We start from the raw sequence: 59,799 nt of genomic DNA on the forward strand, positions 1-59,799 counted from the left end.
AATGAAGCATGGTCGGGTCTAGCATTTACCCTGGTACGCTATGATTTGACTAAAATGAAAGTCCAGTACTACCTCAAATGATCAGAAAGAAAATAATTTTGAGACAATAAGAAGTAGTTCAGGCACCACAGTGGACTTGGCAGAGTGATGAAGGTCTATGGCCCTAATGGACTAGCTCTGATCTCAGCTGCAAAATTCAGTAGTAGTCCTGGATTTACATTTTTGTTTTTATGAATAATAAGTAGGTTCATTTATATAAATTACTCAAAGGAGTTTGTGAAGGTCAGTGGAATCTAATCCCAGGTTCTCTTAAATATTTAGTTTATCATCTCTTTGTATTTAAAGTTTCAGAAGCTGAAACTTTAATGATGTTATGCAACTGTAAACAGATGAGCTCACCTGATATTGAGGAAGGGAAGGGTATTAAATAACAAAACTGTTCCCCAGTAAAGGCCAAAAACTTGCTAGCTTCTTTTACAGAGGACATCATTGTCATTTTGGTGAGCATTTATCTACCTTGTTTTATGTTTCAAACAGATTCAGAGAATCAAAGAATAATTTAGGTCAAAAGGATCTCTGGAGGTCGTCAGGTTCCCCAGCTCAGTGCAGGGCCAGTATCAGTGAGATCCTTACGTTGCCCCAGGAGCAGCTGTGAAATACAGCCCACATTAGGAAACGTAGTGCAATCATTTGATATAATTTTCTGGACACCATATGCAAGGGATTCTGACCTAGAGCCTGGAGGGGTTTTTTGTGTGTGTGTGTATTATCTTTGTCAATAATTCATTGTTATGTTGCCAGGTGGCATGGGATTAGATATGTAAAAATATTTTTATACAAATTTCAGATGAGTAGATAGGGCTTCCACAATAATCTCACTGTAGTTCCTATTTCTCAAAGCACATTTTCTGTTTTTGCAGGAATATCGCAGCAGTCCTAATGCACACTATCAGGATCCCTGCTGCCATCTGGTCACAAGTTGTTCCTTGGGTGGAGAAGCAGCCTGTGGAGTTACTTGGTTGTGAAGTTATATCAGAACACGGCTGTGCCAGTCTGCCCCTGCACATGCCTCTTAGTGGTGCATCTTTAGAGACCACAGCACTTCTTGGGCTCTGAAGTATGCCCAAGTTTTCTGAGGGTGAGGGCTGCCTAATGTTGGACGTCTCTCGTCCTGGTGTGGGAGGTAAACCCTGCCAGTCCTGCACTGGCCTGTATGGGTGACACAGGATCTATAATGAATTCTGAAGCTTTACTTCCTAATGGGATTTTCTGTTGTTGTTTGTTCTTGAGAGCTTAATTTGATGAGGCACTGATCAGTGCAAGGACTGAGAAGTAGGTGAAAACATATTTTATGCATATCCTCAAGCTCTTGGGTGATACCCACTAACACCTCATTAAGCAGGATGGTTAATTACACTCTGAGTTCTGCATCTGTAAACAGTTTGCTACTTATCTGCTCAGGCCACGTTTAAATTCAGTATTAAAAAGCAGTGACAAAATACTATCACTAACCTATGCACCACATATCAGCAATATATGGAGTTCAGTTGGAAAAGGCAATGATGATTAGTATAAAACTGGAAAACAAGTAATGCATGATTTGGCTCTTGGCGAGCTGTTAGCAGAATAGGCCAGTATCTTGTCTCAGTCACTCCAGAGGGTCTTCAGTGTAGTGTCTTTAAAGAAAATGGTTTCAAATGAATGAAGTTTGGTTTACAACAGCAAAGAAGACATGAGAGTCAGCTTCCTTCTGCTGCTGAAATGTGCCTGTCCCTCCCTGTCCCTGTTCTCCTTCCTCCCTCACTGCTGCAAAAAAGGGGGAACTATTTTGGACCATGACCAAGAGCATTGCCAGAATATTTCTTGCTAGTTTCAATTAATATCATGCAAAAAGATGTGCAAGCACATAAACAGCCCAACTCAAGTCCATTTCCATATTAGATGTTTATTCCCTTTATTCCATTATACACATTTCTAATTTAAAGGGGAACATGACTGATGCCTAGAGAACAAAGCAACCATTATGTCCTTCAGAGTTTTTGTGTTATAAATTATCTTGGCCATAAAGTACATTAAAAAATGTACCTGGCTATTGAGAATCACCATGCTCTGCACACTGAAATGCCAGTTCTAACCCAGGAATCATTAATTGGGTAATGAAATTGAAAGCATGATAATAGATTTATTACTTAAATTGTTGATTATGCCAATTGACCTTTTAGTTAGATCTTTAAGCCTTCATAAAGTCCTCTTGCTCCTTGACAGGAAAAAATCAACAATCCTGTGCTAGCAATTATATTCATTTGACAACTGTATTTGCGAAGCAGAAAACACAGCAAACGGAGTGAGCTGAGTTCAATGAACTCTTACCTATGAGGTCTCCAGCATAACATCAACTCAGCCAGCGTGAGCTGAATACTCTGCACTGTGCACCTGCGGAAGGAAAAACAGTATAGTTACAGCCTAGCACTTATATGTAAATCATTGCAATTACAGGCTATTTAGTTGATGTTTTGAATTAACTTGGTCAATGACCCAATGAAGGCAGTGCTCCCCTGGAAGATAAACACACAGAAAATGAGAGATGGAGTGCAGTCACTCGCTTGCCTACTGCAAACTTTTATCATTAAGCAGCTACAAAGGGCACAAAGGACATAGGTGTCTGCTAAGCAAATCTTACCCAGCAGCAAAATTAACAAATGCAAGCAAAGGAGTGACTTAAGTAATGCAACATTAGTAACCATAGCTCATGGCTCTTCTTACAGTTTCCATTTCAGAGCACCGTCAATGACTTCATAATCATCTCACATTAATTGTGTCTACCTCTGCCCTATCTAAAGGGATTAGCAGTTGAAATTAAGGAAACTAAGGCTTTGTAATTTACTAACTGTGAAGCTGCTGAGTGTAGCAGTATAGCAAGAGAAGAAAGAAAATCTCCCTGGTTTAGTGGATGATCTTCCCAGTATGCATTAGAAAGTCTTCATTAATTGTTTCTGACTGGGTTCATTGCAATAATTGAATCGCATCTGCAATGCAGGGCAAAATTTGTCAGCAGTCTGGCCACAAGGGTAAAGGGATATAGATTTCCTTCCTTATTATTTCTGCCGTGCCATGTGGCTGCTTGTGGAGCTTCGCAGCCAGCTGAGGAGTCAAGGCACCTGCTCTGAGGCATCTGGGTTCCTGATTAAATAAGTAAAGCTACAAGAGGTGACAACAAACTGAGGGCAGAGGGGGAGAAAAGAAGCATCTGCAAAGAAGGGGAAAAAGAAAACTTTTCTGGAGGGAAATAAAACATTATTTGCAGTAGTGCAATTTAGGTATGCATAGTTCAGACGTGACTTTGTAGCAGCTGCTCAGAAGGGAAGCACTTCCACTGAAAAGGTTTCTGGGCACAGAGCAAATTTTCTTTAGGCATCTGCTTAGGGGCAGTACCACGGTGTGGCAGGAGTGAGTGGCTCTGGCCTTCCTGTACTGACACGCACAGATTAATAAAGACAAATGGCTTGTCTCCCTCTTCCCTGTACGACCACTTGGTAGACTCTTTGTGCTCCCATGTTATGTGACAATGTAAATGGCTGCCCGGTTTCTCCGTTTGGATAAAGGGTGCTCCCACCTGTGTCCTCGGAGTGGTGTAGGGCTGCGGCAGTGCTGCAGTCATTGCAGAAAGAGCCCCTGTGGCAGGACCACCCAAGGGCGATGCTGTGCCTCATTGCCTCGTGGTGGGACTGCGCTTAAATCTGGAAGTAGCTCTGTTCCTAAATGGACGGATGGAGGGTCCTTGTTGTAATGTGCAACCAGTGGGAAACTACAGAAGGCGTCCTAGCCACTTAGTTTGTGGCGTCTGTAAAAACAACTTTTAAATCTGCCCTCAAAGTAATCTTTCTTACAGAAGTGTGATTGACAGTTACACAGCATCACCATATTAGAGCAGACCACAAACACAGGCAGCTAAACCCTTAGATGTGTGGGGTGGAAGAGGCTGCAGATGAGGATTGCAGAGAAAGATGGCTACAGAGCTTGTTGACATACTCAGGGCCACAACAAGCTTCTTATGAATGCTATCAATCAGAAGTGCATATGAAAGCTAAGTTATTTCATTAGATCTCCCAAGACCTCAGCTATTAGGTAACAGCTCAGAGCAGTGGAAATATATATGTGTGCTACCACAGCCTCCTCCTCCTTTACCTTGTACTTTCCAGCCCTTGCACTTTCCAATGTTCCATCGTCTTTAGTACATGCATCTTGTAAACACATTTAATACACACAGCTAATCTTTATACATTGGAAAAAAATTGTAAAATATGGAAGTCTTGGAAGGAGTGTGTTTATTTGTAACTCTGGACAGTCTTACCCAATAAGAAAGGTCTTTTAACTTTAAAATAGTCTTACCCCACTGAAATCAGCAAAGATTTTGCATGAACAAAGGGAACAGAATCTTGACTTGTGACTTAATACAAAGTTATAAAATTTCCTCAAATTTGGTTTCACAATACAATACAGAATGTCACAATTCTTTTCAGGATCTTAAGGTGAAAGCTAATCAATAATTAGGTCGTATATTCATATTGCTGATATTTCAGTAGATTATACTCAGGCGATGTTTCTTCACCAAAACACTATGACACTGTGCCACAGAAGCAGTAAAGTAGTAAAACAGAAGTAGTAAAACCTTGCCTCATGCTTTCAAGCATTGCACAATTCAGCTACAGCCCCAGTATGACAGAATCCATGATGTAACCGTCATATATAATTTTAGGGAAGAAAGGGTTAATTTTATTTTAACCTGTTTTGCAGTTATAGCTATTCTTCAAAGTATATTGCTCGGTTCTACTCGGGGACCGGCACACTGCCCCGCCACTGGGTGTGAGGACTCCTGGTGATCAGCAGTCCCATCCTTCTCACTCCTCTGGGTTTGTCCCCTGCTCTGGCAATGGATAAAAGGAGCAGGGGAAAGTAACTGTGCCTCTGCCAGCTCGGATGCCTCCCCAATGAATTCTGATGGCTCAGCATAGACACTGCATCTCTCTTTGTCCTCACTGAGTTGTTCATTTCGCAAATGGAGACTATGAAGCAGTGATCAATTTTAAAGTCTTTTCTGAGCTCTGGCTGAGGTACCGCCTCCTCACAGGCAGCATCGAAGGGCTTGGCTGATAATGTAGATCTTAATGAGGATGTCTTTAGAGGACCGGGAGCAGCCTTGCAAATTTCCAAGACGCAGATCTCCACAAAAACAGCTGCTAAGTTTGCTTGTACTTTAACAGAACAGTCTCTGTTTTGCACGGTTTGAGTGTGTCCAACTGCTCTATACTGAAAAATAACGCAATCCAGAATACATAAGGCTAATTTTCAAGCAGGAATTGCTGCCCCACCACTCTTTCAGTGTGGACCAGCAATCACCATGAAGATCGCTGGCTTCTGCGTAGGTGCTGCAACATGGAAGAGAAGTGCTGAGACAGACCTAAAGGGCATAGTGGTCATTTTAACAAATTGTATGGCTTTGTAGTAAAACCAAATAAATGTATTGCCTCATCCAGGGGGATTTGTTGCCTGTCCTTTGGAAGGAGAGTAGGGTAACATCTAAATGAAACTCTGTGTCTCTGAAGAGTGGTATGGAACAGTCCCAGCATCTGGCAGCTCATAGCACCTTGTGAATCCTTACTCTGCTGGGAAAGAAAAATGCAGTCTGCCACCATCTCTGAAAGACTATCAATCAATCAGCTGTGGGGCAGGAGGTGTGACCCACAAGTCTCCCTTCGTCCTTTCACAGTAGGTCTAAAATGGGTGATAGCAACACTGGTGTTTGCAGCACAGAGACCCAGGGTGCGTGAACACGTGGGCCAAGTGAGCAGAGCTGAGACCACAGCATCAATATCTGACTGGAAAGTCATTGGGACTAAGGGCATCAATAGCACAGATGAGCCAATCCAAGGTCAGAGCAGACCCTGGGCTTTTTGTGATGAGAAGCTAATGAGTTGGAGGCAGAGCTGAGATGGATCTGGTTGGCTTCTCTAATAAAAAGATCTCAGTATTGTTTTCCTGGATTTTGGCATTCTTTCCCCAAAACAAAAATAAACAGAGTGTTTTGCTGGAACATGATTTCTAAAAAAAAGCACTTAGTGTAAGCCTTATTTGAGGGAGTGATCATACCACAGCAGAAAATAAACAATACAAATAACATCTGTGTGACGTGAGTTCTGCTATGAGAGCTAATGCCAAAAGACACTGGAAGATCCCAGACGTTAATTCTCTGAGCTGAAAAGGAATAGCCTATTGCAATATTCCTCTGAGCCAGCAAATATCCATATTCATTTAAATAACTATCATCTGTGCTAATCTAGCATAAATAATGCATGATTTCTAGGATAATGTAAAGGAGTTGTTACCAACCTGCACCTCCCAAAGAACAGAGAGCAGGGTGACGAATGGGTAAGAGAAAACTGAATTCCCCAGGGCAGAAGGGCAGGACCCTCATTCAGAGCTACAGACAGCAGCAGTGCAGAGCGCTCCTATCAAATCCCACCTCCACAGCAACACAGCTAACTTTTCCACTGGCTGAGGAGGTTTGGTGCAGACATGTTAGTGTGGACCCGACTTGGCTTCTCTTTCTTTCTCCAGTTTTTGCCAACAGCAGTCCAGGAAGTTCAGCTGAGATTTGCACAGTGTCCTCCTGAAGTCCCAGTGGGTGGATGATGGAAATATGCAGCCATTAGTGTGTGTGCATAGCCCAGAAAAAGTTTGCAGGTGGAGGTAGTATGTTTTATTGGATCAGCTGGTATTGCTGGAAATATTAGGCAAACTTTCAGGTATGCAAGCCCTTATACAGGTCTGAAATAGAAGCAGCAATTTTCAGAGCTAAATACAAGCTGAGAACAAATGCTCAGATGTTAATTAGGTATGTATCAATTAGGCCTTTGTTTAAAGAAAAGACATTTGGTAGAAGAAAGGATGGTAAAGAGGGAGGGAAGTGAGAGACAGAGAAAGTTAAAGCTAAATGAAGCTGCTTGTCACCTGGGGGAAGAAGAGGCAGGTAGTTTATAGCCTGGGGAACAAGAGTCGATCATGGTGAGTAGGAGGAGAGTCTAATCATAAGTCACATCTACTGAGAGCGTGCTCCTCCATATCAAGTGGCTTTATGAATTTCAATTCTCAGCCTCATCTTTAGAAGAGGTTTTGGAGGCTGTTCAGAAAAAAAGTACTAACTAAGACGCCAAAGGTGTTTTGGGAGCAGTGTTCTCCTGTTGGCAGCTTTTTTTTTTTTTTTTATTATAGCTTGACCATATGAGACCATTTTGGTCTGTACTGATTGTTTAATTATACTTACACAGTTACCATGAGGCCACTGGATTAATTTTATTGTATTTCTGGGAATGTGGGTGTGAGATTTAGAGAAATTCAGGGAGGGGCAGTTGGGGGTGGGGCCCATTTTAGATGGGTCAGATCTATGTGGGTGGATAGGCAAGGGTAATAAAATGCGTTATCTGCAACACTTCAAAGGACCATCCTCTGGTTTTCCAGGAGCTTCTGCTGGGGAAACTTGTAGGATGCTGCATCCTTCCTGCCCCATGCAGGATCCTTTTGAAGAAAGAGATAGTGTGGCCAGTAACCAAAGAGTTCCCCTCTGTCACTGGGAGATATACTTGAGAATGGTGTATTTTAGGTTTGCAGCACCACATATTATATATTCTACCAAATAAATATTGAAAATAGAAGCTCTGTTCAATCAGATCAGTAAGAAACCAAATGTTTAGTCAATATTGTGAGTACCCTTCAGTAAGAGTTCATCTGTTGATTCCGCTCAGCCCACATGAACCTGAGGTGCTTTTTTATTGTAAAAAGAAACCTCCACATGAAGCCAGTGTTATTTTTAAGTGCCTTTGTATTAAGGGTAGCCTGAATTTTCTGTGAAATATAAAATTGGTGAGACAACTTCAGGAAACCTTACGGTAGAATGAAATACTGTTTATCTCCAATGCGTTTTTTCTCGCATGTACATGTATGGAATTCAAATCGGAACATTTTATAAGGAAATGTAGAAGGGTTTTATATTATCAAACTGTGCACAGTCTGTGAGCAGTAAAAACTAGATACTTCTAGATTACTAAAATGTCCCTCAAGTCATAATTATAAATCAATATGCATGTGTACAAAAGATTGGTGTCTCCATAAAGTGCCTGAAATTCAATATTTTTAGTCTACTGTGTCTTCTGAAAGTGCCTGCATATTTTATATTCCCTGTGTGCTAAAAATTGTCTCTGTATTTTATGTATTGTTGTTTGTGGAGCTCTATTTGCAAACATAAGTAACAGCTAGTACTGGAGATGATGTACAGGTGGTATAACATGCCTGAAGAAAACAAAGCTGGATGCATACAAATGCCCCCAACTATAAATTTCAAGGACACCATAAGAATTTTTAGCCTCATGCTAATGCTCTTAAGAGTATACCATAGCTGTGTGGGATGCATTCTTGTAGCCGGCAGGAAGGAATATAGCACCAGACTCTGGTTAATGTGCACGTTTCCATGGTTGTGGTACCCATTTGTGTGAAAAACCTTCGTTTGTCCAAGTCAGTGGGATGTGCAGTCAGTGGGGTGTAATTCCTATTGCTGCTGTGTGTTGTCCGCTGGCAATCATCTGCTGACAAGTGGTCCCCGAGGTAAGCGTGGCATGCTGGAGCACTTTCCAGCTCCCAGACAAGATGCACAGCTGGAGGGTGACCTGGCTGCATGCCCCTGATGTCTGACCGCTACAGCTTAGAGCTGTCAGCAGGGAAGGGGGCTCCCACACGGTTCCCAAATTAGGGGTCTCACATCAGCTCCTTCATTCAACAGCAGTGTCAGGAGATCCTTTTGCCCAACCACAGCCTGAAAACCCATCTGGGAAGCACTGCTGGTGTCCTCTGAAGAGCCTCAAGCACCAGGTAGCACAGTGTGGAAATCTCAGTGGGGACTCCCCAGCATGGAGGGCACCATAATGCTGACACAGGAGTCCGTCTTTTGGCTCAGAGCATGTGTTCTCTTGCCCGTGGCCTTGACACAACAGTGTTTTTGATTAATGCAGAAGGATACAGATTAATTGGAGAAAAGGTTTTCTTCAGCTCTAGGTTGGCTGCTTTAATGTGATACCAAATAATATCGAAGCTAAGCTTGAAATCAAGGGCTTTGAGATAAACAACATAGTATAGTTTGATTCCTTTTCAAAATACATTCTAATGAATGAACATTTTCTGCTGGGAAACTACTGCCTCCATGCAGTTTTCATTTTTGTACTGCAGGGTTACTTTTCTGACAACCAGAAGGCTTGCTAACCATGCACGTGCACAGAAAGCCAAAGGTCCATGGTTTTTATCCCCAAGTTACAGGCTGGTGTTACCCTGGACCTCTCTCTCTCATGCAATGGACATTCCTCTAATAAAGTGGATTTTTGTTTGTGCTTAGGTTGCATTAAGCTACAGTAGTAACTAGGAGATGTCAGCAATAGCACTACTTGTATCAGAATAAGGTAGACGTTTCTCTCAGTGCATGGTTATTTCAAGGAAAAAACACAGATATTCCACAATGTAAATTGCTTATATTTTTTCTGTATAACACTATAGCTATTTACATACCATGCTGTTGGTACAACTGCATTCGATAGGAATGCATTTCAAAGCTCCTCCTTAACCAATCAAGACAGAAAGAGTGTAGATGGTCAGAATTTAAAACAGCTTTGTATACAACTGCACATGGCAGACCGTGAATTGGTCGCAGCACTTGTTCTGACAGACTGACTGAAAATGCGACTAGCAGTGCAAAATCTGTCACAATTTAATGAGATGCCAAATGCTAAACATGCAAAACAACTTCTTTTTCCTGAGATCAGGTTTCCAATTTCTTATTTTTGTTGTACAGATTATCACTGAAAGTAATTCTATGTAGCGGCTTCTTTCAGCACTCAAAGAGCACCTGCATTTGTTCATACAAAAGATTAACATGCAAAACACTGAATAATTCAGAATTCTTTGAGTGGGTAGAAAGACGAGTACACTGAAAATATCTTGTTTTTCTGAAAGAAGTTTGCTTTTTTGTAGAAAAATAATAAGCTTGAACTTTTTATTATGAAATACAAAATTTCAGACAAAACATTTCAGCTAGAAATCATAATTTTTAGATTGGGAAGGTACATATAGGGTCCATGTGCCAGATCTGCTCTATTGACAAGGTTGCCTAGCTAAAGTGCATTTCCCATGGTCATTATCAATTGTATCCCTGATGAAACAACAGGGTCCAGCATGAATACCAGCAGCCACCATTTGCTGTGACCCAAGTCATTTGGCTGCCAAATTCAGCCCACAAGTAAAACAGAGACATAAAGCATTCAAGCAACAACTCCTAAAAGTCAGGAGTTTCAAATCCACATTTTTCAGCTCAAGATTTTTGCATTTCAATCAAAATAGGATTTTTTTGGCACATGGGTGATGGTTTTTTATTTAAAAGTGGAACACTGGGTTTAAGACAAATAGCTTTAACAAAAGAATGTATTGAAATGAAAAAAATTCATTTCTGATCCAAAGATAGTTTTATTAGAAATTTTGAAACAGCCCACATGAAAACTTCCCTTGATTTTATTACAGAACAGAAATTGGAAAACGTTGTTGATCTATAAGCTCAAGATGATCAGCTTTACATAAAGTACATAAAAAAAAGCAGTAGATATTGTATTAACCAGTATTATTATTAACCAGTTATTTTGAACTAATACATCTCTTGCAGTGCCAGTCCTTGATCATGCTGTGGATAACCTAACATTTCTGTCTGATAGGAGTTTTGCCGATTTCCTTGGGACTCAAAGCATGGATTCTTGTTCTTGCAGAGTCCCATCAAATTCATTGTCTCTGAAGTTAAGGCTGTCATTTATGTCCATTATTTTGCTGAGATATCATATGCTACTTTATAAAGGTTGCAATTTTATTTCATTACATGAGGAAAAAAAGAAAAATAACTTATATCTTAAACTGAGAGAACTGATGTTAACCTTTCTCTGTTGCAGGAAGCCATCCAAACGTGTAAAATGCAACTGACAGAGAAATTTCCTGAAGAAGTACATCCTAAACAAGTGTCACGTTTCTGATTTTCTTTGGGCTGATCAGATAATCAGTACGTCTTTGAGGTCGCACCTATGGGAGAGTAAAAACAGTTATAGAACTAAAAGAAATCCTAGAAAAGCAGTCCCTCAAGGGTCCTCAGGAGGTTACCTGCCAAACCCTCACCCCAGAGCATTATACCAAAATGAATTCTATCATTAGCAACCCACTCAAAATCTAAATACAAAGGAAAGGATGAACAACAGAACAAAACAAAAACTTCACATGCAACACACTGATGGCAGTTCTGGGAATCATTAACTGGTCTTATGCTGTCTGAGAACTTCTTGTGGATTCTGCAGTCTGCATTCTTTTAAGCAAAACATGATATTGGGTGTTTCTTCTCTGGTTCTCTTAAAGAAACTACCCATTAAGCTGTAAGAAAAACTTAACATCTGACATTGCTTTTCAAATACGTTAGAAATTACAACAATAAGCACGTCAGTATTTCATGTATCTGCAAAACTGCTCTCAACATCTCGGTGTTTATTCAAGGCAGGCTTTTTTTAAAGTTCCCACGACTGGCATGATTCCACTTCCATCGACAGCAGCCTGTTTTCAAACTGACCCCAGTGGGATCAGTGCAGGGCAAATGCTCAGCAGTTTTGAAAACCCTATCCTCATTTGAAATCAGTGCAGTGGATTTCCAGTCCTAATTACTTATGCATTTTTACAAAATATCATTGCAGAGGAAAAAACAAAAAAAAATTCATTCTCAAATCCATGCAAGAAACATACCCTTTGGATATTTAAATGTAGTAGTGAGACCTCACATAGATAATTACAAAGTAGCTCTAAGGAATGAAAATTTCTTCCAAAGGTATAAACATTTATCTTTACATAGCTTCCTAAATGAAACACTACAGTTGAATGGTTTGCTGCCGCCAGCCCCAGTGTTGGTTTTATCTGCCTCCAAGTAGATGCGATCTGCTGGCTACTGTTCCTTGCAACTTCCCCACCTGGTCTCAAGCCCTTGGAAATTAATGGAAATTTCACTGTTCTTCCCGGTGGAATTTTTTATCAAGCCCAAGCTGGTTCCTAACTATTGACCAATCTTCTTGTGGTTTGTTTCTGGAGCGTTAATCATATACAGTCTGTATTGCCTTGGTATTCTTCCAGTATTAAGCATCTTAAATAATTCATTTGGTACATATACATTATTGAATAAGCCATAGAGGAAAATGTTAGATAACAAATGTGGACAACATGTCTCTGGTATTTAATGAGTCCCAGCACCTCAAGAAAAACCATGGGATAAATATAACTATCCTAGAAACATTTCATAAGACAGCTGCCTTCTGTTTTAAACACAACTCTTTTTCTTCCCCCTCCTCCCCATCCCTTTTTGTTGCTAGAACATACTGCTGTTTTCTAAATTTACCCTTCTTTACTGTTTATTTTTGCAGAGAGGAGAGGTGCTCTGGGAAGTAACAGGATTGCCTGTCTCTGCTCAAGAGACCTTATCCAAGATCTCTCTGATGCACTTAATTTCTTGCAGTTCAGCCCGAAGACCTTACTGGTGCTAAACGGAGACATCGCTCATTCATTTCCAGAGCACATCAGAAGTTTCCTCTGGCCTGTGTTACCCTGGAGATTAATATATGATGAGATTTGCTCCATTTATGGCAGAACAGTTATTTGGCATTTCCTGATCATTCAATTACAGGTCTGTTATGGCAGGCTTTCTCATTAGAAGAGAGGTTTTGAGAAGCTCTCTACTACTGCTCCCCCCAGAAATAACCAATTTACAAGTAGAATGAAAAAAAAAAAAATCTGAAAAAAGCTGAAGACAAGTGTTATGTTTGTGGAAAGCAAGCATTCCCAGATACTGTGGACTGTCCTTTGAGTATAAAGTATACTGAACTAGTTAGCATACTGAGTTACCAGTAGTAACCACAAAGTTTCAGATGGGGTCCAAGGACACCTCATTGAACACTGTCTCTGAAACTTCCTGAAATAGGTCCTTATTTGAATCCCATGTTAAGCAAAATACCGGGGTGGGAATATTTCCCAGAATTTGTTGCGCAAAAATACTGTATTGCAGCCAGATTTACTAAAGGAAAGAAAACATTAATCAGAAAGTTCATCAAGTAATGTTGTTGAAAGAGGCAGTGTTTATGGCCATTAGTAGGCAATACTACCGAAGATTTTGGGTTGCATGTGATTTTGAATAGGAGGGAGCCAGAGGACTTGCACCAGCTGGATCCAGACTGCCCTATTCTTCCCTTACAGCACTGGGGAAAATGTAACCCAAGCATGCCTCTTTTGCTTTAAAAATCTCATCTTCAGGAATGAGCCATCCAGCCCCTGCCTTGTCGTGCCATTTCTCCTCACCACCAAAGGAGGAACCGAGCAGCAAGTTTGCTCCTGGGGTGGGGACTGTGCCCCCAATGGTTTGCCTCTGCCCTGCTGCATCTTTCATAGTTATTTGCTTTAGAGCAAATGCCCTGGGTTACTTATATTTTATTCTCACTGTGCTCTGATATCAATTAATGTATAATTTCATGAATTTCCATCAACTCATGCTGTGTACTGGCCCATTTTCTGTGGATCTTTCCCTAAGTAGCATAGCCTCATTGAGATTGCAGTTCACTGGATATAACTTCACTGAAATGGAGGCTGCTGGCTGCTGATCAGTGACCTAAAACTCATTTTCTGATGCTATAGAAGATCTCATACAACACACTACAAATACAAAATGCAGAGAAGCAGGACCACAATAACCATTTCATATTTAGACCCTGATATGCTACAGCTGCTAGAGACTCTGCTTGGTTTTGATTTCAAAGTTTCTTTTTCAGATTAATTCAGCACTCTACTAGTCCTGTCAGTCCTAGTCTGAGAAAAAATGGTTTCATTATTCATTACATCCTACACATTGAATGGAAAAAAGACAGCTCTAGTGGTTCGCTGCACAGCCCAACATTACAGGACTGAGTTTCTAAGTGATCCCCTCTACCAGTAAGTGTGGAATATCGTCAGCATTTCTTTTACCTAGTTTTAAATCTCTTTGTACTGTCAGCTTGGCATCTAGTTAACCATGGATATTTGACAGTCACATGTTTCAAAGCCTGCCTGTTGACTTATCATCTGCCCTGGATGCCTTTTAATAGGGATTACTATAGAGGGACTAGTATACTGGGAAAAGCTTTGCATAGTTTGTTGGTTTGGTTGGGGAAACACATGTCCAAATCTTTCCAGCTCTTCCAGCTCTTCAGCCAGACAAAAAGAGAGCTAGCAATACACAGATGAATCAGAAGGTAAAATGAGTGTGTGTATCAGCTGATTTCAGAGTTGAATCCTTCACTGATGTTTTGAATAGTGATCTTCAGTCAATGAAAGAAGGACTTCTGCTATTACAAGCATGTTGTAGTCATTTCTGCAACCCATATGACATCAGTGATATGAATGATGAACACACATCTGGCATTATGAAACAGGGCTCTGATCTTTAAATTGATTTGACAGATGGCAGCTCCTCAGACACTGACGCTGTGGAAATGTATGATAAACTGAAGGCTTTGCCTGCTATTAGCCAGCCAAAAAAAACCCCAAGTCTAACTGCATTAGAACAAATTGCTGAAATTAATGTGGTAGGAGTACTTCCAAATGTGTCTGCATGCATCACACATTTGGCTAACTGTTAGAAGAAAAAATCAGGGAGACACAGCTTCTTGTTTCTGAAGGTTATTTCAGAAAAAACTGCCCTCAGTTTTTAATTCTCATTCCAAATTCACTTCATTTACAGGAAAACACCCACCCAAAAGTTCTGGATACCCTAAAATAATTCAGATACACTGCTGCTTCAAATAGCACACCAGTTCCATCCTGTCAACTTTTCGTACACTCAGCACATTTCCCTGTCCACCAATAGACATACAGTCTGGAAATTCCTTCTCATTTCTTCGTGGGTTAATCCCACCCACATAACTTCACTCTTCCCCTTCTTCCACAGACACTTGGGAAAATTATGCTGTAAACTGCACCTGCCTTTTCTGTATCTGTATCATCAATATTTATTTCTCTCTTAATGAAGATACGCTGACCAATGAATATCATAACATGACATACTCTATAGTACATTTCATCAGTAGGGGTAAAATTATTCGCTGTCATTGGTTTATATTTCTATTTTATTGACCTTTTAATTCGATTTTGATAGCTTAATTTTTCTTTTCAAACAATCCTCAGAGTCGAAGCAGTTATATACAGTGCAATAAATGGAGCTACAATTCATCATTCATTTCCTTCCCAGTATAAAACCACAACCACAACTAAATAATATTTCCAGTTTATAGAGTGTCATTTGGAGTAGTTAAGAAGAAAAATAGATCCTTCCCCATTAATGGAGCCATGACTCACTCTGGATTGGAGAGGAGGAGTGTGGCTGTGGTGGCAAGTGCAAGCCTCCTGTAGCTGTGCTGAAGTCAGCTGAATTACACCAGGGATGAATCTGGCCCCCTATAAATGAGCACTCACTCCCTCTTATGAAATGGTCTTCTGATTTATCATTGAGACATTTATGGCGTATTAAATGGACTAATTATGAAGCTTGTGTAGGAGACTGTCCAGTCCCGCAAAATGCTGAGTCCTTAGAGCTCCTTTTGTAGCAGTTGGACTTGAAAAAATGCAGTTCCTTGGAGGTGGCACTGAGGACCTGGCAGAACTGGCCTTATGGCCCTTGTTCAGGCTAAACTGTCTGTGGGACTGCCCCAAAATCTGCTAGAGCCAAGGTAAGGGATTCTCCTCATTGTACTTGGGTTCTGGAAGGAAGTTTGAGCAATGGGTCAGGGCATGAGATGGGACCTTGGTCCCTAACACCCATGTGGCCTGCAGCTCAGCCTAGGAGCAAGGATCACTCTCCTCCCATCGCTGACAATAACAAAATATGCAATTAAACAGAAGCCTGTAACTGTACTCTCCATTTGACCTTTTCTTGGCTAATGTAATCAGAATGAAGACCTTCCAGCACCCCTGACTGATGCTCCTGGCTTCCTCTTCCACTGGCTGGTAGTTTTTTTCCTTAGCTCAATAATTTAGTTCAATATTCATCATTTTTTAAATGTCTCGCCCACCTTTGTTTCCCCCCTTCTTCTTCGCTGAGGTGTTACTTTTCCCTGAGATGATTTGCCAAATCTTTTGTTCATGTTGTGAATTGATCAGTGCAATTGCTGGGCAACATTTATCTTCTGTGAACGTTTTGCATTAGTTTCTGATTCAAAGAGTTTGAATGGCCAATAGCTGACCTAAGTGATTTTCTGTTGTCACCTTTTGCAATGAGACCCACCAGGTATTTCAGGCTTTGTACCTGGTTGGGTCCATGGGCAAGGACTTCTGAGGAAACAAAACCTGTGATACAAAGTCTCCCTTAATCTCTCAAACATTTAAAATTGTAACTTTTTACATATGGAACAGAAGCAATCAAATTTGAAGCTGATACCTTCAGAGACACGGGGAGATTCCCTAATGCCTCTGACCTGTGCTGAAACTTTCCATCTAGTTTTCTCTTGGGAGTGGGAGTGGGCTGTGCAGTCAAAATGCTAACTTGAAAAATCTTCATTCACTGCAATTGCCCTGCTTTTCATCTCATCCCCACATCCATGAGCTTCTTTTAATTTTAAAACTTTCTGTTCAAACTTTGCCCATATGGACCTATTTTCTGGCCTTGTTGCTGTGGTTAATTCTGATCCCATAAGGTGACAAGGAAGTCAATCACAGAAATCTTAGCTTCTTTCACCTTGCAGTGGTGGAGAGACAAGGCTTTAGTTCTCCAGTCTCTGTGACTCTTCCCATCAGTAGATGGGCTCCTCGTTCCTTCCCCACCCTGCTCCTGAGGGAGGACTTGGGTTCTTCACTCCTTCTTCTTGACCTCCATAAAAGCACTGCAAGGATGTTTGCTTATTTTTCTGGATTATCCAGGGAGAGAGAGGCAATTTGCTGAAGTCCACCACTTTATGACCTCCTTCACTACGGATAACTTCTCTTTCTCCTGTTTTTTTTACCCCCTATTTCTCATTTAAAAGTCCAGAAAAATAAAGATGAAAAACCTTTGGGAATGTTTCAAGTATCCAGGCAGGGAAAGACAACTGAGAAACACAACTTGCTGTGCTTAGAAAATTCAGTGACAGGAAGGCAGGTGTTTTCTGAAGAAAGTGTTTGATTCGGCTCTAATCAGCAAATAGTTAAATGGCTTGCCATCTGTTTTCTTCTACTTGACAAGAAATATAACGAAAGAGCACCACAATGTTTATTATGCAATCTATTGGCAACAGTGGTGATTGAACTTTATTGGAATGCATCCAGTAACACTTTTTGTCAGAAAACCTCTATTACGCAGTTAGCAGGGAAGGTTATGAATGTAAAAGAAAAACGCTTTTTTTTGTCTGGGAAATGTTTTACTACGATTGTAAATAATGCTATAAATTTAAATCACAGACTGCAAAATCCACAATTTAAGGTAAACCTTCATCAACCTCTATCAGCTCCTGCATATACAAGATGGGGCCATCACAATATACTGAAAAGCCCTGTTCAAACTGAGAAATAGTTTGTCTTCACAAGCCATTTTTAGATTGCTAAATATTCCTCCAACATATGGAAAACAGTTATAAATAATTTTCACCTCTAGATTATCTCTTCATATTTTTCAAAAATGTGTGTGCAGTTACTGATGCAGCTAGAAGCCACTGTAACAGACTTGTACCAGATATTGTCCAGGGACAACTGGTTTAACAGAAATGGTTCAACTTTATGCTGTGTGCTTGTGATGGATTTCAATGTTTCCCTAGCCACTGGGCTGCAAGGGACCTCCTAGGCCATCTAATCTAGCATTTGACATGAAGGGCTGCACCTACATTCGTGTTTCAGTTCGAATGAGGAGCATGAACCCAATGCTTGTGAACCCAGTCTCCTGATGGTCCCCACTCACAACACTATCGTTCTCACTGTGGAGCTGTCTGAGAGCACACAAACTGGACACCTTTCAGACGACACCAAATGGCTTAATGCCCCCCCCAGCACACAACCAGTGCACATCAACCATCAATGAGCACCCAGTCACTGGGAAACAGCTACAGCTAACTGAAGTTATTGCCTCCCACTGAAATGTGTGTAGGGTGGATGCGGGGTCCTCAGCACAAGGTCTTTTGCTTCTTAGACCATAATGTGCCACGTGCCTTGTGCATGTGAACATAGACATTGCCTTATAATCCTGTTCATAAGCATATCAAACACTGTCTGAAACTTTTGCTCAGGCTTATAGATCCACACTGAATCCTCAGCTGTTTTGTACATGCTTTTCAGCTTTGCTTTAAGAATATTTTGTTTGACAAGTAATTAATGTCAAACATAATAACTACCAGCCACAAATACATCAGTATCATTGCTATTACTTTTACTGTTATTATTTTGATCATTGTTTTAATCATTGATGGAGTACTTCCTAAATTTCATTGTGTGCCAAAAGAACTAGACACACTCTGCTATGATTTATATGCAATGTCATCCCAAGACAGATTTCTGCATTGTACTTGTTGAAACAGCTCTTCAAAAATGAATGAGTTATCACTGTGTTAAGAAGTGAACTTGGTACCACATCACGGCCACTTTCCCAGGAGAATATTGGCAAAAACCATCATGGAGGTGGTAAATTTATTTTACAAATACATGGCACAAAGATCCACATTGCTGTTGTGCTAGAAGCTAAGAGAGCCCAGCCCCACCCTTCAGAATGGAGGTGACTGAGAATGGAACAAGTAGAGGAATAAACACTGAGCCCTACTTCTTTATTCGTTAGCCACGTGGAAAGGGGACAAAGATCTAGGGTGGACTGGGTGTTGGCTGCATGCTTTCCCTTCCATCATTTACTGCTGAGATACCAAAGGTCTCTAAGATCAGTGTAAAGTTCCTGGCTGAAGCAACTTCTACAATGTGGAAGTGTAATTGGAAAGTACAATCAAGAAATGATACAGAGAAAATGCACATTTATTTACTGTATCTGCACTGGATTTTGTTTGCAAAGGAACCTCAAACCTTACCTTCAACAGTGCCTCCATCTTATATCCACATCTCCACCAGTCTAGCAACTGGGGAGAACAATAAAAACATTGCAGACCTCCACTTTGGCAAAGGCACCTATATAACAGCTGTCCAGAATTATTACATGCCCAGAGCAAAGCAAACCTCCACATTATAATGGTTTAATGCATATTATACACAGAGGTGAATTCTCAAAAGCCAAACCAGAGTTACTCTGGCTGGCAAGGCTGAAAGAATTAATTAATAGTAATAAGTGGGCTTGTGGAGAGAGAGGAGGAGACATTTTAATCCCAGCAACGATGAACAGACAATTGGCTTTACCTATGGGAAGTCTGTCCCAGCCAGGGCTACCCATCCTGCTGGCCAGCAGAAAGGCCTAGCTGACATTTGGAGGAGGAAAGATATGAAAAGCAATGGAGAGGACAGAGTAGACACTGACTGAGCACCTGTCAGAGTTCAAGGAGTGTCTGGATGATGCTCTTAGTCATATGGTTTAGTTTTAGGTAGTCCTGCAAGGAGCAAGGAGTTGGACTTGGTGAGCCTTATGGTTCCCTTCCAACCTGAGATATTCTATGATTCTATGAGGGGAAGTCTGTGACTTTGTAACTTTAGCCTGGGAGGTGGAGGGGAAGATGTAGCAGGGTGCTCAGGGGAACAGATGTGACAGAAGCTTTATTAGACATTTCTTCCAAATATCAGAGGTGGTTGTTTCTCCCTCACCTCCCATCCCCTCCAAAAAATCAATCTAAATCCAAGGCTAACACCCAGGGCACTTATCCTTATAAATCAAATATTCAGGAATGCTGAAGGGACATTCCACTTACCCGAGTACAGCTGTAATTGACATATAAATGTCTACCTCCACCCAAAATCTATGTTTGGATAGAGTACGATACACACTGTGTGAAAAAAAAAAGGTCAAGATATCAGTATTACAATTACCTTTGATACAGAACTGGTATGTAAATCTGCAGCAGGCACAGTGAACTTTGAAGACATTGGGGGAAGAGAGGCAATTCCTGTAACAAGAATATACAAGATTACTGTTATTCGGTGTCCACCATGGCATGAAACACAAGCCATTCAGGAAAACAGCTAAATATGATTTAATGTTGTGAGCCAAACTCTAGCTAACTTGTTGGGCGAACATGGCACAGTTTTTGTAGTGGGGGGGAGCTTGCAGGGGTGACTTCTGTGAGAAGACACCAGGAGCTGTCCCCATGTCGGACACAGCCAGTTCCAGTTGGCTCCAAGATGGTCCTGCTGCTGGCCAAAGCTGAGCCCATCAGCAACACTGGTGGCACCTCTGTGATAATGTGTTTAAGAAAGGGTAAAAAACACTGCACAACAGGAACTGGGAAAGAGGACTGAGAAAATGTGAGAGAAACATCCCCGCAGACACCAAGGCCAGAGAGGAAGGGAGGTAAGGACGTGCTCCAGGTGCCAGAGCAGACATTCCCCCACAGCCTGTGGAGAAGACCATGGTGGTCCAGGTTGTCTCCCTGCAGCCCGTGGAGGACCACTGTGGAGCAGATATCCACCTGCAGCCCGTGGAGGACTCCATGCCACAGCCGATGGATGTGCCTTGAGAGAAGCTAAAGCCTGTGGAGAGCCCACACTGGAGCAGGCTCCTGGCATGAGCTGTGGCCCCATGGAGAGGAGCCCATGCAGGAGCAGGTTTTCTGGCAGGAGCTGTGACCTTGTGGGGGACCCACAGCAGAGCACTCCATTCCTGAAGGACTGTACCATGGAAAGGACCCATGCTGGAGCAGTTCGTGAAGAACTGCAGCCTGTGGGAAGAACCCACATTGGAGCAGGGGAAGAGTGTGAGGAGGAACGAGCGGCAGAGATGATGTGTTATGGACTGACCACAGCCCCCATTCCCCGTCCCCCTCTGTTGGTTGTGGGGAGGAGGTAGATGAGTTAGGAGGGAAGTTGAGTGTTGGAAGAAGTGGGGGTGAGGGAGGTGGTTTTAGTTTTGTTTTTCTTTCTCACTATCCTACTCTGTTATTAACTGGCAACAAATTAATCTTCCCCAAGTAGAGTCTGCTTTGCCCGTGACAGTAATTGATGAGTGATCTCCCCCTCCTTATCTTGACACATGAGCTTTTCCATCTTATTTTCTTCCCCTGTCCTGTTGAGAAGGGGGAGTGATAGAGTGACTTGGTGAGCACTTTGTGGCCGGCCAAGATCAACCCAACACACTAACAAATATTAAAGGACCCCATCTAGGACCCAGTAGAATCAATTTGTCCAGGTTTACTTAGTTTTCCTTATATTTTTTATAACTAACTCCTACATTTTACAACACCACATGCTCTCGAAATCTTTCCACTGCACTTATTTCTTCACAATTTATTCGTTAGAGAGAAAAGGATGTATGCCTGGATTATAGACTCTGCACAATAATTTTATGTCATTAAGTATTTGATTAAACGTTTTGATAATAATGTGGTTATAAATGCAAGTGGTGGGTAACTATTTGGTGGGGATTTACATTTGCTTTTGAAGAGTCTTTGTGCTTAAGGACTAGAATTTATAATGCCTTAGGCATTTATCAGTAAAATAGTAGTTCACTAACTGCCTTTTATTCTTTCCGTCTTTTTTTTTTGTTCTTTTTTCGTGGTGGTGGTGGATTTTTTTGTTTTTACAGAGCAACTGCAAAATATTTCCTAAATTGACTGTCGTATGGGGATCCAGTTTTCCCACCTCTGGCCCCAGAAGATAGTTGGGCATTTAAAAAAACAGCCCAGGACTAAAACTAAGTTCCACCGCAAAGAACTTTGATGTTTTCTCAATACTTTTGAAGGGCCATACTCTAGAAAATCCAAAATGTTCTGAAGAGGTTCAGGCCAAGCACAAGTCCTTCACAAAGTATTGTGAAATCTTGTAATGTAATTGCTTGACATGTTGTCCAAAATGCCAATGCTGAGAAGCAGTTTGACAATATGTGAATCACCAGCATAGACTCACTTGGGATTTTTTCTGTGTTCCACAGTTCCTCTGGAATGTATCCCTGATTTTCACTACCATGCCTTTGCCTGTTTTCCAAATCGCCGTCTTTTTTCTTCTCAGATGAAACTTTTCTAAAAATAAAAAGGCCTGTCATTAGAACTTCATTATGATATGAGAACTCTTAGGTAGTAGGCTACAGAGAAAAAATTATATGTCTTACTTATGAAAAAATAGGTGCAAAACATATCTGGGCCTTCCAAGTAATTAGTTAGTACAAATCATGTCCCATATAAGTATTACCCGTGAAATTATATTTAGGAAGTTTCCATCAGCTGCATAATCAGAAAGCAGGAAAATAAAGTGAGCAATCTTCAAAGAGTGAAGACTCTATTACAGATCATAGGTTTTGTAGGAAATTATTTTTGATCTCTAATTCTGAATTACAGGATATTCAGTGGCCCAATAATGGAACACCAGCTAGGTCACTATGACAGCTCATAATTTTTGTGATTTGAGCACCGCCCCCCCCCCAATTGCAAAAACAAAGCAGGTTATCTCACATCACCACAGTTAGCTCCCAAGTGATTCATCTGTACACTCCAAAGTTAATCTTTCACTTTGAAATGGACTTTACAAGTGAGAGTAGCCACAGTGAAGCTGACAGAACTGTCTTGGTTAAAGTTACACATCTCTGAACTTGCAGAACGGTGACCTGAATAGCTGCACAGTGAGAAAAGAGTGCCTTTTTACTCAAAGTTCTTATGCTAGAAGGGATACTACTATTCATCTCTTCCTACCATGGACTCCCCTCTGGGATGGTCCCAGGTCCATCTTTGCCTAGGTTTCTGGTGAGGCAAGCACAAATTGACAGCAGCGCTATGACAACCCAGGGATTTGTAGGGGAAGGGGGAAATATTCTCGGTTAGCAATATTTGTGGAAACCACTGCATTTACTTTTTTATGTTTAGTAGAAATTACTTTGCAGGCTTCAGATGAGCATTACTCATGCACATGTAAATCTGACAAGCCAGCTATGACTACGTGGCTTTTTTAGGAGGTTAACATGTTAGGTACCACTAAGAAACCTGTCATGGTTGCTAGAAGACAAGAGCAATTGTTTAGGAATACCACCTCCACATGTTACATGATACTGTACTGTCGATTGTATCCGATCCTTAGATCTCAGCAAAGTCAGTGTAGTAGCCAAATTGAAAGCAGCTACAAAAAAGTGTGGGAGGTACAGAAAGATAGCCAGCCAAGTTAAAAATGAATGTGGGAAGCAAAACAATATATCTTTGGTCTCACTACTTCTTTGCTACTACTACAATGCAGCTTCCAAAATCTGGACAACCACTATTCTTTTTACCGCAGGTAGGTTCCATCCAAGAAAAAAAAATACTGAATCTACAAAATCTGTAAGTGATTATAAATAATTCCTGTGATTTCAGTGTCATTTTTACACATGCTAAAACTTTGCAGAACTGTCAACACTGAGTTTCTAAGTCCAAGCTAAGCAGTAGAGCCTGGACTCATCCCAGTGCTTAAGTATTTGCTTAAGTGTTTGCTTAACTTTCAGAGTGTAAGCAATGTTTATGAAGTCAGTACGACAACTCGTGTTTACAGTTAATGGGAAAATAGGAGCTTTACTGTACTGAGATCTAAAAACACACATTCTGTCATGAAGATATAATTGTATTTGCCCAGACCAGATTCAAAGAAATAGGGAGAAAGTAACGTTATGCCCTGTTCAGGACTTGTTCATCTCATCTGAAAGAAAGCACTGTGCAGACCTGCATCAGCAAGGCAGGGTCCTGGGACGGACACGGACCTGGCCGTACCAGTCCCCACTGCTGGGCAGATGCTTCCCTGCATGTTCAATTGATTTTGCCTTAGCAGGGTTGACCCTTGCAGAAGGCTTTTGGCAGAACCAAATCAGAATCCAAGCAAAAAGGCTTTGTAGCACTTTGTTCACAGCAAAACTGATGCACAAGTGGTACCTGCTTTTGGCCTCCCATTCCCTGCTGATTTAGTCCTGCTCTATTTATATAGCTGCACTTGGTAAAATGATCAATTCAACATCGCAAACTAAGAAATCACATGGACGTTTACTGGTATGGCATGGCATGGTACTGGTTTGGCATAATTAGCATCATTTCCTCAGGAGAAAGTAGTGCTTACCTAATTTCCTTATTTTGTTTTGCATCAATAAAATGCTGCATAAATGGAAATCTGTCAACAGGCCTTCACAAAATTTCCCCACAAGAGGCCGTTTATGAAGCTAGGTACTACTGAAGCGCGAGGCAAAGTGATGTAACGTTTTTTAAACTCATTAAGAGATGGGGAGTTAAAAGCCCCGCAAGCCTAGGCAGCGTATGAATTTACAATGCTCCCTAGAAGCTTAGAAAAAATAACTCCAAATAGCACCACTGACGGGTCTGTCACAGCCGCACTGGTGCCGATAAATAGGATCTTAATGCTGATAACCATCAGCTCATGATTTCTAAGGTTTTCCAACTCGATGCAATAATGTACCAACAGCTTTGTATTCAAGTGCGTCTGATAATCACTTGATTAAGTGTTGACACTCATCATCGGGGCAGCCTTATTTATTTAATTAATTTTTTATCAGTCGAACGCTAACGACCCTTAAAAGAGCCGGGGGGACGGGCTAATTTGCCTGCCAATCTATCCCAATTAGCTGGCGGCAAGGCTGCTTCTGGCCGGGAGGTCCGGGTCCCCCCGCCCCGCCGCGGCAGCCCCGGCAGAGCCGCTGGGCTCGCAGTGACCCCCTGTGGCGGCGCGGGCAATCGCCGGCACCCTGCAGGTAGCCAGGGGTATAGGCAGTTCTTAAGTCTTTGCTTTGCCCGTCAGCTTCAGGAGGAGTGTATTTTTCCGTTTGTGATGTCTGTGCTTGCTGAATCGGAGAGGCAGCGTTTGCAGGATTTTGATTCTTTTCACCCAGTTTATCGTGGGAAGAGAGTTCACAGCCTGCTGCCGGCTGTGGCCCTTGCTGCGACAGCCTGAAAGAGTTCAGTTAAAAGGAAAAATTCTCCCACCTCATCAAACTTACCTTATTTCATTTTGATATGTAGATCCTAAGAAAGAAAGAAGGAAAAAAAAAAAAGAAAGGAAAAATTCTCCCACCTCATCAAACTTACCTTATTTCATTTTGATACGTAGATCCTAAGAAAGAAAGAAGGAAAAAAAAAAAAAAAAAAAGGCAATGTGTTTAAAATGCAGGAAACTAAAATGTGACCTACTACAGAGCTCCTCTTAGAGCATGCACTGTGTTCCAGCTACCACAGGGGCATCTCTCCTCCCTATTTACAAAATTGTGCAACGTCCCTGCAGAACAGCTTAGACAGAAATTGGAAATTAGGCACACAGCACTGAAGGTGTGCTTCAACAAAGAACCTCAGCATAGGAACTAAACGTCATTGAAAGGTAACATATTCCTGAAAAACACGACCCCCTTGCAGTTAATGTGAATGGCTGACACTGATTGCTTTGGAACCAATTTATAAGAGAAAGAGCAAGTTGAAAATAAGGAGCATCTTAACTGGGTCATGGTTAAGAGCAGGATCTGTCTGCTCACACTTCTGCTTACAGGTTTTTGCACAGCACCAGAGCTGACACAACTAGGAGATTTATATCTAATTGAAGATATTTTTTAATGTATAGACCAATTATGAACGTCCACTTACGTTTCTTCTTTAGGCAGCAGCAGCGTACAACAACCACAATAATAATGATCAGAAGAATAATACCAACAAATGAAAGCACAACTGCAAGTACAATAACACGCGTGCTTCCGTTGTCTTCACTGTAATCATTTTCTGTTAAATTAAACGGAGAAACATTGTACCATCAGAGCCTCAAAACATCCTTTTCAGAATATTTACCTTTTCTGTGAGAAGATATTAACTGCTTGTTGATTATTTAACAAGGGGTCTATTTTCCAAATGACAGACTCTGTATTTATGGATGGTGCCCAAGAATTTAATGTTTCCAAATGCAAGTTCTTTATTGCAATTGTAACTTTTCCCACAGCTACTTCTCTTCTGAAAAAGACAGGCTTGCAATTTTCCAACCTAATCTTTATTTTGTAGATATGCTGGGCCTCCCAACATCCTTTGGAGGCATTTGGGGTTGGGGAGAGGGGTTAAAATTCAATTTAAGGTGTCTACTGCAGATACTATGCGTCTTGCCTAGCTGCTGTTGTCAGCGGAGAGAAAATAGGTATTTTGGGTTACAATTCATTTGGCCAAATATGTACGTGTCCCTTTGGATAAGATGAACAGCTCTGAAGAAGTGTCCATTTCTCTCCACAGACCACAGCGATAGTCTTAGGTGACTAGTACAGATGGAGATCTCTAGCCTGTAGATATGATTTTCTCATGAATCTCATCTTGGGCTTTCTGTCACTGATTTCAGCAGGTGTTTGATTTTGGGACATGCTTGGTAGGGAATCTGTTATCCACTTAAAGAGCAGCGAAGAGCAAAACCTGTAACGAGTAGCACCATTTGGGAATATGCAGCTACTAATCCATCTTCACTACTGACATTTCTCACAACATTAACTTATTCTTTTGTCTTTGCTGTAATCTACAGAGTTAAATGAGGTAATTTCAAGATAATTCAGTATCTTGCTGAAATCGGTTGTTATGACCAGTTTCCCTACAGAGCCCCCAAGTGCACAGAATTTTAAAAATACCCTGTGTTTCTCACACTGCTGGATACACAAGGAAGATGTCGGTTCTGATTGTCACATCATCCTGCCCTTTCGTTTTGACCATATATTTCAGAAGCATCTCTAATTTGGCTACCCTTTGAAAAGCAGCTCCAAAGTCATTTTGGCAGCTGTTTAGAAACAAACTTCCAATCCAAATTACAGGTGAGAGACACATCCAAACTTGACAAAACCCATTCTGTTGCACTGGGTTTATGATTGTCATTTCCTCATTAGAGGTCCCAGTTAACGACTGCGTGGCTACATTTAGCTGACAGCCTCCGGAAAAGGTACCGCAGCAATGCAGGTGACTGGTAGCTGCACAGTGTCAGGGCTATGCCCCTGATGTGTGAACCAGAGTATCTGCTGGTTTACCTATGGCAGAGAATAAAGAAGTAAATCCTTTCTATCTACAAATTTGCCAGGGCATATGTTTGGGGTTTGGAGATTTCAGACTGCAAAGATACAGGACCAGAGCCTCCTACGAGTCTTGAACCTCTGTTAGGAGTCTGCATTCTCCAAAGGTCAGGTCATTATGCTTAAGCAATTCGTTCCAGCCTTCTCTAATCCTAATGCTCAATCAGCATGTTTTGAATTTCTTCTGATTATTAGAGAAAACAAGCACTCAGTAACCTGCAAACTAGTAGTTATTTCTGTAGGTTGTAATCAATTGTGATTACAATTGATGATAAACATGTTCATAATATTTTTATCTAGAAGTGCTGCAGCAAATATCTATATTTTGTCATATTTTCTTCCATAAAGCATGCCACAGGGATTTCAAGATGCCTAAAATATGAAAGACAGCTATTTAGCTATAGGGGAAAGCTTAACCTTAGTGTGAAGGGAGGAACTAAACACACCTGCACTGGCCCATACCTCCAGGCTGGCTGCCACACCAAGGTATTTTCGCCCCTGTCAGGTTCTGGTTACATGCCAAAAGAGGATCTACAGAGCTGAAGAGAGAAGGACCAGATACAACAGAAACACTCCCGGCTCTTCAGCATTGTAGTTTCTCCCCTGTTTTGGAGGATCCAGAAACAAAATGGAGCTGGGACCAGCAGGTATGAATGCAGGAGCTGCCAGCTTAACACGCAAGTAGGGGTGCAAGAGAGGGGCCCTAAGGCAGGAGGGCATTAAATCCCTTTTAGCCCCATTAGTAAATCCACACCAAGTTCCATGAGGTGCTTAGTGTGGATGAAGCCACTTCCTCATTCTATAGGGCCCATCCTTTGCTGCTATCCCGACCACTGGCTCCTCCCAAAGCTGCCCAAAAATTTACTTGGGCAAAGTATCTGCAGAAAAGGGGATTTTCCCTGGCACATGCTGGTAATCAAGGAGAAATGAGAGACTGGAAAAGCTGTACATCACTTCTTGGACACTTTGGAGCTTTCTGACTAACTTAAAAAGCAAAGGAAGATCAGGCTCAGGGCAGATGCCCTGTCTTCATCTTCTACAGGTCAAAGACCACATGAAGTCAACACTGATGCCAGAGACCTTGGGCCCAGCTAAGGGACTCTGCCATGGACCCCATTTCCCAATAGCAGCTCTGTGAATGCATCTGCCGGGATAACTCCATAGGAGTTCCCAAATCCGGGGCTCAGCCAAACACCACTGTGAGTGAGGTACCTCTGGAGGAGAAGTGACTGACATAAAAATGCATCACCTTGTATGGAAAGATTGGAGATTATGGCTGATCTAGAGATGCAAGAAGGCAGGACATTTGTTGACCAGGAGATGGCTGGCTGAAGAGGGCTCAGATTTTTGGTTGCAGTTCTTGTGAATGGACAGGTATTGCTTGTGAGGAACATGGAGGAATTTAATTCCTCAAGCTTTTAAGTGAAGGCTGAAATTGATATTACAGTAGTTTTGGGAAGGACTCCTTAGGTGTTTGAAGCTAGTCGTAGTCTTTCCTGACAACAGCTAGCTAAGGTTGAGTCTGTATATGAAAAGTCAGACAAGCTCTGAGATTTCAAGTGTGATATACACATTACATATCTTCCTCTGCCCTAAATGCCATGTCTTTATTTCATTCTAATAATTTAAAGACTTCATATTCTCATATTCTGACAAATTTTGAGTGTCTGCTGCTGCACAATGATTCTTCCAAAGAGAAATGAATGATGGTCCTCTACAATCACTAATTATATCCCAATTGTGCTTCATGACATCTGTTTTTCTCCTCTTCTGATTTACAACGAGTAGCTATGGAAACTGAGGGTGGATACCTCAGTACTTCACAAATGAGTAGGCAGGGGAATTTATTAATTTCCTCAGGATAGTTCTGTTTTGCTTAGTCAGTAATTAGAAGCAATCTGACTACAAAAAAGTCACATTAAGAATAGTGAAATGACCTTTTTCAACTGCACTGCAAAGCAAGTACTTCTGAAAAAGGCTTGCTAATAATGACTCATACTTAAAATAAAAGTTACAGTTACTCAACCTCCTCAGTTGTTTATATGTCGAAACTTCTATACCAAACCCCTCATCAATCCACTATAAGCATGTCTTTGTACATGCTGTGTTCAGCCATTACAGAAGAAGAATCAGTTCGCCAAGAGAAGCTGTCAGCATGATTATAAGTTCACAACGCTCACCACATCATGAAAAGGAATGTAGATTCGAGGCCTTACTCTGTACAGAAGACAGCTGGGGATGCACAGACCCACCACAAAAAAATTCTATATAACCTATGTATTTCCTGTACCACAGGATAAGGCTAATAAAAGGGATGTCACTGTAGGGAGGACTATCTCACCGTAGGTGGCAGTGTACCTATATCCAGCATCCTCAGCTCCCTGCCATGCAATTAGTGCTTCAAGTTGAGTTGGTCTTGAGACTCCTCTACCTTACAGTTGAGACACTTGGCTAGTCCCAACAGAGAAATTGTCTTGTATTGTCTCCCTTGTCTGCACTAAACACTGCTAACCCACAGGGAGATACTTCCTCTTACTTGCTCTTATTGTGTTATGGTTTGGAAAAGAAAAACATTTTTCATAGGATTCTCTCAGATTATGAGGCAGATCTGTAGTGATAGTCCCACTTGGTTTGTCCCACACTGGCAGCACAGAGCAGATAAAATCACCCTTTTTCTGATAAACCTCCTAATACTGTGAATGTGTTAAATTATGGAATTTATTTTCATAGGATATCAGTGAGGCCAAAGATTAGCAGCATTACAAAAAATGCTGACAACGTTAGTGAAAATATTTAGGGTCTATCAAAGGTCTAACTGTTCTCGAGAGATTTGCTCAACATCCATGCTTGGATTAAAGTGACCTTGAATTTCCTTAAATAAAAGGCAATAAAAAACAACCAAATGCACTATCTAAAGAATCCCACATATGTTGCTACAGGACAAATTTTACTTTCCTCTAAGACACGAAAGAGACCAGGAAGAGGAAAGCAGGCCCAATGGCTCTTTGATCTAAGTAGACTTTTAGATATGCAGCTTCTCTTGATGATGTGATTCTTGCTCTGTAATGGGTGAATACACCATGTACAAAAGACATTCTTACAGTAGATTGATGATAGGCATACAGTATAGAAATTCCTACATATAAATGCTACCATCTGCAATTAGGTGCCAGCCTCAGTGCAGCTCTGGGGATGTCACCACCTTACTACAACAGCTCCATCACATCTGATCACAGCTCACATGGACAATTTTCTATTTGCATCTGAAGTGCTAGTACAGAATCTATTCTGGGTTGTGTGTGGAAACTGGAAGTAAAATCCAGGGCTTTTTCCCAAGTCAATGGTAAAACTGGTATTGAATACTATGGAGAACAATTTCACCTGAGGGTTTGGCTTTGAGTAAATGAGGTCTAACAAATTATGTTCATATGGCAGGCATGGTCTAATCAAAGATATTTAACATCTAAATTCATTAGAGGTTTACTCGGTCAAGGAGCAAAGGCTGGTTTTCTTAGCAGTGGATCCACAGTAGGAGTGGCAGATCTACTGCTTCGTTTGCCTTACTCAGTCCTAAGCTGGACTTTGTGGTTCATAAGACTTGTACCAGTCCTCTCCCATATGTGAATTTAACCCTGTGTATCAGGTTATGACTATCGGGTCTTAATTCTATCACCGTTGTATATCTATCTCGTAATATTTCATTTGCAAATGAAAAAAAAAGACTTTTCAAAATAAAACAAAGCAAAACAAAACAAAAAGCACAGTTCTGAGAAAACAGTATAGGCAAAGTACAATGAACGTTCACTTACCTGTAGTAGAGTTGACAAAAACAACAGTTACAGTTGCATTCTGAGGGTTAGGGAGTGCTTCTATGTCAGCTAAACAAGCCAAAATCTCAGTGTCCGTCGGAGTCAAAGTTAGGATGCTCAGGGCATTGTGGAGGTCATTAGATCCTTGACTTTGCTGGGTAACATACCTCGACTTATCAATGAAAGAATCATTTGTCATCCAGGTAATATCTGGAGCTGGAGCCCATCCTAAGGCTTCACAAACAATTTCAACTGTTTGGTTCTCTTTTACTGTTAGGGTGCTATTTTTGATGAATAAAGATCCATTAACTGTAGGAGGGAAAAGATGTTTTGTTCCTTCAGAATATTTGGCTGCATTGCTTTCCTGCTGATAGCTTTAAATCTTATCTTGCTACCCAGAATTAGCTATGCCTTGAGACATGAATTTTAAAACAATCATTATTAACACAGATATACCATACGCATGATATAAACATGCAGATATTGCAACTTCCTGGACACATTGTCCAGTATGTCTAAAGCACAAGTCTCCGCTTTCAGTACCCTTCCAATAAAAAGCAGGAAATTATACTTTTTAGCCATCCTGATGTATTTCCAGCTGAAGGACAACATAACGAAATAACAGTGTTTCTCTCTCAATTTTAAGTATGCTTGGGTTTTATCAGGAAAGGTTTAGAGGTAGATGATGAGATGTTCTCATTTCATGAAGCATCTCTGACAAATGCATAGTGTCTGGTGGTTAGATCTTGCTTGAATGGCTGCACTCTGTCACTACCGATGCTTCAGAGAGGATGAAGAGGTCTCATACAGAGGGGCTTGATACACAGGAACTTTTTGTTCCTTGGAAATGGTAGCTTGCAGCAGCAATCATATGAAGAGTATCGCCTTGTGTCAAGGGCTTTACTTCTACATGCCATTAAATAAAACTCAAATAAGCTGGATACAGACTGATTCCTGAGTCAGAAATCAGGAGGGAGATCTGCCCTAAAGACAGCAGAAGGTTCCTATACAAAGATGTGCATATGGGGTAATCCATGCTGTTTATAGCCAAAAGATCATTTTTGACAACTGCTGGTGGGCCTGATATAGCCTTCAGGCACTTTAATGCAATCCAATAAAGAATAAGAGATGTAACAGGAAAAAACAAGGGCAGTTCAAACCTTTGTTAATGGCACTCTGAATGTGACTCTGAAACTTGCTTTGACTGTAAAATTAAGAAAAGGAGGACAGGAGGCAAAGGATGGTAAATGAGAGCATGTACTCCTTCGCAGGAATAATTTGGGCAATCCATCAGAGGATTCCTTTAAGTGCAGTATAATAAAATAGCTTTCTATTGATGGCTACACGCACCTTGAACAGAAAGAAATGCAAAGCTGCTCTGACCAGGTTGCTGGATGCTGCATTCAATTTTTCCAGAGTCACTCAGCTGTGTGTTGTGGATGATGAGCTCCGAGGTAAACCCATCGCTAGTGGTATAATTTTGAGAGGTGTAACGGTCTAATGTTTCAACAGCTCCTTGAGAACTGAGGACAGTGAGGACAGGATTTCCATTGGACAACCACATGAGAATCAGCCATCCTACTGACACAGTGCAATTAAAGCGGGCTTCTGAACCAGCGAGGACTGTTGCATTAGTAGGGCCATTTATAATAGAGTAACAAAAGCCAAGACCTGGAAGCAAGAAAAAAGCACAGTCTGTAAATACATATACAACACCACCACCAAAGGCCTTTGACTTAATTTTTACTGCCAGCAATTTAAGGCTAAAAAGCCAGGTTCCCTGGTTCAAATAGGATTATTCACTAGGAGCACTGGGGTATTAAGCACTTTTAGTCATTTGTCAGGAAAGGCTATTGATTGAGCTGAGCTGGCACTTCACCTCTGACAGTGGTCAGTACCTGATACTTTCAGGAAAAGATTATTGTCTCTTTTTCTATAATGCTTGTCAGTAAGTAGTCAAAAGATACATATGGTGAATTGAAATTGCAACTGAGTAATGTTAATCCCACAGCAGTAAACAGTAGTCAAATGCTACATTGTTATAATGGATCCCCAAGCCAATCATTACAAACCCAAGAAGTACAGGTTTATATAGATTAAAAGATCTTAACCAGTTCAGAGATGGAGATGTATAATCTAATTGCCAGCAGTGTGCCCAGGTGGCCAAGAAGGCTAATAGCTTCCTGGCTTGTATCAGAACTAGTGTGGCCAGCAGGACCAGGGAGGTGATAGTGCCCCTGTACTCGGCACTGGTGAGGCCGCACCTCGAGTACTGTGTTCAGTTTTGGGCCCCTCACTACAAGAAGGACATCGAGGTGCTGGAGCGTGTCCAGAGAAGGGCAACGAAGCTGGTGAAGGGTCTGGAGCACAAGTCGTATGGGGAGCAGCTGAGGGAGCTGGGGTTGTTTAGCCTGGAGAAGAGGAGGCTGAGGGGAGACCTTATTGCTCTCTACAACTACCTGAAAGGAGGTTGTAGCGAGGTGGGGGTCGGTCTCTTCTCTCTAGTAACGAGTGATAGGATGAGAGGAAACGGCCTCAAGCTGCACCAGGGGAAGTTTAGGTTGGATATTAGGAAAAAACTTCTTCACCGAAAGGGCAGTCAGGCACTGGAACAGGCTGCCCAGGGAAGCGGTTGAGTCTCCATCCCTGGAGGTATTTAAAAGACCGGTAGACATGGTGCTTGAGGACATGGTTTAGTGGTGGACTTGGCAGTGCTAGGTTAACGGTTGGACTTGATGATTTTAAGGGTCTTTTCCAACCTTAACAATTCTATGAGTCTATGATAATCTTTCAGGTCCAGTTTAGATTAAATGGTTTTCTTTAAAGATGCGTTTGATTTTTGGTCTCTCCTCCTCCTGCTCCAATTTCACCTAACTTTCTCTTTTCAGTGATTCACTAAAAAGCTGACTTAACATTTTGCTGAATGAAAAAGTTCCACTTTTAAATTGGAGAATACATGAGTTCTCTGGACTTTAAATAAATAAAGGAGTAGGCAACTAGTCCCTTTTCCATGCTTCAGATTGCCACTGATTTTTTTCAGCCCCAGCATATATCCTTCCATGCTCTTTCCCCTATTCATCTGCCTCTTCCCTCATTTCTCATGCATGCATCACATATGTCCTTGCCCACCTTCTCAGGCTTTCTGTTAGCCAGAGCTGCTGTAATTCATGAGTTTTTCTCCTTAAAAGGTAGTATGAATTTTGGCTACTACTTTTCAGAACTGAAACCTCATTTCTAATGAAGGCATTCTGTTTTCCTTTCCTCCTCAACAGACCCAGGGCCTCCTGTTGCCCTCAGAGGAATGAACATGCAGCTGTTGCCCAGGCAGACGGTAGATCCCCTGCACGTGGGAAGGCAGAAGCGCTTGATTCTACCAAGCAGAAAGTGAAGGAAGGATGAAGGCAGAGACGTTTTTTTCAAAGCAGCAGCTGTGACTTCAGTCCCTGAAATAGTGAGGGGAAATAGTTGCTATTTTGAAGGCGTGCAAATCTTAAAGTATTTCTCAGAGACAGAACATCATATACCCTAGTCTTCATGAGGGACAAAACTTCAAACTCTAAGAACAACCCAGCTTATTTAGTTGATGTCTTAGGGAACAGGACCTGAGAGAGCAGTCTTGTGTGAAATTAGGAACCTCCTTGTCTGAGTCTTTGTTCCTTGTGAGTCCCTTTGGATTTTGGCTCAGTTCCCCAAAGCAAGATATCTCCATGTCCAGTAGAGCAAAGGCAGGGGTACTATCGATGCCTTTCAAGGAGGAGTAGCTGACCAAATGGCCATAGAGTAATTCAAGTTGGAAGTGACCTCAGGAGGTCTCCAATCCAGCCCCCCTGATAAAGCAGGATCAGTTCTGAGGTTGGACCTGGTTGCTCACAGCTTTATCCTGTCAGGACTTGAAAACCTCTAAGGATGGAGACAGTACAGCTTCTATGGACAACCTGCTCCACTGCTTGACTGTCCTCATGGGGAAGAAGCTTTTCCTTTTGTCCACTCTGAACCTCTTTTCTTTCAACATATGCCTGTTGTCTCTTGTCCTGGCTCCATTTTCTTGACAACTTCCTTGCAGGTACTGGCAAGCTGCCGTTAGAGACCCCGCCGCCGTCTCTTTTTCAGGCTGAACAAGCTCTGCTCCGTCAGCTGCACCTCACTGTGACAGAGTTGCTCTTTGATGGGGGCATTGAAAGGTTTCAGTGGCAAGGGACCTCAGGAAATCTCTAGTCCAACTCTCTGCTCCAAGCAGAGCTAACTTCACCATTAGGCCATTTGCACAGGGCCTTGTCAAGTCAAATTTTGAATATCTCCAAGGATGGAGATTTCACAAGCTCTCTGCAGACCAAGCAGTCCTGCCAGTAAGATCTACCTCACCAGTGAGTTCCTCATCACTTACTGGGAAACATTCGTGCTAAGCACCAGGACTGCCAGTGCTACCCCTAACGATTCAGGCTGCAGTCTGCATAATTACAGCAATTAGATACTACAGTCCATAGCAGTCTAATTAAAACCCCGTGTCTGCAAATTTGGCCTGAGCATAAGTGTTCAATTATTTTCCAGGAGAAAGAAAGTCTGGAATGGCCATCACTCCCTTGCTAAGAGTATGCAGGGCAATGAAGTGATTTTTAAAGGTTTCATTCAACCCAGGTTTTGTATATTTTAGGTAGCTTATTCATTAATTGATTAATTATAAGTTATTGAAAAATTCATTTTTCAGTCAATAGCTGCCACGAGTAGGGGAGAATATGCTGTATTGTTACACACAAAAGACATGTTTGATAGTTGTACAAATAGAAACAGAGCCCAATCTCTGCTACAGCATTGCAACCAGAGCCTCAGTGAACGCACCCAGGGCATAGGGTCTGTAATCTCATTGCTCCAGTGTCAACATCATTTTCAAATTCTCAGCTCACATTTAATCCTAGCCAGTGTATATCTAACCAGGTTTGTGCCAAGAATTGTTCTTTAATATAAATAGCTCCTCTCTTTCCTCCCACCCGCTGCATGTATTTACAGACAAGAGCCTTTTCATTCTTTGTTTTGCAGGATTATACAAACCTAGCTCTCCCTGGTTCTTTTTATGACTGACTCTGAGTTCTCTCCTGTTTACAAAAACCTTTACAAAAATTTTCCACCTTCCTGGGTTATGTTACCTCTGCCATGCACCTCATTCTCCAAAGTATATCTGTGTGTGAGCAATAAAACATTAAATGAAAAGCAAACTTCGCTTCCACTGATAGTTAATAAAACCAGATAAGATACAGTAAAGCATGTTTCTGTTCAACATAAATGGCTCGTTTTTTCCAGTAGCATTTATTCAAAGCTCTCTTCAGACTTGTGAAGGTGAACTGAAATGCTTTAAAACATGAAACAGCTTGAAGACAAACTCAGCAATCAAATCTATGTGCATACCTTAATACATTGCTTTATAAACAGTTAACCCAACAAAATGTCTAAAAGCCATTTCCTCTCTTTTCTATTTGTCACTTTCTGAATGTTAGGGACATTCATCCAGTTGTCATTATTCCTATTCATAACTTATATTACTAGGGTTGAGACACTGTCCTAAGCTCAAACATGTCTTTGCATTATCTATTTTTTCTTGAGTCCTGTTGTAGCCAGCCTTTACAATACTACTCCCTGTACATCTATGGTGTCTATAACATGTTCATGTGCTGAGTTTTTTGATTTTTACACTTTGTTTTAATTCTTCCTGACTGGCTGAAGTGGACATAAACAGCTACCATGATGATAGACACAGCCATGAACAAACTTCCTTAGAGTTAACACCAAAATGCATTTAGTTGCTCATGAAACAGGAGCTGCAGTACTTATCCACACTGCTCCTCTTAATGCAGACTGATCTCTGTACATTTGTAATTTATTTCCATGCCTGTGCAAACACTTCACTTTCTTAAGGAGCCATGGTTTGCCATGGCTCTGAATAAATGATGTGACTTTCAGTACACTGATAGCTGTTAATTAATCATTTGCTATGAGATCATGTCTGTGAGTTCCATTATAGTCTTGAAATTTATCCTTAAACATGAATAATCAGTGATCATCCGCTCTAAAAATACATGGCTAATATTGCTTTTGTTTTCTTCAGACAATCAGGACGGTATAGGCAGGTAGGGATGAGTTATTCCTTCATTTATGTAATATAATAATTTTTTATCAGTCCATAGGCATGGTAGGATCTATATCTTCTTCCACCAACCGTACCTGCTGGAGCAATAGATGGTCTTTCACTGACTTCTGTGAGCTAGGGAACAGGTCCGTAAGCCTGGTATGGGGATCCTATGGGTGGCAGGAGGACTAAGGAGTGGGGCATAGCTCAACCTTGCCTCCATTTAGATCTCAGTAAAGCCCCAGCACAACCAAAAAAGGAGCTTCATGAGCCTCTCCACCTGCTGCCAAAACATTTTTGGTGGTTTTAACTTTGCCTCTTTATCTTTTTGCTTTTATTTTTTTATTCTGCAACAGCACATGGAGTCCTGAACCAACAGTGCGTTCCATTGTCCAACCCATGTACAAACACTGATAAAGTAACTCATGTAAGGTCAAAGAGGACATTCATGACAGAAATGGGACCTAAAGCCAGTTACCAGTGCTTTAAGCCAGTGCTGTAAGTCCTTTTGCTGGGCCTTGTTTCTTGCACTAAGAAGAAAATTTTAGTGCTAGTTTTATTTACATACTGCTTAAAAAATACCTTGTAGATGGTTGCTTTTAGACAAATTAAGGCCTCAGGCTAGATTGTCATTGCACTTTACAGGAATTACATGTTCAGCTCTTAACAGCTGGTTTAACATCTGCTTCCACACACACAACCAATGAGAAATCCCACTCAGGCAAATATCATCTTTGCAATAGGGAAATGTTAGGCTGTCTTCATAATATTGCGTTACCCCTTGATTTTTGAAGAACAAAGCTGAGTTAGGACACCTTCTTTGAGGCAAGTCATTAAATGTTTATAAAGCAGTCACCAGTGATGAAAGTTTGCTTAAACTGATAAGTATTTATGGTATTTCTGTTGCTCAGTCCTTCCCAACACCATGCAGAGTATATGCCAACTCTGTTACGAGCTGTTTATTCCCTCCTTTGTCACACAAATTTGCTGTCACATCCCTGGGGGTTTTGAAGAAACAAAAGTGCATTTCCTTCCCTGGATGACGCCTGCACTGAGGGAACCTCTTTGGCCAAAGAACTGCCCTTGCCCTTCGTCACCAATGTTTTTTCTTCCCCGCTTGAACTAACTCTAAAGGACCACTTTTTCATGCTGAAGGTTTCAGCAACAAGGGCATCGAGACGTGGCTACCTTCCTTTCCTTCCCTCCTCTCCTCTGCTGACTCTGTCTTTCTTCTTTTATAAGTGACCTATTTGGGTGCAGTGCAGTGAAGGACAATATGGACATTTTTTACATAACGATTCCTTTTTTTTCAGCCTCATTATCATATTTCAGAATAATCTCTCCATCTATACCTGTATTGCTGTTCAATAAACCCTGCCTTTTATCCTTCAGATTTTGTGTCTATTCTCTGTCTTCCTCCCTTCGTTCTCTGCTACTTCTGTTTGGATTTCTACATTTTTTCCTTCCAGTCTGTTTTAAATTCCTTTTTCTTTTCACTCTTTCTTTAGTCTCTTGTTCACCACACCTTGTCTTTCTGCCTTCCCTGCCTCATTGCTGGCCCACTGCTCCAGCAACAGCTCTGCAATAAATTGGTTTGGATTTGGTAAGATTATTCTTCAGCACATCTCAAGTTTATTTCAAAAACCAACAACCCTGAAGCTGAGCTTTTTGAAAACCAGAATTCCCACCCACCTGCATACAAACCTCTCTGCAGCCCCAAGTGTGTCTTCCCATCTCTTCTCTTACTCACTGTGTGACAGCTGTTCCTTGCAGCCTCTCCTGGCTCTGCTGCTGGACTACTCCTCCTCTCCTCCTGCACTGCCTCTTGCCTCTAGTGCTGAGGGTCCCCAGGCTGGGAGCACCGCAGCAGCACCACCACCAACATCCTGGCAGGATGCTGGGACCCTGCACATTCAGCCCTGTGGTCTGCAATGCTGTTGCTGGCAAAAGGCATGCTGTGCCCATCCATGGGGACGCTCAACCTGGCTGTGCCAGGCAGCCATCTCGGCAGCCTAGCCACACCACCCAGCCTTGTGACTCCTGATATCCTGAGAGCAGCGATACTTCTTTCCAGAGCAACACCTGACTCTCCACAATACACTTTTTCTCTCTGCTTTGGGGTGTGCTTCCATGGCTGCCCCGCACAGTGTGGGCAACGCCTGCTACGCCAGTACAGCTTGCGGGTGAGGCAATAAAACACCCATTGCAGGAGTGCTTGACTAAAAGCATTAGTGAAGGGTAATAGAAATCCTCTAAAACATGTAGTACTCTGCTCTGGATGCTTAAGAAGACAGTGCAAGAAACAGAACAAATAAAAATGGAAACTTCCTTCTTATAACTTCTCAGTGTCCAAAAACAAGAGATCTAGGGACTTCTGGAGCCAATGATTGCATCTGCACCAATGGATCTACCCTCCATATATTTGTTTCTAGCTTTTTTTTAATTTGAGATCCCCCATATCCAGTGACCATGAGCTTTACTATTTAATTACATACTGTAAGGAAAAACACATTCTTTGGCTTGTCTTAAACCTTTTTTCTGATAGTTTTACTGGTTGCCACTAGTTCTTTTTGTTATGAGAAGTTATGAATAACCATTTCACCATTCACCTCCATATAATTAATTATTTTAATAAATCTTTACTATTTCTTCTTTTTCACAAGCAGAAAAATATCCCAGTGTAATGAAGGTGTCCTCATACCTTTGATTACCTCTGTCACACTTTATACCTTTCTCAGACTAATACATCCTTTTTTAAATGGAAGGGCTAACAAAACATCCAGTATTCAAGATATAAGTTTTCCGCAGATTTATATAATGCCAGGTTTCATTGTGTTTCCCTTGCTGAAGACACTAAGTGGTGAAATTTTCTCTTTTTCAGCAATTTACTCTCTTTACAAGATATTTATTATTTTTCCCCACTAGACATCTTCAGTTAAGTGATGCTTTGCATTGAATGTTTTCTGCTCCTTTATTGCTTACTCACTTGGCATCATGACATTTTTTGGCAAATCTTCCTAGTCTCTTTTTGGATTTGGCTGCCCTAAGTAATTCTGCACCACCTGCAAAGTCTGCCACCTCACAGTTCACTCCTCTTCACTAGGTTGTTTAAGAGCTTGTTGAATACCACACATCCCTCTGCAGCTCCACTGGGAACAACACTCTGCTCAGAAAACTCAGCATTTATTCCTGCATTGTGTTTCCTTTCACCAATTATTAAGCCATGACAATACCTTCCCTCTCATCCCACTTCAGCTCCCTCCTTTCAGAGCCTGTTAAAACCCCCCAGCTAGACTATAATAAAAAAAAAAAATCATCCTTGTCTCCCTTACCCAACTAGTCACTTTATATTCACATTTTCTTTAAAGCTCTGCCACCAAGATACCTTTTATCTGAATTCACTTCGAAACTCTGGCATGTGAAATGTAAATTGGAGGCAAACTAGAAAAATGATAATTTGCACATATTTCTGGAAGCAAAACCAGCTGCCGATATTGAGTTCTCTACAGATGCCCCCTCAAAAGCAGTCCCAAACAGACAGGAGGAAGATGAATGCAAGGAGAGGGAGAAATAAGTGGGACATCCCTGCTCAGTGGAAGTGAGAGAGGGCAGTCTCCTCATCTCCTCCCCACCCCATCCACGGCTCACTCTTGCATACTGAAGCCCACCTTAAGCCATCAGATCATTCAGGCTTGAAACGCAAACTTAACCATTTCAAACAGTTTAAATAATTCCCCTCTGGGACTGACTGTTCAATCTGATATCGACGGTAACTGCCATTCACAGGGCTTTAAAATTAGTTCACACATTTTGTCCGTTGTGGCTCATTTCACGGGTTATGAATGTGTCCTACCTGGTAGTGAGGCAGTTAAGATGAGAGGAATTAAAATGAGTTTCTGGAACCTCTCCATTGGAGCATTCTCTCCTGGTCCCTAATGCAGAAAGCCACCAGTGGTCACCGCATACTTGAGAAGACGCTGAAGGACAGAACTTATCAAGGAACTCGGTCATGAGCTGCTGCTTTGCGTCTTGTGATAAAATGTGACTTTATGTGACCTGTATTACCAACAAGGGGAGAAGATTAAATGAGGGAGGGTTTGGAAGGAGAGCAGTATCTTTTCTCAAAACAACAGTTTCAAAAGAAGTAGAGGAGCTTTCTTCAGCAGAGAAACCTCCTCCTGTGGTCGTTGCATCTCTCGTGCCCTTAGTCCCTCCTGGCTATTACAACACTACTGCTTCAGGATTGACTGTGTCAGGGGAGCTCCATCTGCATCATTAATCATGAGCAGCTGGGAAAAATAATTCTCTAAGCTGCTCGCAATTGCATGTGCATTGTGGGTGCGCCATCCGTGCCGCCAGCGGCGTCCTGGCAGACTAATGAACCCTGTGCTCCATCACTTACTGTTGTGCAGGGCAACTGCGCAGGGCACCAGCTGCTCCCCTGGGGTCAGAGGGGAGCAGACCTCCGTACAGAGGGGCTGTTACCCCCCCTCCGGAAACTGATGCCTCCTGCGCCAAGTAGCCTTCGGGAGAGGAAGTGGGAATATATCCCAATGCACCGCTACATCCAAAAAGTGTGTTTTGATGTTTTTTCTGTGTGCTTTACTCCAAAACTAGAATTCCTATTCATACATTTCCAGGCAGAGCCTGCCACCATCATTGCTGCTGCAGTCCCGTCAGGTCCTCACCACACACGGGCCACCGTGGCCAGGAGGAACAGCTAATGTCACCTGGCCTCTCTGTCCCACCTGCCTTGGGGCAAGGATGAGAAACGCCAAATCTCCTCCCAGCTCCCCAGACTGAGCACTCAGAAAGGCTGCTAATGCAAAGAGGGTCCCCAGAATTATTTCTCTGAACCAGAGAGTGCCTCTTACACCCCAAAATAAAACACCACCAGCTCTCCACCATGGTCAGATATAAGATACAGAGCTTGGGTGGGAGCCATCACCTTACTTCTGCATTTTCTGCTTTTCCAGCATTTGTGATTCACTCGTGTGATATTATTCTCCTCCCCCTCAAAATATGTGGGAGAGAGTTTGATTGCACTGCTTGGTTTACAAACTTCTCAGTTGGGAAATTGAAGCTTGCCTTCATGAAAGGGACACAGGACAGAGGATATGGTTTTTTGGCCAGTCAAAATTTCTTGTCAGGAAAGTGTTTTTTATTTCAGGGGTGTTCTTTGTGGCAGCTCTGTGCAATGCAGAAATATTAGTATCACCACAGAGACACCCTGAGTTTCCTGTAACAAGCATACTTTTTTAACCGCCTTTTTGCTAAAACCAAAACCACACCAAGGCATGAAACAAAAAAGCCCTGGCCCAGCTGTTTTGCTGCCCTTAAGCAAGCAGTTCATTTCACAGTTTTGTGTGAAGACCCTGCATTAATGCCCAGCAGGGCTTTTGTGAAAGTAGCAGTGGTGGGATGGCACGGGGCGGGTGGCAGTGCCTCACGGGGTGCCTGGGTGGGAGGAATGCCTCGTGTCCAGACCTTCCCTGCCCGCTGCACCACCACAACCAACAAAAAAGCATTTCTGCTGTCTTTCCAAACATGTCCAGATGCAGCATCAAGCTATACCTGAGCAGTGTTCGCTGCTCGGTGCTTTAAGCAGGGGGTCTCACTGAGTTTACTGCAGCAGTTGCAACCTGACCGGCTCGGCTGCCAGCTTGCTCCACGTTTTCCCACTTTGCAAGCTTTCAGTTTACCTTGCAAACTTAAGGGACAGCCCTGTCAACTAATCAACATTCTAAGCTGAACCCATGAGCTGATTTCTTCACCTGCGGGGGGACTAGTTTGTAGGCTGGTTTGGGTTTGCCCAGTGCATTTTGAAAGGTTTTGGTTTTTTCTCACCTCCATGTTTCGTGTGCGGGAGGGTTGCCATGCACACCTTGGAGGGATTTCTCCTTGCTCTGTCACTGTGATAGCTCTCAGCCCATACACAAATCAGTCAGTAGTCCTTAAGAGCTAGCATTATCTGTCATAAGAAGTGAAACAGCCCAAGTAAAGCACCAGGAAACAAATCCAAAAGCCAGGGCCGTGGCCTGTTACAGGAGGCTGTGATCCCAGGCCGGATCTACAGGCCTGGAGAGGACCCCGCCGGCCAGGGCAGCAGCCTTCATACCTCCCCTTACAAATCCAGCTGCACCAACGCAAGCTGAGCTGAGCAAAGTTTTACGGAGAAGAATAAACTTGCTAGAATCTTATGCCCAAATTCAGGCCAAAATCAGTAAATAGCTTGGGGTGAAGTAAAGCGAGACGGGAAAGGAAGGGATCTATAACGTTTTGTTTTACTTTGTTTCAAAATGGACTTTCAAAGGGCCAGGAAATATACCCGATCCCCAGATGAAACAAGATATTTTGGCTGATGATGAATTAAATACCTGGGTTTTGGCCTGAGCTGCTTTTCACCTTCTCTGCAGGTGCGTGGGGCGACTGGCATCGCCAGCGCTGCCGTGCACGGCTCTGAGCCTGCTCCCTCCCGCATCCATGCCGGAAGCAAGGGGATAATATCGATACCATCGCCCTAAAGGAGCAGCAGCCGGACCCATCCCAGCACAGAGCAGGGCTCGATGCTCTGGGCACCCTGCGATGCGGGGGACACCCACCCCGAACAGTGGGGAGCACAGCAGGAGATGGGGGTCGCAAAACACCCCGGCTCACCCCACTGCCGCCGGCCCAGGGCGAGCTTCCCTAATGAGGCAGGAGCAGGGGAGAGGGTTAAATTATCTTTCAGCTGCCAGATCCTTCTGCTGGGAAGTGAATAATGGCTCCGGAGGGGTTACCTGGATCACTTCCCCCGACGCCGAGAGGGTGTCTCCTACCGCTTTCCCTTTGACGACAGGCCCCGCTCGCACCCTCCGCCCGGGGACGCAGGAGGAGGCCACCAGCACTCAAGGCGAGGAGCCCCAGGCCAGCCCTCGCCTCCTCGCCCCGGGAAGCCTCCCTCAGGCGGCGGGGCCGGCTGCCGAGGTGCCGCGGGGAAGGAGCGCCGACCTCTGCCGCCTCTCAGCCGCCAGGCCCCAGGGCAGGCACCAGCCCTGACATTGTCACCGCGATATGGTGAGGTAAGGATTGCCTCTCCCCTTCCCCCCGCCCAAATACGGCTATCGCTGTGTTAATATTTAACTGGTCCTGCAGGAGGAAGTAAGGCACAGCTGATGACACAGACATGGGAGTAAACTTCAGGCCATCCCAACCCGAAAAGCTGGATGGGTGCCGCCATCTGACGTCTCGGCAGAGGACGGCCACGCCGCCTTGTCAAGACGTGTTGGGAGGCGCAGGATTTGTTTTCCCTGGTTTGTAACTGCACAGGTGAGTGTGTCGGTGCCTTGTGACGAGGCTGGAGCTCGTCCCGCTGTTACAGCGCTGCAGGCAACATGGCAGGGAGCAGAAGCGCCCGCCTGTGGGCCCCGCGCCGGCCATACCCGCACCAACAGGCGCTGTCACCCACAGCCGGGGGTGTCAGGGTCCATCGGCAGCCCCTGACAGGGTGAGAGGCTGAGCCAGGGCCAGGGTCCATCCAGGGCATCCAGTCAGGAGCTGAAGGAGACAGGGACAGGGCTGGAGACAAGGCCACGACATGGCGCCAAGGGGCCCATCCAGGGGACGGGGCCAGAGGCAGGGGCGGGGCAGGCTGAGGCATCACTGGGGCAGGGGCCAATGGCCCCAGGTGGCTGCCGTGGGGCCCTGGGCTGTGGGCAGGGTTGGGGAGCCCCGGGGGCTGCCGAGGGAGGGTCAGGCCTGCTGGTGCCCTCAGGGACCTGGCAAAATGGGCCTTTACTGTGAAGTGCAACTTTATAAGCAGCTGGTGAGAAAACTGAATTGGTTTTCCATCTTTTAATGGATGGAAATATTTTAATATAGTCCCCAAGTCGGGCTTTTTTCCCTTTTTTATTTTGATATTCCTTTCCTCCTTTCAGTTTTTATTTGGGGGAATTTTTTATGTTATGTCAGGAAAACGTTCATTAAATCGTTTCATTTAATTCTGAAATATTTTGTGTTTGTTCACTTAGTTAAATCACACCTTTTGCTGCCACTTTGACAACTGTGTGTGTTCACCAAAGCTGCCGTATGCCTCATGGGAGATGCTCTTTCAATGTCTGCAGCCTCTGTCTTCCTCTGAGAGCTGAACAGCATCCTTCGCGTTACGCCGTCGTTGGTCAGTGAGTTGAACTGATGTGACACATCAGGAGATTTTTATGATGAGTCCATCTGCCGGGAAGCTTAAATCATAAAGAAGGGACATATGACTTTCCTGAACTGTATTTCCTACTAAGCACGGTAACATTTCTAGCAAGTAGAAATTAATGCCACACTGACTCAAAATGAAAAAGTTCAGTTCAGCAAAGAGAAATGAAACAGTCTGCTTGGGGAATTTTGATCAATTTCCAAAATTAAATTTCAAACATTTTGCTTTATGAGAAAAAATATCACCCAGACTTGTTAAAAGAAAAAAAAAGCTATGAAGCCTGCAGGAAGCTTTTTGACCAGATGTAATTTTTTCTTTTTGCTTCCCTGCTTTTCCAAACATCTCTTTTTTTAAGTCTAAAATCTCACACTCTTGTTCAATGAACAGCCCTACTTTTATAACAGTATTCTTGAAATACCTTCTATGTATAGTTTCATTTCCATCCAAATAAAGCTGGAGGAAGAAAAGGGAAAACATCTAATAAGCAGGTTCCATTTCTGGTTGTCCAAGTGGGAAAAGTGCAGAAAGTTAAAATGGATTGACTGGATTTTCGGCTTGATTTAATAAAGATAAGTCTGTGTAAAAAAGCTTTGGAAAGGATGATAACTGCTTTTAAAACTTTTACAAAACTATCATTTGGCACTACCGAGGAGAGATTGGCTCTGTAATCTTTGTAATTGCTCTTCAGGTTGATTTAAGCTGCTATTAGATCACCCCGTAACCTCTTCTCTGCCTGACTAAAGCCTTGCTCCCTCAGCATCTCCTCACCAATGCTGCACTCTAGACCCACTTGATGTCCTGCCACTGGACCCTCTCTAGCTTCTCTACAGCCAACTTGAACCGAGGGGCACAAAACCGCACACAGATTTCCAGATGTGTCTAGTAGAGGAGAATAATAGTTTCTCTGAATTTTCCGGCAACACTTCTCTGAATGTAACCTAGTACATGGTTTGCCATATTTGCGGTGAGAGGGCATTGTTGGCCTCTATTTACCCTGGTGTTCATTTCTTCCAGGTCTCAAGACATTTTCTGAAGAAATCAAGATTTCTACCCACTGTCACTTAGGCGGTACCACTGCAGCCTGTACCTTAAGCTTGTTGCATCTGATGGATAGAACTTTGTGCTTCTTCACGCTGGATTTCAAGATGTTTCTGTTGGCCCAGTCCTCAAGCTTATCAATGTCCGTTTGGATGTCATGTTGCTGCACCTGTGCTACAGCTGTTGTTATAACGCTAGCTAATCACAGGCAGATCAGCTATCACTTTACCACACTGCAGCCTGTCATGGTCTGTAGATTAGCCGCATCCTTAAATGTGTATGCACATAAAGATGCATACCCCACTCTGCTGTCCCCAGTCGCAGGCATTTCACTCCCATCCCCTCAACGTAGAGAGGACAGGTTGAAGCCCACAGCGGGAACTGGGTGCGTTCTGGCCTAGAGCATCCACCGTGTTTACATCCTGCTCTGGATCTGATCCCAGTGGAGATCTCCTGATCTCTCCTCAGGAGAGCACCTGTCACCTCCACCCACACGCTCGCTGGCTTGGCTTCATCAGCTGAAATCCTCCTGGGTGAATCTGGTGCACAGTGACTGGATTCAAATGTCCTTGTTTTCCCTGGGGCTGCTTAGGCAACCAACACATGTATTAATATTTTATTAATTATTTCTCACTGCCCTTGTTAGTTCCTTCCGTACTTTGACTTTCCTAATGAACTGTGGTATCGTGATGAATACAACCATTGGCATTGGTTAGGATGTGCGTGGGATAAGACATTACACAGCATGCTAAAGTATCTGAATCTCCAACCGCTGAGAACATTGTGCACAGACAAGACTACCCATGCTCATGACTGTTCAAAAGATCAGGTCCTAAGTTTGCCAGCCTGGTGCAAATGGAAAATAATTTTGTGAATCATCAGCCTGCATACCAGGCAGATTCCTACCTCCCACTCCAGTTTCTCTAGACACTTCTTTCCAATTCTTCCTTTTTCTTCTGCCTGTGAGTAGGAGGATTTTTGCTCATTTTTTTTCCCCCCAACCCTTCAAAACTCTTTTTTGCGCACCATGTAATTTCTTCTGTATGGTGTGCAGACTGTGTAAACTGCTGGAGCAACCCTCAACATTTTTTGTTCTAGGGTGTGTCAGTCTGAAACATATGTCTATACAGCTTGCTGTGCAAACCCACGCAAGAAGCTCCAAGTGAAATGGACTATCTGAGAGACGCTTAGTGAAGCCTTCTGTCATTGTCATTGTGGCTGTAAGCGTAATTTATTTTTTTTCCTCACAGGAGAATTGGACAAATTGTCATGATGGAAAATGAAGAGCATTTAGACACCTTCGTTTGTAAATATTACTTATAACCAGTGAGAGTACAGCAGGGGAAATCACCAGTCCCTACATTTCCATGCTGTACATTAGCTTATTTAGCTGAGTCAAAGAAAATATGATCAGAGGATGTAAGCATTAAAAGAGCAGAGAAGCTGATTTGAGGTCAGTGCTAGAAACAAGAATAAAATTCTTCATTTCCCATGGAAACTGGCTTGAAAAGGGGCTTGAACATTACAAAGACTTTGAGAAATAGCTCCCTGTTGAAAAAAAAAATGTTCTTTTCTCTAGTGAAGAACAGGAGAATTGAAACATTAGAAAAGACTAAGGTGACCTAGTGACTGAATTAGCTGTCTCTATCTTGACGCCTACAGGATGCTTCTCTCTAGTAGCTGATCAGGCCAAAGAGATGCTAAACCATAACTTTTCTAACTCTGCCTCCTTTTTTTCCCTCTTTCTATGCTCTTAGGCCTTTCTTCTACTCTTTGCCAAAATATTTGGTGCTCTGAAAGGCATGTTTCTCATTCAAAACAGACTTTATTAGTGTTGGCTGTAGAAGGCAAGTGAGATACACGGATCCCTCTCCTTCTCTCACAAGCTTTAGTTTTTAAAATCTTTTCATTAATCTGTTAATATATTGAAGACTTATCATAGTTTTAAGCTTTGATTCACATTTCTCCTTAATCAGGACCCAAATGCACTAGAGGAAAAGCTCTAGAAATAACAGGGCTGTGCCATTTCCTCTTTCTATTACCTGTGTGACTGCTGAGATGCATTTTCCCCACCTTGTTTCCACTTTGTAGGGTATGAGAACTCCGGAGACCCGTTTCTGCTTTCAACATCAAGCACAGTGAAGACTCAGTGCAAGCTGGGGTCCTTGCTGTCTACTACATATATATTTATGTGAAAAATTTGGATACCCCAAATGTCCCTCTGTTGCACAAGCAACAGTGTAATGTTTGTCTCCACATTTTAAAAGAAACCTCAGTTTGTAAAAAATGGTTTGCTGAATGAACAAAAAAGGATTACTGGGCAGATATGTTAATTATCTGAAAGACACTGACGGTATCCTGTGACATCCCCATTGAATAGCTGATGTGATACAAAGTGGGGCTGTGGGGGCACTGCCAGAGGACCTGCAATCCTTGTGAATACCAGTAACCATACACAGCATGCAGGACCCCCTCTTCAGCTACTGCTAGCCAGCTAAGACACAGGCATCTATCCTAAACTATTTATCAAGGATTTTTTCTGTAGTCATTGAAGATATAAAAACACTACCAGATGATGCACCTGTCCTGATACGGGGGTCTAAGGCAGGCAAGTTTTGTCACCCTTTGGTTAGGCCTGCCTCATTCTTTGACTACAGAGTAGTCTGAAAGACTGGGTTAGACTGGACGTGCTGTTTTAGGCTGCAAAAGTTAGCTGAGACCAATCCCAGCAACAGAAGATGTTTCATGTTGGTCTGAGGAATCCTGTTTTATCTCCTTCCTAGGAAGGCAGGTTGCCTTTGTCTTGACCTAGAGATTCATGAAGTGATGCTACCGTGAACTGAGGCCTGGGTAAATCCTCAAAAACCTCATAACACCAATATATCTCATCTGATTTTTGTTGTTCAGAGTTTTTTCTTCAGTATTCTTTTGCTGGTTATTATAAAGCCATAACTCTGTGAAGAATTGCTGTGGGCCCTTAATGAGGAAAGCTTTCGATATAATCTTCTCCCAGATTTTCACACACAGGAGACCGCAGGATTAAACACTTTATTTGCATGAATATCCTCGCAATTTTTATTTGGCGTTAATAAATCTGCACAACTGGAATGTAGTTCTCCAGTACTTTCCTGCCCTCCCTCCTTCTGAATCGCACTCCATGTTTCCCCTTTGGCAAGTGCATTCCTCCTCTCCAGCACTGAGATTGGTGATGAGTTGTAGCTGGTAAAATGAAAATGTCATAATTCAGGGAACGTAGATGAAGACATTCATCATGGAGTCCAGGCAGCAATAAGTAAGTAAGAAAGTTTAGCACAGAATGAAAGGAGATGCAGCTTTGGTGCTGTTAGGAGGAGTGTAAATCTAAGAAGGAAATTTTTAGTGCTCTCTAATACATCAGTTCCCCTGGCAACATTTTCTTTAGCTTTAGAAATGTTTTGTCTCTGGTCCAAACAGTTAGTTTAATTGCGCTGGTTATCATTCAGTTTATTCTAAGGAACTTTTCAATGTACGATAGCGTGCCAAGAAAATGTAAACATCATTCTCTACACTCATTATAATCACTATTACATTTTTCATTATTGCTTAAGGTCATGATTTTAGACTCCCTCCTGAGTTTTACATGCGCAGCCAGATTCTTCAAGGAGTTCAGGCAAAGTGAAAATCTATCATCTAGAGCTCCTTTAAAACCGGTGCACTCAACACCTATCAGCCAGCGCACAGCAAGTCCAGCTCTGGACATGTCAGATGAACAGTGCACAAGGCTTCTCAGTGATATGCACACACAAGCGTTACGCCCAGGGCTCCAGATCCCACAGGACTTCCCTGATAATGCCAGGAAAACTACCATGGGAGTATGAAATTATGCCCCTTTTCTTTCTTTCTTGATGATTTTGCAAGGTTGCCAGTTATGGGAAATGTTAATACTTACACTTCTGAAAATAGAATATTAATGAATATTCCCTAAGTGACCTGCAGGTGTCATCCAAACTGACACTGCAATGATGAGAGAGCAGATTATCACCATAAAAGTAGGCATTATATTGGAAGAGCTGTGTCTTTTTTGCATTTTCATGAAATTCATCCTTATGATTGACACCTTACTCCTCCCTTTTGGCATTCAGTTAAGATCACCAAGTTGAAATGTCAGAATTTTTTCTTAGAAATAAATGCCTCCTATGTACTGTATCTGTGATACGCACTCTGTGACTGAAAGCTGCCCTTTTGCAGTAACAGAACATAAGTCCCTGGCAGAGATGGTTTCAGTTATTCAACTTCTCTTTATGCGGCAGAGTAATGGAAGTGCTCGTGATCACTGCTGTATTTTGGCTTTCTCTTACAGAAGAGCAGTAAACTTTATTTTTATATTCAGCTATTTCCTTTGCCACACTCGTATATAAAATAAGATTCCCTGAAAGCTTAGGGAACTGGTGAGTACTGAAAAGATCTCAAGAATACAGTGAAGACTGATATGTTTACAGGCTAAAGTTTCCAACCTCCTCTTCTCCCCTATCCCATGCAGCACTTTCTTCAGTAAAGTTGGAGAAGGTGATATCGCTCAGTTACTGTGGCCTCCAGCAGCAAACCTCCTGCCACTTGAGTTATACCTGCAAGGCAAGCAGGGTTTGGCCTCAGCCTAAGGGGACGGGATCCCCCAGATGGGCTGGGGGGACGGGTGAGCGCAGAGGTGCATCGCACGCCCTCAGCACTGAGCTCTCCCTGCCAGCAGCAAGCGCTGCCATTCTGCCGCCTCCTCACCCCTGGCAGGAGCAAGCTTCGTTACACACGCACACCGCAGCTCACTCCTACTCCTGCCTCCCAGCTCAGCTCACTCTTCTCTTTAATTCCCTTGTTGAACCTTTACTAGGAGAAGCACATGTAAAAGCTGCAGGTCCTTTTATGTACTGGAGTCAAACATTTACTTACAACTGCTGTTCCAGCAATAACAATTAAATTAAACATGAAGGGAATATTGCTGCCTGGAAGATCTACAAGCTGGAGGTGTAAATCACACCACATAACTAATTTATGACATTCTGCGCCTACAGCTGTACGCTGACGGTTTGTAAGTGTAAGGGCGGCTGTGATTTCTAAGTGCTTTTGGTGACAAAAGAATAGGAAGCTGATTCTACGGGCCTCTATCCCTGCACCCAAAGTCATAAATTAAATGAGGTCAGGTTAGGTCAGTAGCTGAATGCAAGGGATATTGTGTACATAGTTCAGTTGGAGAGATTCTCAGAAGAGACTTGAATTTTTTTTTTTTTTCTTCACAAAATAACGCATTCTTGAATTTGTGAAACGTAAAGCAACAACAAGGTTATTTCTCAACCATTGTAATTGTCCAATTACATTTTTCAGTGAAAATGTACTTGAGCAAACTTTTTAGAAGGATAGCCTTAAAGCCACTGTATTAGTAGGCTTTGAAAAAAAAAATCTCTATTTGCTCAGCCAGAACATGTGCAAATTCAAGTCTGTTTTTTCAGGCTGGATCTCCTATGTACTGCATGTATCTAAGTCCTGTCACTCAGGTGCTTTCCTCTATCCAGTGTGATAATATTTGTAGATACTTTCGGAAATATATTGGTGGAATGAACTAAGGAATTTAAGTCCAGCTGCAAACAAACAAGCAAAATGTTTGTTTCAAAGCCAGCTGAACATGAGCCAGCAGTGTGCTCAGGTGGCCAAGAAGGCCAATAGCTTCCTGGCTTGCATCAGAAATAGCGTGGCCAGCAGGACCAGGGAAGTGATCATCCCCCTGTACTCAGCACTGGTGAGGCCACACCGTGAATACTGTGTTCAGTTTTGGGCCCCTCACTACAAGAAGGACATCGAGGTGCTGGAGCGTGTCCAGAGAAGGGCAACAAAGCTGGTGAAGGGTCTGGAGCACAAGGCTTATGAGGGAACTGGGGTTGTTTAGTCTGGAGAAAAGGCGGCTGAGGGGAGACCTTATCGCTCTCTACAACTACCTGAAAGGAGGTTGTAGCGAGGTGGGGGTCAGTCTCTTTTCCCAGGTAACAAGTGATAGGACGAGAGGCAACAGCCTCAAGTTGCACCAGGGGAGATTTAGATTGGATATTAGGAAACATTTCTTCACCGAAAGGGCAGTCAGGCACTGGAACAGGCTGCCCAAGGAAGTGGTTGAGTCCCCATCCCTGGAGGTATTTAAAAGATGTGTGGATGTGGTGCTTAGGGACATGGTTTAGTGGTGGACTTGGCAGTGCTAGGTTAACGGTTGGACTTGATGATCTTAAGGGTCTTTTCCAACCTAAATGATTCCATAATCCTATGATTCTATTCATTTTAACTGGAAAAAGAGCAAACCTCCCAACTTGACTACATCCCAAAATGTTAATACATTCACAACAGAAAAGGTAAGTGCATACACAAAACTGGGGTAACAAAATACTTTACTAAAATATCATACATCATTGAATAGTTAGCTCAACATTCTCACATTCTATGCAAATAATGCAATCATTGTCAGGCATTTTATAGTAGCGGTATATAGTAACCCACACAAATCCAAGACAAGCAGCATTCCTGTCAGATCCATTACAGACGGTTAGCCCTTGTGTTCCATTCAGCTTTTAGGTAAGGCAAATATTTCATTACAAAAATCTACTCTGTGTTCTCAAAAGTGCCTGGAAGGGTTATACCTCCTCAGTGATACTGAATCAGATGAGATGTGTTACCAAATCTTTCATGGACGTTTTTTAAAATCCTAACCTAAACTAAGAATATGTCAGATGAGGAGTTAGAATTGTGAAAAATGTATTCATTGTTCTGTATTCAAAACCTGATCTTGTGTTGGAAGAAATAAGAGTACGCTGAAATGCACAGCTCTAAGCAACTCTAACACACTATCAGCTCTGCTGAGTTGTACATTCCTTCCTACTAAATGAGAAGAACTGGAGTAATTTTTCAGAGTAACCTTCCAAAGCTAATCATAAAAAACTGATTTAATGATCACCTGACCCAGAAAGCATAAAAATGTTAGGATAGTGCACTACTTTTACAGATAAACTGCCCCAAAATTGCCTAAAGTCTTTTATTAGCCTATACAAAATTTTAAAAATAAGTATTTGTACACTGCAGTATTGTGTTTACAGTTCTAGTTATACTTCCAATCTTTTTGTGATAGTCTTTCATAGGAAAATACATATAATTTGGCAAAAGGCCAGTAGTACTGTTTTGATTGTGTTAACAGTCATGACCTGAGGCCTAAGCTGTAAAAGCTAATTTCATTTGGCTGATACATATAAACTGACTAGCACAGTGGCTTTGTTTAAATAAATGAATTTGCCTTACATGCAATCATCTACTTTTCTTTAATCACCTTTTCCAGCAGGACAGCCTTATATTTTAAGTAATTAATTATTCATTTACCATATTCTTATTCAACGCAGCCTACTGAATGGAGAGAGTTATGAAATCAATTTCTAATTTATGCAAGCACAAAGAAAATCGTATGTTGAGGAAAATAATGTGCAGCAACCTAAAGCATTCACTTGGGAAGCTAATTTGCACAAAGGAGAGGAACAGGCTATCTGAATCCATAACATTTCAACCTGTACTCATTTGCTCCTCATCAGAGATTTAGCAGTGATAAGCCAAATGCTTCAGATAGGCCAGCCATTAGGTGCTTAACAACATATATTTGAGAATATTTTGAATGCAGTAATAAAGAGAGGCGTCTTGCACGGGTCACTTTTACAAACAGACTCCCTGGAAACAGTATCCAGAATGGGATGGTTTCTTAAAACATGCCTGAAGACCTTATTCCCAATGGCATTCATGGTAGCTATGAATTCAGCCCCAAAAATATAGTGGTAGCATCTGCAAATGTGATTAACAGAGAATAGCACCATCTTCCCAGTTAGTAGCTATATTCAAGTAATTAGGAACACTCCTGAACTAAAATAAAAGCCACAGTCAAGAAGTAGAGCAGAACTTGGCCCTCAAGGGTAACCCTTTTTTTATGATGATACAAAGCCACAAACTGCTCAAGTAAGACATATTTTAGTGCCACTCACAAGCAGCCATCGTTCAGGGAAGCAACTCAAAGTACTGTCTTCTAATGGGAGACTTTATCCCTTGGCCACGAACTCAGCCTGACAGGAGACCAGGAGCTGCACCATCCCAGGAGCCAGGTGCCACCATAATTCTTGGATCTCAACACCTCGTGGAGGTGAACAAGTCAACACATCCATATGTCAATGAATAGCTATTCTGCTGACGTACAGGCTCCCTAGGACTGCACGGTTGGGCTGGTCCTGCCAGCTGGGATAAGGCTGGCACCAGGCACAGAGGTGGAAGTCAGACCCACAAGGGACTGCAGGATTATTTCTCTGAGAACAAGAAGAGGCCAGGATGAACATTAGGCAGCATTATGTTGTCCCAGCTCACAGACCCTCTACCCCACAAGAGAGGTAGCTAGGAGAGGCCAAGAAGCATTCCTTTATGCTCAACGTTTAGCCATAAATTAAAGCAATAGCCAGCTTGCACCTTGGGTACAATAGCAATGAATGGCAAAAAGACATTCCTACAGGTTACATGGAAAGAATAGTGGTTCCAGCTCTTGCTAGGCTTTATCAGTCTGACCCATTGCACCTACTGAAGGCAGCAGCAAAAGCAGATGCGCTACAGCAGGGCTTTGAGTTCAAGGGCAGATACACCTGCAAAGTTGGGATGGGATGCGGAGAGATGCTGTTCAACCCAGACCTGGGGTGTCCATCCCCTGGCACAGGGTACACGCTAGGGAAAGGCAAACACCTCTTTGGTCACCCACCCAACCACCTGGAGAGCCATATCCCTGCAAACACCATATATGCAGCTATTTTTTGAATAGGAAACTTAATATAAAGACGATTATTCTTCCACCAAACAAACAAACATTATTTCTTTCATCATCAGTTGTCAAAAATAAGGGCATGAGCTCAGGTTACTCTACATTAGTAGAAAATAAATAATATATTATTACTATTATTAAACACTTCTCAGAAAAGGGCATATTCCTGCTGAAAATATTTATCCTGCTCTTCAGACACAGGGAAGTAAAAGGAGACGTTTGGACAGTCCTCAGAAACTTCAATAAAAAGGAAAGAAACAATAAAAATAACCCCAAGGTAATAAAATATCTTTCCCTGTCTTTCCTCCAGGCTTTTTACCATATCCAGTATATGTCCCCACCCCCAAGGCCCTGCCCTGCCATCCCGGCACAGCTTCTGGCCCTGGTTCCCCTCACTGGGCCTGATCCTGACCCCCATCTGTCATCACCAGGGCCCAGCCATTGCTGGCTTGACCTCAGACCTACCTCATCACCATGATACTGCTTTATGATCGGGACTCTTGGCTGGACCTGGCCGCCATCTCTGGGTCTGTCCTGCTCCCTTGCGTGGGTGTGTGGGGCTGAGCCCTGCCAGCTGTCGGATCCCCTCGGCTCCTAGCTCATCTTCCCCTAGGGAGCAGCCACACTTTTACTGCTCTCTGAAAAAAACATTTCACACATAGTATAGGCATTCGATACTTCTTTGCTGGTAAAATTGACCTTTTTTTTGTGTGAAAGTAAATCAAATAGGAGTACTGCATAAGGCATGATTTTATGAACTCCTTTCTCCCTCCCCATAGCCCAAATGTATTTTTCACAACATCTACTGTAAAGACTCAATTCCTTATCTCTGAAACCTACAAACATCCTAGTGATTTCAGGAGTCTTTGCTTGGTAATGAAGTAAGAAATGAGGCTCCCAGCCTGAATGATTACTTGGGAACATTTTCCCACTAGGTCTTGTTTAAAAGAGAAAAATCCTCCTGTCTTCTCCCTTACACACCTGGTTCCTCATAGGAAAAAATGTCTAAATCAGATGTACTGTTTAGCTCACTGTAAGTGACTCTAGTTCAGCCTTGGCAAACCATTTACGGTAGCTTTCAAGCAATCAAAGTGAGACACGAATGTAAAAGATGTCTCCGGGGTCTATTTTAATAGAAAGACCAGGACACTCTCCACCGAGCATGGATCCAGCTCTACCACATATCATTTTCAGCAGGAGGCACGTATAGGCAAACAGATGCAGTAGCCTTACACATTCACCAGGTGACCTGCAGTACCTAAGGCTGTCCCAAGAGCGCTGCATGGGCAAATTCTTCCACCTCTGCAATAAATTTTTACAAACCGAAGGAGGGATCGGTGCCAGTACACAGTTCTGCCCACACAGAGCTGGCTGCAAGGGCAGGGCTGCAGCTCCTGATGCCAGGAGGGGAACGGCCCGACAGCTACAAACACCTTCTCTTAAATGCCTGCACAGATGGTGCAGATGCAGTAATCTACCAAGGGGGACCAGGAAGAGGGTGCAAATTTTCTTCTCTGAACAAAAGTACTTTGACTTTTAGTTTGGCACTGCAGAAAGGTTCCCAGTCCTGTAGCAGCAAGATTTGGAGGGCAGGTTTGCAGGCCTGCATATTTCAGAAAAAAAATAATAATTGTAACTTGTGTAGAGAAGGGATGCAAAGAGGTGGGAGTGAATGGGAGAGAAAGAGGTTTGCGTGTTCTTGGGCAGAAATGGAGATTAAAGTGACCATTAAAAAAGTCTTTAACATGATAGATCTAGAGTTAATTGGGAGTTTTGTTGGAGTCAAGAGCAGCCCTGTAAATGCGGAGCATTTCAGTTTGTTAATTTGAGCAGAGAAGGTGCTAGAGCACTGCTCTGTGATTTTCTGTCACTAACTGATTCCAGTAGCTCAGCTGCTCAGATGGTTCTACTTCATGGCACGTCACGATTTTCTTAAAGCGAGAAACAGAGAAATTAATCTTTTCTGGAAAAAACGTCTGCTCTGAATGAAGCTCCTCCGGACGAACTTTTAATTTGGCAAGGCACAGTCCTATGAATACATCCTCCAGTTTAATGAATGAAATGCTCTCTGAAACATAATAGATCTGACTAGCGAGGTCAGTGGATAAAACATAGCCAGTCCCAGAACAAAACGGTGGGTAATCCTTTCCCGGATACTCTTCTGTACTCACATACCACTTACTCGCTCTTCTCCGTATGGGGAACTCATGCAGTTTTAAAAAGCCTGTGAAGAATCCAGTGGTCCTCTTTTTCCTTAGAAGCAGCTCAGTGAGGTAAAAAACATTGACAAACACATCTGTGTCAGTTTTCATCACAAAGCTGGACTGCTTGCAAAATCTGTGAATCCATTCAATTCCCATCATGGTCTTCAAAGTCAAATTGTAATACGTGTCAGTAAAATTCTTTTGAATAATGTCTTTGTACTTTTGGCTTTCAGCAGCGATATCAACCTGCTGGCTGAGATTCACAGAGCTTCCCAGGAGGAAATATGTCACCAGGCGCTTGCCAGCGACTATTCTCTCCTTCCCCCAGGTTTGCCGGATGGCCATCCTGGCATCGATGCGGTGGTACGAGGATGCCACAAGCAGGACGAGGAAAGGTGGGTTCTTGTGGCAGTCTATATCTGGGAGCTGCAAGAAGTTACCTCTGATTCTCCTGAAAGTCTTTATGGGGAATATGTCATCTTGGCTGTTTTCACAGAATATACAGAATTCAGTCAAATTGTCGTAAAAAACCCAGAGGCTAACACAGCTGAGCCCTACAACGCAAACAAACAGCCTCAATTTTCTGAAATCCATCTGAAAGAAACAAGAAGGTATAGCACATTAAAAAAAAATAATATCTAGTTCCTCTCAGTGCTGTATAATAAACTCCCTGCATAGGGATTTAAAGCCAGGTCATCTCTAAATGAAAGCTACCTATTTCAGGGCACTAGCCTGCACGCAGTTTTCTTAGTATCATTCCCACAAGATGTTCTGCTGGCAATGAAATTCACACTCCTGCTTACTTGAATCTGCCCCCCAAGCCAGCATATCCTCAGAAATCCACACAGGCATGTCCACTGATACCAGGTTACCCTGGCTGATGCTTCAGACCTCCTCCCCATTTTCAGCATCTCACAAACCATGACTTAGACCCACCAGGGCTCTCACAAGCCAGAGAGTGGAGAAGCAGCAGATATGTGCCCATGCCAGGTGAGAGAGAATAACAGAAATAGTTTTTTTTTTTTAATTACCATGTTTCTTCATTTGTTTGAAAAGTGCCTGTGTCCCAGAGCCAGCAAGTACTGTTCAACTGGCAGACCCAGCCAGGTTCCTCCCATCTTCATCTTCTTTGCGTCCTGTGGGGCTCTTGCACCGACCCAGAAACTGCTCCCGATCTTTTTGCTGGAGGGGCCATGAGTCACATATTTGACATTGGGTCAGCTGCTCAGAAAAAAAAAACAACAGTGGGTCAGATTATTTGGATGTTTCACCTTTTGCAGAGCTTAGGTGACTCACTAGGGCATGCTGAGGTGAGAAGGGGGTTGTCCGTACCCCCCTCTCCTTTCTAGGTGAGAGAGATCCAAACAATAACAACAATGTTAATTTATTCATCCTGGTAACAGATTTATACGCTGCATATCTGGTTACAAATCTAGTATAAATTTTGAGAGAGAGAAAAATTATCAAAGCAAACCCAAAAAGGTCACAGTGCCAAAACAATTACACATCTCCATAAATTAACCTGGTGAGAAGAGTATAATGCTTCAGTTACTTATTCCATTAACCCACAGGCCCACCAACTGCTATTTTAGAGCACTAGGATGGGGGAATTTTTACCAGGGGGAAGGGCACTTCCCCCTTCCACTTCCCCTCTTCTTAATGAAGAATTGGATCTGGCTTCCCATCTAAAAATACAGCAAACCAAGTTTACAACCAAAACCACGTTAGTGCCCTCCTTTTGCTCAAATTCCCCTTTGCAAGCAATGAAAAGGTTTTGTGTTGCAGGCCTAAGTTCATTCTAAAGTCCAGCTAGGTGTTTCTGGGACCAAGTCCAGCTCATTTTACCCATAAGAACAGTCCCGTTAACTTCAGTCGGTATTCTCAAAAGCATGAAACAAGTAGAACTGGAGTCCTGGTTTAGTGAAATTCCTCCCACAGTGAAATGCACTTTTGCAATGATTCACTAATGAATTTTGAAAATATTTCAAAAGTTCACATTTCTTCTGCCACTTATATTTAAATTAACTTTATCTTTAAATAGATTATTCCTCAGATCTGTTTTTTCTTGTATGTATAGCTCACAGTAGTCTTGCGATTAACTTAAAAATTGCTTTAATTAAATACATATGTAAAATTGTGTGAGAATATACATATGCATATATATATATATACACACACACACGCACACAAAAGATTATACAAAAATCTGCTCTGCATCTGTTCTCATGTTCTTCAGTGGCCTGGGAGGAAGCGCATGAATATCCTGAAAATAGTGTTTTCAGGAAAGGATGCTGTTCTGAGGTTGACAACAGAGCTGCAGAAGAGGTTCGCTCCTGTCGCC

At 42.5% G+C, this 59,799-nt stretch overlaps 2 protein-coding genes across 2 annotated transcripts; both read right to left on the bottom strand.

Annotated features, from left to right (window-relative positions):
- Nucleotides 1-11,085: 11,085 nt before the first annotated feature.
- IGSF5 (immunoglobulin superfamily member 5) lies at nucleotides 11,086-41,097 on the bottom strand (the record flags this gene model as incomplete). The annotated part of the gene is made up of 8 exons (XM_082303980.1): nucleotides 11,086-11,154; nucleotides 20,101-20,177; nucleotides 22,132-22,244; nucleotides 25,184-25,208; nucleotides 25,818-25,949; nucleotides 31,069-31,377; nucleotides 32,419-32,739; nucleotides 41,040-41,097. The coding sequence occupies 8 exons, from the start codon at nucleotides 41,095-41,097 to the stop codon at nucleotides 11,086-11,088; spliced, it is 1,104 nt and encodes a 367-aa protein (XP_082160106.1).
- Nucleotides 41,098-57,095: 15,998 nt separating this feature from the next.
- Nucleotides 57,096-58,582, bottom strand: B3GALT5 (beta-1,3-galactosyltransferase 5; the record flags this gene model as incomplete). Its single annotated transcript, XM_082337971.1, is given in 3 exon segments — nucleotides 57,096-58,052; nucleotides 58,490-58,498; nucleotides 58,502-58,582. Coding segments are annotated over 3 exon segments (1,047 nt in total).
- Nucleotides 58,583-59,799: the final 1,217 nt, after the last annotated feature.

This window comes from Platalea leucorodia (assembly GCF_965183815.1).
Source record: "Platalea leucorodia genome assembly, chromosome: 2".
NCBI classification, from domain to species: Eukaryota; Metazoa; Chordata; class Aves; order Pelecaniformes; family Threskiornithidae; genus Platalea; species Platalea leucorodia.